Source organism: Trachurus japonicus, chromosome 9 (genome assembly GCF_045865225.1).
Source record: "Trachurus japonicus isolate A0001 chromosome 9, Traja_1.0".
Taxonomy (NCBI): Eukaryota; Metazoa; Chordata; class Actinopteri; order Carangiformes; family Carangidae; genus Trachurus; species Trachurus japonicus.
This window is the reverse complement of record NC_140915.1, coordinates 25,731,303-25,803,217: the sequence shown is the minus strand read 5'-3', so window position 1 is coordinate 25,803,217 and position 71,915 is coordinate 25,731,303. Positions and strand designations below refer to the sequence as shown.

Below are 71,915 nucleotides of genomic sequence, written 5' to 3'. Positions count from 1 at the left end.
ATAGAGGTTACCGCCGAGCTGGAATTAAATATTTGACAGGCAAACAGCCACGCACACAGCCACACTTAATGTCTCTTGGGTCTCATCTGTTTAATTTGATAAGAACCTCTAATTGGCAGAGCCTGGTCGGTGGGATTTTCAGGTTTAATCTGTGAACCAGTCTGCATATTTCATTAACTCACACACTCTGAATATTTGTGCGTTTACCTCAGTCTCTGGCTCACTGTTCCTACACACCCTGAGCGCTGCGGAGCTTCGCCTGGTGGTGGACGTCAAGCTACAGGGAGCATGGAAAAAGAGAAATAGAGAAAATAATATAAAGACAGATGGAGGGGATAGAAAGGCTGTAATTCCGTCACCATGTATTTTTCCAATAATTTGCAGTTCCCACTCGTTCAAGGAACAACCACAAGAGACATGATGCCTCCACTTAATGGGAAACACATGTGAACAAATGCAAAAAAGGGCCTAGTTCTTGTCTCTCACCCCCTCCAGTCAACCACAGCCAATCACACGCTGCCTCTCCAGAATCACGGCCAATGAAAACTACCCTGTCTCTTGTCGCTACAGCCTGCCATAAAATTCATTACTTTTATTCCACATGGCCTGTTACAGAACTGCAGTTAATGGGCTGGGATTTTAGCCTTTGCATAATCTCTCAACTCTATAAATTCAATGATGAAAAACTAAACAGAGATATATTGCAGGGCAAGTAGATTTTTGTGTGCAAGCATTTAGATTAGGAAATAGGAGAAGTGTGTGTGTGTGTGTGTGTGTGTGTGTGTGTGTGTGTGTGTGTGTGTGTGTGTGTGTGTGTGCGTGCGTGTGTGCGTGTGTGCGTGTGTGCATGTCTTACCAAGAGTAAAGGACACAGCCAAACAGGATCACGGTTCCCACAGTGGTGACAATCTTCTTGTCACTCTCCGTCCCAGAGTTGAAGGGGAACACACAGACGGTTGTGTTCACACCATCTCTCTCCAGGACTAGAGAGAAAGAGTGCACAGACAGAGATGGATGAGGTGAGAGGAGAAGCAGAGGGAGTGTTTTAAGGAATAGGGAGATTGTGAAGGTGTGCGAGTATTTTGGCAGCGTAAGCAGTGGTGACGGAGTGAAAATGGATAAGAACATCGAACAGAAAGCACAAAAGCCTCAATAATAATATGTAGTGCACTGGAGTGTTATGTTGAAGGAAAGTGCTGATATTAAATATTTAACATGATATTAACTTTGCACGAGTATCTCTGCACAGAAATGATCTATCTGCTACTGTGGAAACAGGGGCGCATTGGAGAATGAAATGTACAAAGAGATTTGGGTGTAGAGACTCATTTGTTTTGAGAACCACAACTTCCTCTATCTTAGAAAGGTGTCATTCTGTTGTGCTTGGTTTGTTTCTTACCTATGAGTCTAACAGAGTAACTTTTCATTATATCATTTAGCTTTTATGCCATTTGATTGTTGAATGTATATTTATTTCTCCAATTCCTAAGAATAATACTGTGTACAAAGCAGCATCTTATTTTACATGGTAATTATCAATAGCCCAATATATTCATACTCACTTTCTTTTGGTTTGCTGGAGAAGGCAGAGAAGGTGAGATACATGACGTACACGCTGATCACTGCTGGCTGCAACAGGCCGGATGTGGGTTGCACTACAGGGACACAAAGGTGAATACAACATTTTTCAGTCACTGGCAATACTGATAGAGATTCCTGAGTTAGTGCAAATATACATTTTTAATAGCTAAAAGTTGTACTTATCACTACTTCCTATTATTAGACTATGTTTGATTTTTATGTCTCAAATGTGTTGCTTTTTGTGAAACTTTCTCTGTGGCAAACCAGGAAACTTTCCATTAACAACACCTGCAGTACAAATACACCTTTTCTTGCCTACGCAGTCCAATGAGACAATGTGTTTGTAAGGAGCGATTCTCACGTTTCTGTATGCATGGGGAGATGGCCAACATAGAGATGAAGAGGCAGAGGCTGCCGTTGATGCCCAGGAAGATTTTGTTCAGTAGACAGGCCTCAGGGTGGGTGTAGAATATGGCCATGAAGACCACGGCTCCAACTGCAACACTGAACAGCACCAGGGTCACGAGGGCCAGAGCAGCGTACCACGCCCGGTTATATTTTACTCCTGAACTCCTGTGGACGGAAAGACAAAGAGAGACAGAAAGGGAGAGAGAGAGGGACAGCAAAAAATGCAAAACACAACATGAACAAGGGTAAAGCAAATTAACTAAGTAAAAAAGATCAATTAAACAGAGTAAAAAAGCAAAGAAAACAGACACAGGGGTGCTCGGCCTAAAGAAAGATTCAAAAGAAGACAAAGAGTTATGTTTGGTGGGTTATTCCTGCACCCTGCAGAGACAAGAAGACACGTTTAGAGCTGCTTGAGTGCTTTCACATTATCTACACTCGGTCTAGAAATTGAAGGTTTTACTAAATAGCACTCAGCAGCAGATACGGACAAGTTTTAGTTTACTGCAGCCGCGACCAAACAATCTGAAGTGTTCTCTAGAAATCTGTTGTGGTAATGTGGTGTGTGTTAGAGGTGTGGTGAAGGAAAGGGGAAACCGAGCGCACACTCCCCAACCATATGCATCCTGTGAATCTGCAGAGGAGGGCCCGCTGCCGAGCCCCCCCGCCCCACCCACCCACAAAAACACAAAGCTACACGGCTCCCTCTTTTCCATCCGTTTTTCATCCAAACAACCCCACAGAAGAATACATCCAACCCTCTGAGCTCCTCAGAAACAAATGAGAAAAAGAACGGCACCGATCTTATGTCCGTGCTCATGTGAGCCAGACGTTAAGTTAGTGGGATGAAAGAGACGGGAGCAGAGATGAGACGTGTCGTTCTCACCAGTTTGTGTTCCATCTGTGTGCAAACTCCACCAACAGCATGAGCTGGATCAGCAGGAAGATGAACCCACCGGTGGCTCCTACATAGCGCCACACTGCAGAGAGACGGAGAGAGAGAGAGAAAATGTTTTATCTACGAGATGAAGCACTCTCAAGCTGAGCGACTCCAAATAACTAGAGGCATATCAACAGGGTCATTCTGGAAATATGTGAGGGTCAGACAATGCAAGAAATAAACTGTTTGTCACATCCACTATCATCTTATTGCTTCTTTTTGGTTTGTGAGATGTTGTGTTAACGATGTTTAAATGTTGAAGTTTGAGTTAACGATTCTGAAACTCTAGAGTCAAGTGTCACATTTTTACCCTCCAGAAAGGTTGCCTCTTCTGGCAGGAAGAAGCCTCCAGCGCAGCACGCCACCAGCACAACAAACTTCAGCAACCAGAACCTGTCCAGGTAGAGAAGTGATAATGTTACAGCTTAAACATGAGCAAAGTAAAATCCAAACAACCAGCCTCATGACATACATACAGCCTCAGCATGACTGTTAAAACTTGGGAATGTTACAGATACAGAGTATAAATACACAAACATTCATGTCAGAGTCAGACTATGATCTGTTTTTTTTTTTTTGACATATCTTACTCATGGTGATTGAACTATTCAGAAACTGGCGTGTTCAATTTTAGTTCGGCATTTGTTTGCTTTAGATGAAGATGCGAGGCCTTCTTACCCGTTATGTATGGCCGCCCTGCAGCCTGTGCTGTTGCCGACTCGTATGGTGAACAGAGCGAACAGCAGGAAGAAGCAGGCCATGCCAAAGCACATTTTGTAGACGGCCGAGTAGCCAACCAGAGTTTTGCAGTTTTCTCCGGCATTCATCTTCTCGCACAATTCGCTGTAGAAGGGGATCTGATGGACAAGGGTAATACATGGAAAATCCTTAAATTAGATCATTATAGTGTTGAGAAACCCCCCCCACCACCACCACCTTTGCTTATTTTTGTCTCGGGCGCGGCCACAGAGAAAGGGCCCAATAGTGTCTATTCTGAGCGTCACGCCTCTGAAGGAGCAGAAAGGGAGAACAGGCAGCGACAACAACCCCTCTTTCTCTCCATGAAGCCCTCTTTCATCCCTCGTTCTCTACAGGCTGTTAGAGGGGCCTTACAACTAACTGTCAGTGTACACAAACAAAGGACACAGATGAATAAATTATCTGCCTTTTGTCAGCAAGTCAGGGGGACGGGGAAGAGGGGAAAGCAGAGAGAGCACGAGCACGACAGAGAGAGCGGGAAAACCATCTTAACATTAAGTTAAAAAAATGTAATCTGAGGTCCAGTCACCTGTGTGAGATACAAGAGAGCGAACGTGGAGTGAGTTAAGTCCTAGACGTTGCTGTGGCCTTCAACAGTAAATTGAAAGTGCTTCAGTGGCTCAGTGCCAAAAGAAGAAACAGCCTCTGAATTTGATAATCACAGACTGAAGGCTTAAATTTCTGCTCCCTTCACTGACGCCCCTGTCCCCCCCACGCCCCTGTGGAGATATGAGTCAAAGTCACATGCGAAAAATAAACAGAACTGCAAATCTTTACTTTCAGATAATAGACGGTTTGACTTTGCTTTGGCTAGGTTTTGGCAGAGCACTCCGGTCCTTATAGCTGTCCACACGGTTGACGTGCCAGCAGATTGAGTTGTCATCTCCTCAGCGTGTAGCGCAGTCCGGAGCCAGATCACAACATAGAGTAAAAAGCCCATTTTGGAAACTTTTGTCTCATGTTGAGGACCATATTAGCATGTCCATGGTGTTGTGATTAAGAGGGAAAGGGGCCGACTGGTTCAGACTGCTGTAAATCTCTTGAGAAAAGACCACTGCTCTCATACGCACAATGGCTGCTCTCTTAGCCGGGACTTCCCACTGTGCTCAGTGTGCGACTGACAGTGTGTGTGCCCGTGTGTATGTATGTGTGTGTAACTCAGCGGGCTTTGCGTGGGGCTATCAGAGGCCATTTTGTGCCTGGATGGGCCTCTTACAAGGTTCCGCTCTCACAAGGAGACACACAGCGGGGAGTCGTTTTAACATTGTGCTGTAGACACTGGCACAGAAAGGACAGGAGGAAAAAAACAGCAGAAAAAGATTGGTGGAAAAATATCACCATCAAATAGGCTTTCAGCTCAGGAAGCTTGCAGTCATTGCCATGGCAACACAGTCAGTCAAAGGTACTCTTTGCAGCAACATCATTATTTCCTGTTTACTCAGTGTTTGAGTGTACATGTATTCACAGTATAGACACATGCACTATAACCTTTACAGGTGACCTTAATTTGACCTTCTCTAAACTTGTGAATGCACATGTCCAGCTGTTCAATGTCTCAGTATTTAGAACTTAACATGCTGTTTTCTAACAAAGTGATTAACCGCAAAAATCAGAATTGTCTGATCAACGAATCGACCACTAAATGTTCTGGTTCAATGACAGTTCGTATTGAAACAGTCCTCTTCATCATGCTGTTCACATTTTAACAAACTAACAATCCATCAGAGCTCAGAGTGTCACAGAGCGTCATCAGCAGGTTGCAACAGAGACACAGAGACTGGAAGAGTCACAGAAAAGCAGAGAAGTGGACGTCTTTGGTCACACGACAAGTTATTATTGAGACACTTGTTAGATAAGCTGACATGCTATATAAGAGGGGTGAGAATATTACTTCATGATATTATTTGACTCACATGATTCTGTGTTTAATTGTGTTTTCATTTTACAACACCATCTTTATCAATGTTGATGCATTTATTTGTTTAATTGTTTATTACATTTTACATTTGATCTCATTGGGTTCTTGTATTGCGTGATGGTCTTTGATTCTGATGACTTGACATTAACTCACCCTTAAGGTGCTAAATTATAGTGTATTGATCTTATGATCAATAAGAGGGGATTGTTAAGAGAATAATTTCACCTCCCTATAGATAGTTTGTGTAGTTAATGGTCAATCCCTCTGTGTCATAGTGACTTTCTGTTAGATTACTGCTGGGATCAGTTATCTGCCCTATTTTCTCTCTGAGGAACATGCCAAGGCCATGGTCCCTCTTTGGCGTCCTCAATCTCACTCTCTGGCTGGTTACAGACACATCTGTAGAGTTAGATGATAATGCTCTTCGTCACTGGATGACACTTTGCATTTCCTAGCTGGTGTGAATCCTTATCTTCATGTTTATGCACTATAGCCAATTGGATGTTGACACATCTCCCCCTTTGCTATCTCGTTCCATTTCTAGTATAAGAATCTGAGCTTTGCTGGTGGCCTCACGCACTCATGTTGTGTTGATGAAACTTCTGTTCTCCTCGGCCGAGCCTAAATAAACTCCTTCAGCATAAGACATACAGGACTCTGGTACTTTGTCTTCTTCATCGGCATCACCACAAATTCCTCCCTAACAACACTGACATGTGTTGTTGTGGTATACCCACCACTGTTGTTAGCTTTTGTTTCGATAAATTGTTTGAGATGAAGACATTACTATTTAAATACTTAAATGCCCTTCTTTCATGATATAGGCTAATATCACTGTACATTTTCCATTAATTTCGCTCCAAAGCCGAATATCCCAAACCTTTTGTAATCATCTATACATTTTAACACAAAATGGACTTTATACATCAATACAATACAGGCCTGTGCCAGAGTATGACTACAGTCTGACTCATCCGACTGAGGAGGCTAATTAAAACATTACAGCACGCATGGGAGCCTTCCAAACAACCACAGGAAGAGTCGGTCTGATAAAACTCCTACATTGATGTTTCAAAGAGCTAACATGGAGGAAAAAACAAAATGAATGCTGCAGATCAAAACAGAGAGCTGCATAACTTCTACACCTTCAGAGATGGATGGTTAAAAACAAGGAGCTGCTGACCTGAGCTCCTGCCTCTGTGACCTTACTACTGTGTAGATACTCTCGAGGTGAGATTGTGGTATCTCTGCTTTGCCTGTAGCAGTTCTGTAAATGTTTAATCTTGCCCGCGAGCACAAGATAATGCTGGTACACCCCGGAAATTTTATTCTATTTGTAGCAAAAAGCAGAACACAGCGTCCATTTCAAAATGTGAAGCAGAGAGGCTGTAACCTGTACAAATGTGCTCTTTTTCTTTCCCTTCACCTCTGGTCCAAATCACTGTGTGTTACTTTCACTTTTATTTTCTTCCTAATGGCACCCAGGCCTCATTTTATATGTTTAACTGTAGTTTAAACTGTATCATTGGGGACCAAACAGACCAGAAAATTATTACTTGTATTAAAATTACACAAACTCAGCAATACAGAAGTAACTTATTTCTGAACAAACAGATACTTTTAGTCTGTAATTTCACTTCCAACTACCTTCTAACGCTTTCAAGCAAAATACAAATTCTTCCATTATATATTTAAATATACCTTTAAACTGTTAAAAAAAAAACACACACCCACATTCAGAGTGAACCTTTAAACTGTAAAGCGACAGTGTCAAATTGACTGTATCAATTGTATTTTTGCCAGGAAATTTGTGCAGAATATTCTCTGTGCATGTGAGTGTGTGTGTGTGTGTGTGTGTGTGTGTGTTTGAGGGAGTGGTGCATTACAACGTGTGATTTATGTACTTGTGTACTTACACGGTCTTTCATCTCCTGCTCCACAGTGGGGGACATCATGATGACACAGACGACGGTGACCAACAGGAAGTAGAGGGCGTACATGAATCGGGTCCCTGTGGACTGTTTGATCTTGGGGCAGCAGTTGCAGCAGCACGAACAGGCCGCCGAGCCACAGCAGCAGGCCAGCTGTACACAGACGAAGAGGAAAGGATGGGGAACACATTATCATATCAGTTTCATGATTTTCCACACTATCGTGAGCCATCTGGTAGAGGCATAATGCATTTAAGGGGCACTTGGGTAAAGGAGCACCAGGGTTTAAGTGCTCTTTTTGCAGCCATTCCCGTCAGCTGTTGAGCCTGCACTTTGACTTTCCTGGAAAGAAGCGAATGAGCGAAGGCACTTGGCTGAAGTTAGAAATATTTACTAATTAGGACAAAACTGTTTTGGATGTTGATAACAAGATTGTTTGACGTTTGTTTTGACCTAATGCTTGGGAGTCAAAAATACTTAAACACTGAAGGTTATACGGGGGATTGTGTAATGTTTATTAGACCCACAGGAGTCAAGTGAAGTCAGATTACATTCATCACAATCTGAATAACATATTACCCACTATATACTGGGATCCATGATTCACTCAAGGCAACTTCCACAAAAAAAAAAGAAATAAAAAGGAAAGAAAAAACCCTCGACAGGAAAAAGGGAATCTCCAACAGTGGGAAGTCGTCTCATTCAGGATGGATAAACATGCACTGTGTACAGAATATACAAAAATAACAGTTATATAAGAGCATCACTTCACAACAAGAAGTCACAACTTTGAGTCATTTGGCTGTTAGCAGGATGTTAAGTTTGTGTTATGTTTAAAAATGTAACATGTCATTTTTCAGTGTGAACACAAATATTTGTTTTGCCCACATTAACAAGTCAAATTGGTTGTATTAATATCATCATGTGGGGACAAGCTGAGACAAGCTGAGACAAGCTTGTTCCTTACTTTGCAAGTTAAGTTTCAATTTCTTTAAATTTGAAAAACTTGCAAATTAAGCTTTATATGAGCCATTTAGGCATTTCATTCTTCAACATTTATAACAACTATCCTAGCTGCCAACGAGTGTCAGAAGATCCTGGTAAATAAACACACAACAACACAAACATGAATAAAAAAACATAATGTAGAATGGTTGCTTTTAAGTTTTCCTCCACCACTGTGGTTAAATATGGATCCAGTGCTGCATGCTCATGGATGTGCACACAACAGCACCACTGCTGAAGAAAACACGAGCAGATATGTTGAGCTCATCGGATTAAATGTAATATCTACAACATTCCTAGCATTACAACTGTTGAACACATGTAAGTTAACAGTTAACAGCTAAGCACTTTGAGTGCATTATCTTAGGTTTGTTTAAAAATAACTTTTATGTCTGGTATAGGCTAGTGTCTGATTTTCATTGTTCACAATACTACATAACTCACTACACATCACAGGTGCAAGCCAGAGCACAACTTTATGGCAACTTACTGAACGCGGGAGAAGACACTGCCTGGCTGTGTGTCCTTGCTCATTCATGGTTTCTATCTCATGGGACAAATCCCTTTTCTTGCTTCGCAAGCAACTCTTGGACAGTGCAGACAGTGAAGTCTCTCGTTCGAAAAGACACACATACACACACACACACACACACACACACACACACACACACACACACACACACACACACACACACACACACACCACACACACACACACACACACACACACACACACACACACACACACCACACACACACACACACACACACACACACACACACACACAGGCCTCTTCTGTTTCTTCTGACAGGCTCTCATATAGGAGGAAGACAGTCTCATGAAGATAGGCCCTGTTCTATTTGGGAGAGAGGAGGCTCTATAATTAAAAAACTAACAACTCTCTGGAGCCAGCCACCCCACCCTGCCTGTGTTGGCCTCCTAGCCCTCAGACTGCAGGACACACAAAGCTGTGGTACGTTGTGGGGCATCGGTGTGCCACTGCTGGATGACTTCCACACACCGTCGTCCTCTGTATGTTCTCCCCCAATGTGATACGACAGTGACTTTGCAAGCGTGAAGGTGCCACTGTGTGTCACAGGCCAAAGTTAGTCCGACTATGGCTTCAGTCATTCTGGGCGGCGGGGAAAACTTATCTTTAGGCACTGTAATTACGGCATTAAGCGAGACACAGGACCCATCAATTTGGCGGCGTCGTGCCTGTTGAGTCGACTGAGGCATCTCACGAAAGTTGTACCATATTTAACAGCACAGTTGTCTCAAAGGAGATATCAACACACGTATGTCAAAATCGATTGCATTAGACAAGTCTATTGCTGACTAATCGTTCCTCTTATGTTGATGGATTTAATTATTGTATTTCCCTAGAATCTAGGGAACCATTTCAACTGACAGGAAATGCAAATAGAGCTGGTGGTTATAAACCACAGGACAACTAATAGGCAACTTTGTCTGACAGGTCATTTTTTTCCTCCAGACTTGCTCATGCATCCAGGCAACATCGATCAAATTTGCCTTTCAGTCACAACAGTAACCTTAGCCCTTATCTGAGTGTGTGTCCTAAGCCGGGATCTGTGTGTACTGATGTGGTAAAGCCAGTGTACAACATTGTCTGATGTGTTGCGTTCCGCTCCAGATGCCAGTAATGCGTGGTATGCTGGAGACTAGTGGATCCACACAGGCACATGGTCAGGATCAAGCTACATCCCTGTCCACATGCCTCTCCTTCCCTGCATTCTCCGTCCAGTTGTTCCCCTGCCAGTCTTTTCTACATGGTCTTTTCTACTTAACTGAAGAATAGATTCCAACACTACAGCCCTTTTTGCTGTTTTGATCAGTTTTTTATCAGTTTCCGATCTGAAATCAAACCCGATAATATTGCCACCCAATTCCCTCTGGGAGCTGAGAATACAATACTGTGCCTGTTGCTCTAGTTTTATCATTAGGCCTATAGGTTTAGATTATATATTTATTTTAGAATTTGTGAGATGCTAAATTATTAAGAGTTAATAAACATCTTAATTTTTTATGTTTAATTTTGCAGGGTAACTGCTGATAATTTTGCCACATCTTGAGAAAACCTACAAATCAAATATCCAAACCTTTTAGAAATTAAGAACAAAACGAGAGTCTGCATCTACTGGATGAGAAATGAACAAAGTGTGGAGAACCGTACTAAAAAGGAAACTCTTAAACCCCTGTGACAACATTGCATCAGTCTTGCTAAAGCGCCCTTGTGACAAACAGCGAATCCCATCCTCACTCCATGAGTTGATTCAAGCATGAGCAAATAGGTCAACACATATACCCATCTGTCACAGAACTGAAACAGGCAACTGGTTTCAGTGCTGTGGCTGAATGACGTATAGCCTAAGCCTAGAGAGGCTTGTTTTGAAAGAGCTCGTTTTCAGTGGTCATGTGTACATGATCAGTGTACGGTTCACATGTAATTCCTTTACCCACACTGTAACGCAAAAATAAGAAGAGCTGAAAAATAGGTCAAATCAAGAAATTGACCTCCTCGTGCCATCTCGGTAACATCTGTTGGCAGCAAACACAGAGACTTGCTTTGTGCTGCTTTGATGCCTGATCAAACGCAGAATGGGACTAATTTATTCCCCCCATCGGGACCCAACATGGGTGTTTTAATTTCCATTTGTGGATAATTGTGGGAGTAAGGACCTAGCTAGCTCATAAGCGTGCACACGTTTTACCAATGCCTGAGACACCCTGGAGGAGTGATCATTAAAGAGCTTTGACATTCTGCCTCCAAGGCTACATGTGCATATCTCTGCTTTTGTGCACACAGAGACTTCTATAGCCTTGAATATAAACCAAGTTTGATTTATGTGGCCCCTGTGCTCTACCGCACCACACACAGCTTAACAGGATAAGCCGTTTCCTTTGTCTATGCTGCACCCACACGTCTTCCTCAATAGGCGATTAATTAACCACAACAGAACTGAAAGTAAGCAAGGAAAAACAGGACGATTTAAGCTGTGAGGATGTTTAGATTTCATTAGTTAGGGGGTGTTTCACCAGCAGCCTGCACACAGTGAGGGGGCCCGACAGCAAACTCTGCACAAGTGACAGAGGGAGGGCCGACTCAGGAGAGTGAAGCTGCCTTGAGGAATTCCATCGCACGCAGATACAAAAAGAATATCCATGGCAACAAACTCTGACCCTGACCACTTCATGGGGACGTCCACCACCCCGCCCCGCCCCCATCCTTCCTCACCCCCACCTCCTCTGCACGCCTGCCCCACCAGCGTGTCAGCAGGTGGTCGGCGTGCCTGCAGCGTACACCCCTACTTCAATATCAACACCAACCCCCCACCAGCCTGTCGTACTGCTGCTGCTGCTGCCGCCGCCGCCCGTCCCAGAGATCACCAGCCCACCACCACGCCACGGCGAACCAGGGGACTGTTGAAAAGCTGCTTACAGGGTACGGTCTGGGTCCAGAGTTAAATTAAGCAGACTTACACAAGTCTCCACCACCACCACTCAGTACACTGTGACTCTGAGGCTCTTAGACAAAAGACTCATCTCTTTGTCACTCCGCCTGAAGCTCTGTTTCACTCTCTTCATCTCATTTCCTCTGTCCTCCCCCAACCTGTTACTTGGAGAGTCATTGTTGTTTCTTGTCTTTTTTTTCTCCTCTTCTTCACCCTTTCTTTGTTTTCATCAGCTGGCCTTTACCCTAAATCACTCACAACCCCAACGCTCCACTACTTTCCAGCTGTTAGGGGTCAGGGGAAAGACGATATTGCTCAAAACACACGCACACACACACAGGATGGACAGGACAAAGCAGTTAGAATACCCCCAGGAAATCCTATTCAACATGAAGAAAGTAGTGGCATTAGTGTCTATGACCTCGCCTTGTTCAGCGAGGTCTCTGACCTACAGCTCATCGCCTCATCAACAAAGGTGTTGCAGTCCTTTATGTAGACAACTCTAAAGCCACATCTGTGATTAAGACTGTGAGCATTGATGATAATTACCATGTTTTCCCCTCCTCCATTTACCGCCTTATTATCCTCATAGCGGCGCTGATGTGAGGAATCACAGTATTTGTACAAAACAGGAAACAAACTAAATCAAACACACAGGGGCAAACTCTGGTACACATAGCCACGCAGACACAACTGCTTACGCAACAAACCATTCGCAAAAATAGGTCAGTCACTACATCACGGTAAGTACAGCAAAGGAGAATCAGAGAGAGAGGTATACAGATGGCAGGCCACTTAATGGCTTTCTCCTCCTGCAAACCACGGTGTCAACAGAAAACCACAGGTTGGGAAGCAAGGTCACTGACATCCAACCAAAATATGGATAGAAAAACCTACCAATAAATAATCAAGTAATACAGAAACAATATGTTCCTACTGTGGCTGGTGAAGATTTCACTCCCGAGGTTTGAACAGAGGGAAAAACTCATCAACTCGTAGGATGTTGACTCAGACTTATCAGTATGGTGAAAAAACAATCTGTACACTCAAAGGGAAACAGTTTTCAGTGGGAAAAACATAGCAGCACAGACAGACATGACTCATAGCAGAGATGAACGCTGTCAAAACAACTTCAATGGAAGACGGAGGCATAAAAATTTCAGTGCCTGCATCTGTGGGAGTGCAAACCTCAGGTTGATTCAAACCAATCAGTGTGGTTGTTCACTCATTCATGGTGTCTAATACATTCAGCTTTATTCCCTGCCCTACTTTTCTTTGGTACATTCTGCTTTTCATCTGCATGCTATTCTATAGCTGGCTGCTTTAAACGAAAAGGGAGCTCCCTGTTCGTTAGAGCTAAATGACAGTGTCCGCTGGATAATGTTGACCACAACGAATCATGACAAACAGCTCAGACGAAACTGCGGACACACCCTCGTATCTCAGATTACAACAACGCTTGGGTTACAGTGGAGAAACCAGCAGAGGGAGAAAAAAAAGGAAGTAGGGAAAGGTGAAACAAAAAATTCAATTTCACCATTTACTGTGACTGACAGCTCCCCTATTGTCTACTTAGCTAGGCAGCTGTATACACACACCAGAAATGTATCGCTGCTCTGTTTCCACAACACAAAAGGAGGTCTTTGGTTCTCTCTTGGCAAATATAGCCCCTAGCTACAACCAACAGAGACAGACCTTGGTCCACTGAACGGAAAAGACAAAAAATGGAAACAATAGGCCAAAAAAAAAGAAAGAAAAGGACTGAGGCACAGTCTGAAGAGCTGAAACACTGAAGGCAGAAATGAAACAATCCTGTGCTCGACGATGAGTGTGTCACAAAAACAACCAAAGGAAACAGACCAAACAAGAACAGGAAGATAGTCAAAATACAAGTGAGTGTGAGATCAACAGGTACAGGGCAGGCTAATCTACCATCTCTGTGTGTGTTTACCCCGAGGCCTAACTTCACTTCACTTCACAGTGAATTGTTTACTTGAGTGCGAGTACAGTCATACAGATTCGCGGCATTCCCAGGCACGACTTTACTGAGAGTCGACTGATAGTAACGGCACCGTTCAAACAGTTGGCAAGCATTTCACATGGTTGCATCAGCATTTTCAACCTTGAATTACAGACACAAGACACAGGAAGATGCGGAGTGGAGGAGGGGGGGTTGAGGGAGACGTTATCGTGGCTGTATGAGAGTTCAGAGGGAGACAAAAGAGATGAAAGATGGCCAGCGACCTCCCTGTGGGAAAACACACTCCTTCTGCTGCTGCTGCTGACCACAGCAAAATTCCTGAGAGGAAGCGGGACATGGCGGACAATGTCTCACATGAACACAGTTGGCCATTGATTCTAATTGTACGACTGAAACAGAAATGTATCTCAGTGGGGACCGCTACAGATGTCCAGTTGTAGTTTCACTTAGGTTAAAGTTTTACGTGTTAAGTGATTTTACAGCTCGTCAACACCTGTTTTTAAGATCACCTGCCACACTGTGACATTACAACTGCTGTGCGTTGACCTCAGCAACAAGCAGTCAAACCGCCATCTGACGGTGACAGCTGCGCTTGCGCAAGTGTAGCCGGAACTGGACTTTTAATTATAATTCAGGATTTCGGAGTAAAATTACCACATTTCAGTCAGCTGGTATTCTTAGAAACTTACTGCGAATATCTTATAAGGAATAAAACATTATGCTTAAACATGCTAAACACTGTCAACTGTAGAATGAGTAATAAAAAAAATCCACCTAAGAGTTACAGTAATAAATCACAAAAAAAAAAAAAAAATGAATGATGATGTCACACTGCCCAGCATTCCTTGTTTCTCAGCACTCTTCTCACACTCTTATCTCTCTTATCACACCACCCTAAGAAAAAGCCTGACAGCCAAAATGTTGGGAGAAGAGTTGGGCAACATCAAAATTCATGTCTGTCTTGCACATCCACAGAGGCCCAAGTGTAGGGTCGGTGCTTGATGTCTCACACAAGGATATTTATCAGGACGGATGCATGTTGAATGACAGCCTCTTATCATCTCAGTCCTCCTGACTCATGTACCCTACCAGGGTTTCCTGTGCCATGCCACTGTTGGGCCGCTTACAGACACCCACATGGCTTCAGTCCTGTCCCACACTCACAGCCAACGCTCACAGCGCTTTGGACTAGACTCAACACTGTGCTAAGGCCTACCCCCCTATCTCACCACAATATGGCATACATCCCTGGTCCTACTGAGAAATTACAACAGAGCTGCTCCCACACCACGCCTGGTACTCTCCCCAGATCTAACCCAAACAACACCCACCCTCCCTTCATTTCCGCTTCCATGCCAAGGAGGAAATTAACCGACCACACATCAATTCAGGCCCCTCTAAACCTCAAGAGGGACGCACAGGGATATACGCAAAGTTAATTATAACTATACACATTAGAGCTGGAGACAAAACTAAATGGGGTATTTAGTATCTTATTAAAGCTGATATTTTTGCCCTTTCCTTTCTTTGAAAAGAACAGGAAATTGAGGTGAGCGCTCCTTATGAGGGATGTGTCTAAGTAATTACATTCCTGACCAGAGCAGCTCAGCAGTGGTCTTGTGGTAAAAAACAATTTAACAGTTAACAGAAAAACACCCAGCGTGAAGAAACCCAGTCTGACTTTACATCACCACTAGTTGCCTATCTGTTCAGGGTAATTTTCATGTTACTTACATTGCTCAAATAATATAGCCATTCTTGTATTGTTTAATTTGCTGATTAATTGTAAGCATCATTACATCTATAAAATAAAACAGCATTAAACTCTTATCGTTCTTAAATCCAAACTAATAATTTTCTTTCTCTTCTTGTTTTTCAAACAAGGATTTTCATAAATTAGGTTTCATTTCTCAGTAACACATTTTTGAAAAGCTGTGGTCATCTATGGGAGTAGATAACTCATAGCTAGGTTTACTGTAAATAACTCGGAAGATAGAAAATATTACTTTTTCATCATAAACACAGGAAACAAAAACTGCCCCCATTCATTCCCTTCGTTAGTAATGTGCATTTCCAAACAATAGGAGCTGAAAGTAAATTGTAGGCAAATAAAGCAAAGAGAAACAAAACATAGACAATATATGATATAAATCATTTTTGAATGAACTATGAGCTGTCTGCCTTTTACATCAAACTACAACTTTAAAGTAGAACTAACTTCAGAGATTTATATAGGGTGTAAATGTAGTGGAGATCGGATTGGACTGAAGTTTTTGAACTGGGGAGCGAGATGTTCTTGAGTGGATGGGAAAGGACCACTGTGTCTTCCTGTAAAGACAACAAGAAAACCACAACGAGACAAGACAAGTATGTATGACCTATCACGCCACGGTGTCTCACAGTTTCCATACCCCACATGTCCACGGACACTCAGACATGACGCTGCTCCTGATAGCAGCAGCAGGTACGGGGCTACTACTACTCGCAGCGCCGTGGCTGATGTTTTAGCTAGTTGCTTTGCTCCGTCTCTCTTTGTCTTCCAGCGGCTTTCCACACAGCTACTGTGAAGTTATCCAGTCGCTTCCCTGACGAAATTGTGCTGTTTTTTTTATTGTTATTTTTTAAATACATTTGATAAATTGCAGTAGCAGACGACTGGGGTCGGTAACCCCCCCTAGAAGACACACGCAACAAAAAGAAATCGCTGACTCGGGTTAGCTGGTTGTTGAGTGGCCACAGAATACAAACACTTCTAAACACTCCATAGAACGACAGTCGACGTTCGACTCCACGTAACGTTCCAGTATCACAACCGTCAAACGTCCAACAACAACAACAACAACAGAATACACGACAGTAATTGTTCCTCACCTGCGAGATACAACACGGGATGCACATTTTGCTGCTGGGAGACAATAAATTAATTCCGTCTCAGAGAAGGACCAGTTGGCTTCGTTTCTCCTACTTCCACATAAAATCACGAGCACACGGGGGAGGAAGAACGCGGCTGTCCGCCTCACACTGCTCCGTACCCTGCTGCCTTGCTGCCTGCCTGGCTGCTGGCTGGCTGGCCGCCGTCCGCTGTCTCTCCTCCTCCTCCCCCCTCCTTTCTTCCTCCTCTGTCTCTCCTCCCCATTTGCACATCACTAACCAAAGAAAAAAAAGTCCGAACACAGAGCCGTGCTGCCTTTGACACAGAGAAGTAGCTGAGATCAAAACAGGCTGCGAAATAAAGGAAGTGTATGACTCATTTTAATTAACCGCTTTACGAAATGTGTTATGATTTTTTTTTTTTTAAAGGGGTGCAATAAAATCACTAAATCCACTGTGGCAAATTAAGGAAATGTAGACTATGCATTTTAATAAGAGTTAGCCTACCATACAGGGCATTTAATAGCAATTTTAAATAGCCTATTTAATCGCGTTTTCATTATGGCCTCATATTCATTCATAATTTAGCATAATAACGCCATATTTTAACTGTTTACTGTTGTATTAATTGCTCGTGAACTGTAATTTTGTTAAGCACTTTGTGAATTTTATTTCTGTGAAAGGTGCTATACAAATAAATGTATTATTATTATTATTATTATTATATTATGATAGAAATTCACCAAATAATAATAATAATAATAAGTAACCAACTGTTGATAATACAAATGGAAGCTATTTTATCCAGACTTTATTTTGATACAGTTAAGTAGGCTACATTTAAGTTTCTCCTAGAGGTATTTCTGAGAGATGTAACGTTACTCAGGTGTGTCAAAATAAAGTCTGTCAACACAATAGCTTACAGATACATTTGTTATTATGTTAACCTACAGTTTTTTATAATCACTCATCTCACACACACAGACTTATCTCCTCAGGAAGACCAGTAAACCTGCTCATTTTAGATAACATCTGATGCTTCTATGACTCCAGTATTGTGTGCCTACTAATGCCAAGGTTTTAATCATCCCACCGCAGAGCTTCACACAGGCACATCTTTATTATTCAGGCATGAGTATGTGTTACTCTCTCCCAGACCTCGTGCTCCTGTTTTGGAGCAGCATGTGGTGTGGGCAACTTGTGTGCAGGTCCCATAATGACTTTCCTGGCCAATGGGCCAAGTGGACTTTCTATGAGCTTGAGCTGATAAGGTTGCTACTGCAGCTTTCTATGACTGTGGTGCTATTTGCCAAACCTGTCATCTGACCCATTCACCCACTGCAGACCACACAAAGCCTCTGTGTCCCCTGTCAGTGCTTTATTGTGGGCACTTATAAATAGGCATGAATCACACAGAACGGCCTCTCTGTGAACTTTGGTAACACAACCTTGATTTCCCGACCCTCACTGCTGAGTTCAAGAGTCATCACACTCAACATGCTAGACAGATGTATGCATTTATATACATGACTTCTCATGAAATGAATCTGACATGCCTCAAAGGAAAGGGCCTTAAACATTGAATGATGAATACAAATGTGGACTGGTTTTTGTTATTCAATAAGAAATAGACTTAATTGAATGTGAAGACTGGATTTTCTGACAGTGCCATTCTCTTCTCTCTAATCTGATCCTGTTTGACAGGAAACCAAAAGGGCAACAGAATGCCTGCCAGATCATCAGGCCTCTGACTTGTCAGACCGAGCTGGATCACAGCCACGTTGAAGAGAAAGGACAGCGAATGAAAGCAATGACTAGTGGCACATCATTGCACGACACTGTCAGGCACACAGACGGACAGACTCCCTCTCACTGTCATTACCAGGCCGAGTAAATAAACCATCAGCGTATTTCTGTCCGCACATATTCAACAACAGGCAAAAAAGTAAATGAACATGAAATCAGTCTGCATTCTGCAAATTGTTTGGGTGTTACTGTATGAACTTTCAAACCTTCGGGAACATTTCACAAAACCACATAAACTCACTAAATATAATGTTGTTTCACAGAGGCTTATTGAAATAGGTCGGTTGTATATGCACCATTTATTGGTCTTATTACATACAAAAAAATAGAAAAGCAACATCTACATGAAATAAATCAGACTTGCTAGTTTGGTTGTTCTCTTTTTAAGTCACATAAATTAGACACCTTTCAACAGGCTCCCAGAGTTTAGGCATGAGTGGAAAAACAACCAGAGCCAACACTACTGACCACAGACAGTCTCTGCTGAACATCAATTGCTGGACTGCTGGGCACAGCAGCACCTGGATACTTAGAGCTAACCTTAGGCCCCATTCCCAACTCATGTAACAGCTATTAACTTCTAAAATGTCCTAAAGTTGACCACGTCTTCCTGGGTTTGGACTTTGCTGCGTTCCAGTGGACAATCCTGAGCAATGTGGGAAGTTGAGCCACACAGTGGTGTGAAGAGGGCGACCACCTTATTTACCAGATCCCATCTGGTCAGAAAATTAGCTTCTTCTTCATTGCAGCTGGAAAATAACACAAAGATTGTTGTCACACACATTATAAAAAGAAAATCTAAAAAGACTAGATTCAATTTACATGTCAGTCTATGAGGCAATAGAAGAGTGGAGTCAGATACTGTACCTGCCATACATGTGCAAGTGAAACAAGCTTATAATGAGCAATATGCTAAACCACTAAAGTTTCCCACTACTGTAGGTTTTTGGAAACTCTCCCTGTAATATACTGTAGCACAGAGCATAGCGTATAGTCAGCCCAGCTATTTTCCAAACCACATGAGGAGCTGAAAAACTTTGAACCTCCCAGTAACACCAAGGTCCTCCTTTAGTAAAACATACCTTCCCACAATCCTCTAAACTATTTGTGTGTGTGTGTGTGTGTGTGTTCTGCTTTGCTGTATTCTGAAATTTTAACTGCAGTTAAATACGCAGCCAACACCCTGCGAATTGGTAGGTTCAGTCGAGTGGTATTCTAAATATAAGATCTCAGTGTGCATAACCATGCAAAGATGGGAAAAGTTTACAATGGAAAAAATCACAAAATTCAATATGTAACTTTGGTCTGAGTGGGATGTTCTAAGATTTTTAGCTCTCTAAAAGAACAACCTCAAACATTTATTGCAGACACTTCTCCTTTTCCTGCTCAAACCACAACTCGCACAGTTTTATCAAAATATTACCGACCAGCTTTATTTGATTTAAGGGGAACCAAGGTCAGTGAAGCACTTGGTAGACTGTGGTGTATATATATATATATATATATAGCAAACACAGTTATTTGAGTATGAGTTTATATTTAAAGTGAATATGAGCTTATGTGTTCTTTACTTGTCTCCAGGCCTTCTATTTTCCTCTTGAGCCCAACTGTTTCCTTCTCCCTCAGAGCTTCAGCTGAACAGTTTGGTCTTGGGAGCTGGGGGCCTGGAGTAGGGCCAGGCCGGTTACTGAAATACTTCATCTTTAGAGCCTGAGGAAGAAGAAACAAAAGTCTTAGTATGATTTTAATTATAGAGGGACTTTTCCCCCAGCAGTGTCTACAACTAAATGAGACCACTATCATTCATCTGAATGGGAAAGTGGGCATGTCAAACCTTTTAAATCTTAGAATATGGAAAGAATACTGTATGAAATCATATATAGTATTAAAACACTCAAATGTGTTTTTTTTCTTCTTTTTTTCCCTTTTTACCTGTGTAGCAGTGGTCCTTATTGAGGGGTTAAAGGTGAAGAAGCCCTGTAGGAGCTCTAGTAGGTCGTCTCCAGCTGCACTAAATATATGTTCCAGAGGTGTGCCAGGAAAGATTTTGAAGGACACGTAGTCTGGTAGACTACTCACTCCCTGTGGAGACATTTGACAAACAAATGTACTCAAGTATTCTCACCATCTGACCAAAGCAAATACAGCCCCAGACACAACTGGGGGGGTAAAAACAGATACCAACAGGCCATGTCTCTTCTGTGGGTGTCCCAAGGGCCTCAAAGATCTTAGTGAGCTGGTCAAGATCCGAGTCTCCTGCAAGGAACGGTATCTACAGCAAAAGAGGACGCGCAGAGACGTTAGCATGGATATTAAAAGAACAGTGTTCCTCCTTGTTAATATATGATTTTTTTTTTTTAAAGTGAGGTTTGTTTACCCGAAGGAGTAACTCTGCCAGGATGCATCCCACTGCCCACATGTCAACACCCACACCGTACATCCTGGCACCAAACAGGAGCTCAGGGGAGCGGTACCACCTAGGGAAGAGATTGATAAAAATCTGAGAAAATACTTTTACAGGTCTCAGTCAGCCAGTGAAACCATAAAGTGCCTCCTCTCTAGGAAGATTATTTCCGTTAAATGTGTATTGAAGCCTCTGACCACAACCACTCTCTGACTTGCTGCTATCCAGTAGACTGATGGTTGAATTTCTATAATACAGGCTGTCACATGTCTTAACTAGATCTAATGTTATCTCCTGACAAGATTGATTTATCTTAATGAAATGAACCATATAATTGAATTATCTAAATGAATTTAGATATGCTGCTCTAAGAGATTCCCAATGAGCATAACAAAAACACATATAAAAGAGCAGAGTATAAAGTTCTGTCTGTACCATCGGATGGAAATAAAGCACAGACCTGGTTACAACTTGATGTGTGTAGACTCTGTTGGGGCTACCGAACGCTTTGGCCAAACCAAAATCAGCCAACTTCAACACTCCGTTCCCGTCCAACAGCAGATTATTGGGCTTCAGATCCTGGACATGCAAAGTGTCAAACATCTTACTGTGTGTTCATTACCTTTCAAGTTAAGCAGGGCAGAGAGTAGAGACAGGCATAATAACATAACAGTGTGCAGGTGGAAACTTTCCCAATATTATGATAAGACATTTTCCATAGCCATAGCCATAGTGATGACTCGGTAGTAGTTCAGTAATAGACCACTCAGCCAAGCCTTTGTGTAAGTGTTGACCAATCACACATCCCTATAGGAGTGTGAAGGATGAAAGAACATGTCAAGAGAGTGTTGTCCTGCAGACCCTTCACATGTCAGATTTGTACTTTGTAATCAATGTTATTCGGAGAATAATAGTAATGTAATGAAGTATTTAATTTCCTGTGCCCTTGATTTGATTTCTGTGAACCAAGAAATCAATATTCGATTTAAAAAAAAGGAAGGAAATCCACAATAGGCACGTGTGTGTGAGGTACGCTTACCCTGTGTAAGACCCAGTGTTGGTGCATGTACTCTAATCCTTGTAGAGTCATGAGGATGTAGGCTTTGATGTGGGCTGGAGTCAGCACGAGGCTCGTGTCTTTGATGATCACCTTAGGAAGTAAAACAACAAAGCTTAAGTAAAGCCAGATTTCTGATAACCAATTACCTTCATCCATTGCGTCATGTTTTTACATAGCTGCAGGCTACGTGTTCACAATGAAATTATGCTTATCAGAGGGAGCAGATAAGGGAATTAAAGGCAGCTCGGATACATCTGTGTGAAGACGTGGACACAGCTGGAGCCACGCCAGACGGCACAGTTCAAATTCAACTTCTCTTCCAGATGATTCATTTTTCCACCCACTGTAAAATCTCTGGCTCCAGGATGTTTCTATCCTGACTATTCCTCATAATGTTTCTGACAAGAAAAGCGTCCAACCTCTGTAGTTGATGAGATCAGATAAGACCATGCAGCCAAATCTAAACATGTGGCCTAAAATTAGACTTTAAGCAACCGGTAATAACATGAGTGTCATGTTTCATCCTCATGTCAGTCTGTCCTGTGTGTCTGCTGCTTGTGACTGGGTAATGGCATCAATTCATTGTGAGAGCCAAGGCAGAGTGATATCGATTTTTTTTTTTTTTAAAGCATGCTTATCTTGTTTTGCATCACGCCATTTGAGTCTGATGCATTGGAGGCAAACACCCATCTGGAGCCTTCTGCACTAAAACAAACTGAGGACTGAGTGACTTTGGAGAGCCACTTAATGGTCCGATGAGAGCACTCACACTGCCGTTCTCATCATCTCGCTCATACTGCATATTCTCCTCTAACAATAACTTTTTTTTTTTCCATCTTTCATCCTGCCATCCACAGTACTGGAGGCTAAACATAACAGCAAATAAATCCATATCAAAGTTGCCCCACACATGTAAAATGTGACATTAATTTCAATGCACTCCCCCTTGAGGTCCATTCTTTATTGGGGAAGCAATAAACGCTGAAATTCCATCTGGTGGCCCAATGATGAAATGCAACTTCTTTTTCAAGGCTTTTGAGCACCAACAATGTAGGAGAAAAACCCAGCTTTCAAACTCTAGAATTCACTGATATTTTCCTGAAAAGGCTGATTTATTATTTAGTTTTGAGAAAACTGGTTACAGACTCAATGAGGTATTTAAAACTCCACTGCAATAACATATCTATATATATTAATTATCAATATAAGGTGAACAAACCAAAAACCCTTATAATATGGATGAGTCAAAGTCCACAGAGTCTCAGTGGGGTAATGCACAAGACTGCATATTACTGTGTAAGTATTCATGTTACCATGTTGTTATTTATGTTGTCTTATAACAGCATACAAAAAGAAAGACAGGTTTTGTGCAGGAATGGGAGCTTCTCACCTCTAGATCAGTTTCCATGAAGTCAAACACGAGACTGATGTTAGATTTGTGTCCAAAGGCATCCAGCAGCTAAACACACACCACATTACATATTAATGTTCTGTTCACATTACATGAACAAGAGTGATATCAAAAGATAATGCTAACTATCACTCACCCCTATGATGTTTGGATGATGTAACTCCTGCAGCAGTTTGATCTCTCGCAGAGCAGTCCTGTTTATTCCTGTTCAGACAGTAAGAAACCAGACAGTAGCATGTGGATTACATGAGCTGCGAGGTTAAAAAACAAACAAACTAAACATTAAAAATGCAATTAAGCACTCACCATCTCTAGCCTCGGTTCTGTGGCCAACCTTTATCTGCCAGGGAACAGACAAACGAACAGTTATTGATCACCAGCTCAGCAGACAAAGGCTAACAAGTGTCTAGTCTTGAGCTAATTTTGTACCTTTTTAATGGCAACTATGTTGTCAGTGGTCTTGTCTCTGGCTTTGTACACTGTGGCAAACTGGATTGGAGAGACAGAAAGCCATGAATATAGAAACACCGAGCCCAAAAAGTCATTTTAACCATCACCATCATGTTGTGAGGAGCATGAAGCAGCAGGGCTTTGTTGACATTAGCAACCAGCAGACGCTTGCTAGCTTCGCCCTCATGGCGCCGACACATCCAGCCGCGGCGGCCACGGAGGAAAACAGACTGAGATATAGTCACCGGTCACCGGCGTGTTTCTCTGCCTACCTGGCCCTCTCCGAGGAAATCCAGCTTCTCGTATCGTTTGGCTCTGGATTTCACATCAAGCGCCATGGCAGCTAACTGTCATTTCACCAGGAGCCGCTTCCTGCCCAGTTAAAGGTCCGCGAGGACTTTTTCCGGGTTAAAGGCGGATTTAAATTGAACAACAGCGGCATCTACCGGTCTGAGGAGGAGCAGCGAGCAGCACAGGTTTGGCTCGACATGGACATCTCAGCGCATTGTGTGTGCCACAATTTTTACACTATGATTATACTTCACCTTTCTTATTATTATTTTACTACTTTTGTCGAAATAGTAATAACTAGAGAATGCATTTCCCGAAGGAAATACGGGTGAATGCTGAAAGCTGGAAGCTGAATGAGCTGAATAAATTGTTGAAACAATGCTGAATTAGGCTAAGTGAAGAAATTGCTGAAGCAATCTTGAAAATATGAAACAATATCTGAAGAGTAAAACTAAAACATGTAAGAAGGAGGTTGTTTGAAATTATTGGAAATTAGCCTACTTGAACTGTTGAAGATTAGTATGAAGAAATTGAAAACATATTTAAAACTGACAGCTTGAAAACATTTTTGAACCATTACTAATATAGATGAAACAATATCTGAAGAGTAAAAGTAGAACGTGTAAGGAGGCTGAATGACATGACATGGTGGAAAAATAGCCTACCTGAACTATACTAGATAGCCTATAAGTGTAAAAAATAAATAAATTAATTAAAGGTCTAAAAGCAGTAGAAATGTTGAAAAGGCAGAGGAACAAACTTTACAATTTTTCAAAATTCTCTCTAAATCTTAAGTTCATCTAGACTTTTCTTATTTATTTATTTATTTTGTAAAGGGACCATGTAGCTACAATATTAAGCATAAACGTTAGCATTTAATGCATTGTACCAGAGTTAGCTAGGAGCTAATTTACATCTATACTCCCTTGGTAGCTAGATCAAATACAAAATAGATATTTTAATACAATATAATATAATATAAATAAAACATATAATAATATTTTCACTTATTATGGGTGTTTTATTTTTTCATACCTCACATTATGGTGTCTTAATCAGTGAAATTGTTGCAAATTCCTATAACATCTGACATTCATGATGCAATATGCAATAGTGTTATGGTCCTGACAGTTTGCCTTTTTCTCTCTCTTTTTTTTGTGCAGTTAGCAGTTTGACATTGGTCTCCTGAGAGTCTCTTCTGTCAGTTAGGAAGGTTTTGTGATCTATGCACCAGTGAGCACATCTCTACATCCCATCTCCATACACAGTAGATACCCTCACATCCCACAGGATTAGGCATGGCTCCTCTCTTTTGACCCTCCCTGTCTCCTACACACACACACACACACACACACACACACACACACACACACACACACACACACACACACACACACACACACACACACACACACACACACACACACACACACACACAGTGTTTCATTTTCATGTAAAGTTTGACAAGAGAAGTGTGAAGGATCAGCAGGCCTAATACACCCCTCATTCTCCTCTCAGATGCATGCACATTCATATCCTGACAGCTCACAGATGTGACTGACAGGACCGTATGTGCCCATGCAACCATGCAGAGAAGAGAAGAGAAGAGAAGAGAAGAGAAGAGAAGAGAAGAGAAGAGAAGAGAAGAGAAGAGAAGAGAAGAGAAGAGAAGAAGACTCTAGCCCAACTCTTTACTGGTCTTGTATCATAAACCTTTAGGGGCACATAACTGTCCAGTGGCAGACATAACTCATACCCACTCACGTCACTAGCTCTAAAACAAATGTGACATATTGATGTCCCCTCTCTAATTCTGATATGATTTGAGGGCGGTCTCGTGCTCATTCCCTTCAGTCTCAGTGAATCTGCAGGGGAGAGCTGCAGCTGAGTTATAAGTGACTCTGGTGGCACTTTGTCACAGTGAATCTCATGATTGCATGGGTAACATTATGCACACAATCTCACTTTGGTTATTTGTCACATTAGCAGATGGTGATGCTGTTGAGCTAGTGTGTGTGTGTGTGTGTGTGTGTGTGTGTGTGTCTATACTTCTGTGTGGCGGGCAGGAGGAGAGTGAAACCACAAGGCTGTTTATCAAACTCGTAGGAAGTGGGTGTTGTTGAGCGAGGACTTGTCGCTCCACCACATCCTGCTGCTGGGAGAAACTTCAGATGGGACAGCGTTCACACGATGTACAGTAAACAACAAATGCAGACCAGGTGTCTTTTTCATGTGCATGTGCTTGTGTACGTGTGTGCACAAGCACATGTGGCCACCTCATTCTTCCTGCATGACACTTCACACTGATTGTACGGTTATATTTGAAAGAGATTTAAATGTATTGGGCGACCACTGAGATGTTTGTCTTTGTAGATCAAAGCTCTTGGCATCACCCTATACTGTACCTAACGCACGTTCTGCAACTGATGATCAAATTGGCTTTATGCCATTACCACCACAACCAGCTACAAACTATGGAGGCTATGCCATGTCAAAATACAGATACACAAGATCTAACAACCTGATGAAAGTGTAAAATGATAATAATAATAATAATAATAAGAGAAAAGGCCACTAGGCCAGGAGAGGAAATAACAGTCAAAACTTTAAGCTCACCTCATCATTTTGAAAAGGAGTATCCCAGAGTGTTGGCCATTGTACTTGAGTTTCTGTTTTAGACACTTTAGTCATTTATGCTCTCTATTGGGGTCATTACAGTGGAAGGATGAGGTTTAAAAGCAACTCTGTTGCACTGACTGAATGTGTGAGTGATGAATGATTCAGCGCTATCACAGTCACAGTGCTGTATCATACACCTGCCTTTGTCTTCATTTTACTCACAGCGTCTCGAGGGGAAGTGGCTGCGTTTTGTCATCTAGAGAGTATTCCTCTTTGTTTCTGTTTCTGACTCTGTCACACAAGCTCCTGCCACCACCACCCCCCATACACACACACAAACACACATACAAACACACACACACAAATGCAGCTGTATATGACCACACGCACAGTTAAAACACAACAGGATGTTGTAGGGTGGATATATGGGGTGTGAATGTTCACACAAGCCGTGACAAACAATATCTGTTTCTGAGAACTAATGATTATCATTTATGTATTTATTAGACATGGCCACACTTTATCTGCTACTTCCCCCTCCTTCTTTGGTAAAGCACAGAAGCTGGGATTTGAACCCAACTTGATCAAACTTCATGTTTATTGTCAGGCAGCAACCACACACAGTCCACCGCATGCTTCATTCTGCCCCTTTCACGTTTATTCTTTGCAGATGTCTGCAGTGACAAGAAAATAAAAAAAGCATAAGGACAAACAGAAGGACTATCATTATCTTCCTTGCTGCCATTTGTTTACAACCAACGCAGAGATTCGTCAAATTGGTGCTGTCAGTCCCAGGCTGCATTGTTAGACGGCAGAACTGTCAGTTTGAATAAATATTAGGGCAGATTTTTTTTCACCACTGTCTTCCTCCAGCGTCTGAAGCATCCGCACACACAGGGCCTCGCGGAGGACTTCAAGACAAGCCCACTTGATAGCCAGGCTCGTACAGAGACATTATGATAATGTCCCTATAAGTAGCAGGGGGATGGGCGCAGTGTCATCTCTTCACATAGACAGCCAGCGGGGAGTCCACAGTCAAATGCATTTAGGATAGTCTCTTTGTTGTTGTTGTCTTAGTTCCCATCTGCATTGATGTTTTGTTCCTGTTTGCATTTCCTCTCAGACATCATTATCTCTCTCATTAGAAGAATCTCTATCTCAGCCCCAAATGGGGAACAAAGTCTTGTAATAACTCTTTATCTTCTCTTTGTTTGTGTGCGTGTGTCTAATGTGTGCAAACTGCAGGTGGGCAGTTAAGTCCTTAATAGAGACTGTACGCTGTTTTCCGAGCAGATCTAATTAATTTCTATATGTAGTCTGTATGTTCAGTGTTTTGTCTTATTTGGCAGAGTAAACATAGCAGATCACAAGTCGAGCATGAGTGAAAAGTGAACCAGAATGGATTCAAAGCCATTTTGCCTTGAGTGCACTGAATGTGTCTTGTCCCACCAAGCAGCAGGGTGTTGAAGCCAGACGTCTTTGGAAGGTAAATGAGGGAGAAGAGTCCATTCTGGTTTATCTGAGTCTATCAGGAGCTGGAGATAACCCCAGCGGTGTGTTTTCCAAGAAGTCATCTACTTTATTAACCCAGCCAGATCACTGTGGCCTCAGTAATCAACCTTGTCACACGTCCCATTAACTTCTCACTTTCTCGCTCCTTCAGACACACACACACGCACACTTACACAAATGCCCTTTCGCCATACACATCTGTATCTAAACACACACAAGTGCACGTTATCACCCACAACTGCATGTTTCTTGCATGCTTTCACTGTATGTCTATATGGGCATGGTCTCTGTCCTCTGCACACACATACACACATGCACGCACGCAAGCACTCACACACAGTCCCTCTCTCTCTCAGCTAACTCCATTACCTCTGTCAGTCCCAGGGGTCTCTCAGCTCTGATGAACCCTCTGCTGCCCTGTGAGATTAGTGGACTCCCTGAGAAAAGCCCTTCATTGATTGAACGTGAGTCTCCCCTGCTCACACAATGTCAGCTCAAGGTTAGCGCGCTGGCTCTGTCTCCCCGACGCAGTCAAGTGCAGTAGCTTTGTTATGAATATCAGTGTGTTATTATTGTTTTAGCTCTGCTGACTCCACTGCTTATATTATTCATAAAGACGGCAAACCAATTATTGACATTCACCTTCAGAGTCTCTTTTCCCTTCTTCTCTCAGTCTTTCTCTCCAGTGGCCCCGCTTAAAACATTTGCCAGAGCATTTATTAATTGTTAACTCATTTTTTCTCCTCCTTCTTCACCTCCTTTTTCATCTCAATCTCTTCTCTCCCCATCGATGAAACCACAGAGGCACTGTTGCCTCATAAAAGCCTCAGCATTTGGTAAAGTGGTTTGAATGAGATTCACTTTTTATGTATTGCAAATCAGTCATGGGGAAGCATTTACTTTGTGTCCCACTTGAGGGAATGAAGATCTTCCAGACAAAAAGGCAGGAAGAGATGAAGGAATGGGGGCAGCTCTCAGTCTGTAACAGGGAGTTAGATAAACGGCTGGATCGGGAAGACAGATTGATCTTTTTATGTTGAACTTGATGAACATAAATGACGCTCCAGATTTCCTGTAGCAGTGAATAGAGATGAAAGGATTATCTAGATATTTAGATCATTCAGGCAGGAACATTGCCCTGCACTGCTGTCTCTTTCCTCCCCATCATAATTCAATATTTACAGTTTAAGCTGGAAAACTGCTCCCTCTTGGCTGCCTGTATCTGGTATCCATGGCAACAGATTCAAGAACAGAGTGCCTTCTGTATGTGCCTGCGTGTGTGTCTGCGTATGTGCGTATGTGTGTGTGTGTGTGTGTGTGTGTGTGTGTGTGTGTAATGTTTACTGATACACTGCAATTGATTGGTTGTTGGGGAGCAGCTGTTGACCCCTCACTCTCAGGGGTCTCTTTGTATTCTTGCACACATCCCAAATCAATAGACACACATGAATGTGAACACACACAGACGCAAACACATACACACACACATTTGTTATTCTATATTTGTGAGGTCTTAATATTTATTTTAGAGTCAGATCTTATTTCTCTCTCTAATAAAAAAACCCCTATACAATCATATAAACCATAGTTTAAATGTTGTCTTAACTCATGACTATTAAAACAGAGCATAATGTCAGAACAAGAGTGCAGGAGAATATTAACCCCCTTTATTACAGTAAACATCATGCCCAACAAAATTCAAATCAAGTAATGTTGTCATCTTGAAAGTATTTTTCTCAGCTTATTATCATTGTCAAACCATTTGGTCCTCATAAAGGTAGAAATACAAATGCACACAAACACCCACATGCAGTAATACAATACTGGCCCCAAGCCCATAAGTGGAGAAATGAGCAAATGGGCAATAAAGAGTTGCTGTGGCATTGTTATGAAAACACGTCCAATGAAATAGAGAACTCTACACACAAATTTATATGCACATACACACATAACCCATGTGTGAATCTATCCAATGTGCCACAGCAAAGGAAGTGAAACACAACAACACCCAAAACCACTGATGGCATTGCAGATTTTTTAACTACAAGTTTGAAACTGCTCGGTGCTTAGATGCGACTGAGCTCACAATCAGAAATACCACACCTGCTAATGAAATATCTCTCAGTGGGGGCTCCACACACACGCACAAACACACACACACACACACACACACACATGCCAGGGATGAGTAACAGCTAGTAACTGTGGGGCACCACAGAGAGAAAGGTCATCTGACATCATTTGCATCGCTTGTTAATGTTAAAGGATGTTTTCCATACAAGGAAGGTCAAGTTTTGCATGGCGACACGATACAAACATAACTTCTGACAATGATGAATTAATGGAACAACTGTGGCTTGTTCATAGCTGGTTGATGTGGGTTTTCCACCCTCTGCTAATTTGACATATTAAGGGGAAAGCACCGACACATGCACACACACACACACGCACACACACACACACACACACACACACACACACACACACACACACACACACACACACACACACACACACACACACACACACACACACACACCTTTATTCACAAACTCCACACACACATCCACCTTCCTCTGAAACTTTCATTTCACCGAGCTCACAGTAGAAACTGGACTCAACTACCTGCCAGTCAAATGACACAATCATCATTCGGTAGCTGTGGTTTATGGGCAAACCATTTCCTATTAAGACAAGGGTGAAAGACTTAATAGAGGTTTGCACAAATGTTTCATGCAATGATTCACACCTCCCCCAAGGATATGCAACATCTGATAAGTTTGGTCTGGTTTTGACTCAGCAGAAGTTTTGTTGTAGATGAAGAGAGTCCAACCATTGTATCATATTCTTCTTAACAGGTCTCTTTGAACTGGAAGAAAGCTAAACTACCTTGATGGGATAAGCTTGTAGTTTGCTCAATTTAGGGTGTAGTTAATCCATTTTGAGAATATAAATCTGTTTTGTGTCTGTTGATCTCATTTATTTCTTATTATATGTCTTTTGTACACATTGTGATGTTACTATGTTCTCCTTTGGAGAAGTCTAATATTTCTGTGTTTTTTTTTTCCTTCTTTGACTTCATTTAGCATTTCTGCATGTTATAAAATAACCCAGGCTTTATAAAAGTTTCAATGTATGCAGGCACGCATCTTGAAAAAAAAAGAAGAAGCGCCAAACATCTTACTCCTTGCTGCAGAGGCTCCAAAAAACACCGAGGCTTTTTGCCAGATGTTGCGCCCCCCCCTTTTGCATTACATTAAAATAGCACCATGTCTGTATGAGCAGTCCCACAGGACAAGGCCCTGGGAATTAGCGGGGAGGTTGCAAAAGGAGAAGACGCGCTGATCGCGTTTGCCGCCAGGTGGAGGCGATGTCGCTCCTCCTCTCCTCTGCTCTCCTCTCTGCTCGGCCAGAGCTCTCAGTCTGCTGGGTGAGATCATTACCAGACACCAGGCTCCGGGACCTGACATTCACCGATCGGAAAAGCAGAGAGCGAGAGAGAGAGAAACTGAGAGAGAGCGAGAGAAAAAAAAAAGAAAAAACCCTGATCCGATGCAACCGGCGACCAAACGACCTAACCCACCGTCTCCTGCCTCGGCTCCTCTTGTCCTGCGCGCTGACGGCTGAAAGCGCGGTCTTGTCGCTGACATTTCCCCGCTGGATTTTGGGCTTGTAGTCGGATGCGGGCTTGTTTTGACTGCAGTAATAGTGCTACTCACCCCCCTCCTCCTCCTCTTTCGCCGCCGCCTCCTCCTCCACCTCCACCACCACCTCCTCCTCCTCCTTCTCTCCTACCAACCAACAAACCGAGTAGGAGCGGATTTGCGAGGGGCTCTCAGCGCCGTGCAGCTCACCGAGCGAGTGACCAGCGATCCTGCAAAGGCACCGGGGGACGCACTCTGTTGCACCGCCGCGACTCTCCGCCTCACAGGACTCAATCCACCAGAGCCTCGAAAGATCTGATTTCTGTGAGGAATTGGACATAAGCGCCAAGTTTCCGATTGGATTTTTTCCCCCCTCCCCTGTGCGGCTACCTTGCTTCTGTCATCAGATCGGCTGCAAATCCTATTTTCGCTTCCCCCCCCACCTCTCTCTCTCTCTTTCCAAAGCACCGTTGACGCCATTTTCCTCGGGGTTTTCTGTCAAAAAATATATACATATATTCTGGCACCGTTTGACAGCTCCCCGGGAGGCTGTCATCTCATCCGTCGCTCGTGTAAAATGTGTCTAAATGGATTGTAAACGATCTTGATAAAATATTTACACGTTAGAGCCGAGTGTGTGACAACATTAGACATGGGTAAGTAGCCCCGGTTGACTAGTCACATTGCACACCTGAATACACCTCTGCTGTAAATGTGTTAATGTTTTTATTAATGTTATATGCTGCTGTGTGCGCTTGCTTTTCGTGTTTGCTGTGCATGTGTGTGTGTGTGTGTGTCTGTTTTTCACATGCCACCTTCACCTGCAGCCTTTTACATGTTGTCTGCCATGTTACTAAAAAAAAAAATTCCTTCAGCTATAAATGACATGGAATAGGTGTAATTGCTTGTAAGTCACATGGCAACAAATTCGACCAAACACACGCACGCGCGCACATACTCACACCGCCGCGCGCGCATGCACGCACGCACGCGCGAGCACGCACGTAGACCACAGACCACCCCGAGCAACGCTGTACCACTCAGCCTCCATTCATTATGACTGTTTTACCTTTGTAATTAGGTTGCCGTGAGATTAAACAGCTAATTGGGTCAATGGGATGAAGTGTCCACTGTGTCTCTGGCTGCTCAAGGTCTGAGTCCAGTGTTGTTCTGTTGTGCTGGAACCTCCTGCATCTCCACTGACACTGCTAGTCCATCACATAGCAGTGACAGTGTGTGACATGCAGCAGGCAGATGGTTGTTACTCCCTCAGTCTGTCATGAGTTATGTCACGTTGAACTGTGTCCTGCAAAAATCATGTAAGGTTTTTAAGATGGGATTGGATTGTCCTGATGGAGTTACTGAGGCTAGAGAGAGAGACATGTGTCATGGATGGAGCCAAGTGCTTGGAAGTTGGAGGCTGAACTATACACTCAGAATGCATGGAGTGTGTTTTAATTTCTGACTTTTGCATTCATTTGTGTAATTGGAGCCCCCCAAAACCCACACATGCCACCATAGCTACACTTGAGGGATGCCAGTTATGCATACAAATGTGGTTTCCACATTGCATCCAGTAACGCTCAGTGGGAGCCCAGCGCTCCTTCCACTCTGGTTGCATTCATCAATAGCTGATCAGTTTCACGTGGCTTGGAGGTGGGTGTGAGAGAGAGAGAGAGAGAGAGAGACGCTGTGGCCAGAAGTGATGGCCATGCTTTGGCTGTGTGGAGGAAGGTGCACGGCTGAAAGTAAATGGCAATACGCCACTGTTATCAGCAGCGCCCAGAAACCTCAGTCTCAACCACATCACCAGAAGATAAATAGACAAGCCCCCAGTGAGTCAGGGGGGAAGTGTGGAAAAATGGTCAGGTTTCTGTAGGATATATGGGAATGAAGGTGTGAAAATGAGCAGTTGATAAAAAAGAGGAACAAGGACATGAGCAGAGAGGCAATTGTAAGAGAAGTGCGTGACTAGGTGGAAAGAAATGGGGTTGAGGGATGGATAATGGAGGTGATTCAGACTCGGATGGAGCCATCGATCTTGTCTTGTTAACAGGTTTGGGGGAGTTGAAACTCCAAGTCTGGCAGCAGCTTTTTTTTTTTGTGGCGTAAAAAGTATGAAGCAGGCTATTAAACCCCCCGTTAGGTAATGAGATGCCCATGCCACCCTTAAATTAAAGCATGAGAAATCGATTAGGTGTATCCCCTTCTGAGCTGGATACCTCGGGTCGAAACAGGATCACAGAGAAGGGGGTGGGGGTGGGGGGTGGATGTGAACGGGATCCAAGGACAAATCTAACTGTTGGCAGGCTCTCTCAGCAGAATATCAGCACTGGAGTACCTTTTGGCAGAGCTCACAGAAAAAAGAGAGAGGGAGGAAGAGAGGGAGAGGCAGGAGGAGGGTAAAGGAAAGAGGTAGCACAGAGAAGAGGGGAGAAAACAGAGGTTGGGGTGGAGGAGGGAGTGGGGGGGTTGAAGGGAAGGAGGAAGACAGTTGGGAGTAGGGGAGGTGTTTTTGCTGACAGCCATTTTGTGGCTTCTGCTGCAGTTAAAATGGTTTAACATTCATCTGCTTCTGCGGAGTAGTTAGGTGAGGATGGTTTTAGTGCTACCTGGCATATGGCTCATCCAGAGGAGTGTGTGCGTGTGGGACTGCACAGAGCGGCTGCAAGGCCATTATTTTCTATTATGGCCATCCCACACATGGCACTTAATGGTCGTACATCTAGTTGCCCTGTAGCTGCTGAACACATGCCTGTGCCATCCATGCTGAACTGGAGACAAGGGTGATTTTATTCTGCATTTCTTATCTAAATAGAAGTTGTCAGTATTCACTTGGAAAACAAATGGACTCCTTGATGCGGACAGGGTGAAAAGATGGCTTCGTTCACCTCATTGTACACTGAGGCAGAGCACTATTAGATATCCAGTTTGAAAACTCGTGCTCGTGCCCACTGGATTTGGAAGCGCTAGAAAGCGGGGGCCATTCCTTTTGATTTGTCTCCAGCCAAAGATTGGATCCCTCTAGAAACATTGGTTTACATGATTGCCCCTTCACTAGAGGGCAGGATTAAAAGAGAAAAAGAGATAAATGAAAAATGAAAATGGCAGACAGACAATGTTCATCATCCCCCTGAGATACTCATCTACAGCCAGGGATGGCCGAGCCTCTCCTACACTCTCACATCAAAGAAAGACAGGGAGAAAAAAAAAAAGACTCTTCACCTTGTGCAATCACACGGGCGTTTGGTGTGCTTGTGGATGTGTGAATGTGTGAGCCTGTGTGTGTGTGTGTGTCAGTGTGTGCACGCGCATCTGTCTGCATGTGTGTATGAGCTATTTGTGAGTCCACCTCAGGCACTGGGCTGCTGGGTATGCAGCCTTAAAAGGTTGTGTTTCTGCTGCCATTTCTCTCTCCCTGTCTCACTCACACTCCGACTCTTTCTACCTCTGTTTTGTCTGAGTCCATATCGCTCACCATCTCTGTTCTGTCCATCTGTATCCCATTATCGATGCTTTATCATAATTGTTTTCAAAGGACGAGGCAAAATGTTGGAGGAGGATCTCATTCACAGCCTTTTTGCATCCAGCACAGGGATTGACCTTATGCTATTTGAGAGGGAAGCTGGTTAGCGCTGGCAGTTTTGAGAACATAATAAAGCTATTTATGCAGCGAGTCTGGCCTCTCACAATCACCCTGCTGTCTGAGGCTAGTCGAGGTGTGTAAGTGTGTGTGTGTGTGTGCGTGCGTGTCAGCATGTTTGTGTGTGTAAGAGTGAGAGAGGAGAGAGAGAGAGGAGACAGTGAGGCTCAGGCTAGCTAGACGAGGGAGGCCCGAGGAGGGGTCAGTCTTACATAAACTCTCAGCCTGTCTGCCAGTAACAGAGAACTAACACAGCTTAGGGCACCGAGCAGGGAGGGAGGAGGAATAGTCATGACCCAGCTAAGTAGTTTACACAGTAATGGCCCAGAACGAAGATTGTACTGATGTATGATGCCATTTTGTTGTCATACTGGGTTAGAGTTGTGAGAGGGCACTGAGTCTTTAAGCGCACCACCCAAAGTGGGATAGGTTTTTCTTTTTGATGTGTGTACATGTGTGTGTGTGTGTGTGTGTGATGTTGTGGTTGGCAGCTGTCTCTTTTTCCTGTCATTGTCCACACAGTCACATGACAGACAGGGTGGCTTTCACACATACCATCAGGGCGAGTCACCGAGCTGACATTAGGGACTGGGAGGCTCCTGGAGGACCAAACAGGGTCATATGGGCAACTGTAGGACCAAGGCCTGAGCCTCCTGCATGGGCTCACTGTCTTCTGGTTAGCCCTGTAAAACTTTGAATACTTAAAAGTTATTGAAGCACCACAGCGGCGGTTTTGCATGTTTCAGGCCATTAAATGCAAATTGCCTTTACTGTACATTACTGCTGACCATTTTCCAAAGCATACCATACGTTTTTGGATGGATTTTTCAACTTCCTGGCAGCCAAGGGGCTTTATTCATTTTAATGGGGTGTGAAAGTCAGCTTTCAGAGACTTTCCTGAGATAGGCCATCCATCAAACTGAATTTTTAACCTCTTTATTATTTATGTGTCCGTGTTGCTGATCGATGTAACACTCGTTGTTGTGTGTGGTTACGCAGCGAGCAAAACCACAGCGACCAAGTTTTGAAGACTCTTTTTACGGGAAGTGTTAGATTAAGGAGGCACTGGAGATTTCAGATTGCCAAAAAGCTATGTGATCACAAGCTGTGTTGTTTGGATATTTAAATCAATAAGACCAACATTTACTGTGTAAAAAAGGATCATGGGAATTTGGTATTTTCTTGCATTAAACAGGTTGCTGTCAGGCAGCTACGACGTGAAAGTCTTACCAAAGATTTTCTTGACAGCAACAGCAAGGAATCATTTTCAGAAGAGTTGCTCCTCAGAAGAGGAAATAATAGAACTAGGACACAGAAATAAAGCAGACCGAATCTGCGGTAGGATGATGGATTGGCTAACTCAAGTATGTTTTGCAAGCTCCTTTCCATCCTGCACTCAATGAATGAATCAATGACAAAATCAATGACTTCCAGGAAGGTAAGGAAACCAATCTGAAAACATATTGGCATGATTTGGAAAATGGTTGGTGTTGTAAACTCTGCCATGACTATAAGTGGTTTGGGGTTCATAAGCTTAAACGTGCAAAACCACTGTTATGGTCTTTCAAGTCTTTGAAATCGCGCTGTGGATTATGATTATTCAATCACACTCTAAGCATGTGCTGTGAGGCTTGTTGGGTATTATGATGGGGATCAGCTGTTTGTACAGTAGCGTGGGCTGGTACAGAGAAGACCCACACACATGGTGTAAAATGCTCCTACAGTAACTATGTCAGAGAGTGTATTAGCGGGGGGTGGGAGGTGGATAATTCTGTAAACCTTTTCGTGCTCTCAGGTCACTCTTAAGTCTGCAGCGAGCAATAAGCTTCCACAAGAGTCATGTCCGCAGGTAGTGGTCTGGGTTCACATCAGTGTAAATGGTGTCTGTCTAAGCTCAGTGTGTGAGACGGCATTCCCCACTTCCAGCTCAGTCATGCCTCATGTCATATTGACTGATGGGATTCCCTGGAGCTGGAGTGAGAAGTGTAGTCCGCTGTTTGTTTTGGTTGCTTTCTGTTTATATGCCAGTGTGTAAGTAAGCCTGTGTAAGTGCATGTGTGTGTGTGTGTGTGTGTGTGTGTGTGTGTGTTCCTGAAAGTATGTAATATACATCTGCACCCGCATGTGCAATGATCCAAAAATGAAGGTCTGGATCCTGTGAGAAGTGGCCTTTCCTCCAGAGAGCAGAAATAACAGCAGGGGTGCAGAAGTACGTTGGTGACAGCAACACTGTCATTTGTGTGTGTATTTATGTGCATAAGTGTATGGAGTTTTTCATGCATGTGAGCAGCAGTGCCACTGCATGCGTGTGTAAAACAATTCAGACGCTGGTTTTTCCAGACCAGCTCGTAAACCACATCTGGGGAAAGAATTTAGATTCCTTCCCTCTGTCTTTCTCTGCTGCTTTCCCTTTTCCCTCTGTGTGATTCCCTCCTTTCTTCCCAGCTCTGGTGAGAAGAAAAAAAAACAGAAGTCAGCTTCTTTCATTTTTTCTGTCTTGTGTCCTCAGGCTAACTTCAGCCTGGTTTTAGAGCAAGAGGAATGTCTTATTTTGCATTGATCACTCTAGAGTGTCTGCACTGCTCTGCCTCAGATCTGTCGTAGGGATAGAGCGAGGAGCCGAGCGAGGGAGAGAGGATTAGCAAAGAGCGACTAAAAATTAGTTTGTTTATGCGGGGTACAAAATGCAAATGAGAGCGTGGCAGCATGCCTCTACAGCTCTGTGATGAGCGTGTGTGTTTGTCTTCGTACATAACAGGCAGCTAGTGATGTTGACGACAGCAGACAGGCCTGTGTGCTGAGGCGCGGTGCTGGAATGGCAGCTATGGAGATGACAGGACAGGATGTTTTAGCTGCCTTTTTGTTTTTTTTACTAATCACATCATTCACCTGCTCTCTCTGCAGACTGTCCCTGGCTTTGCTGTGTTCCTGTGGGACAACCGACGCAACCCCAGTAGCTGACTTACAACAACCAACCAGCCGGACAGACTACTGCTCTCTATCTTCCTCTTGGCTGGCTGCCACAGCTTCCCCCATCCTGACTGGCTCTGGCGGGAGCGTGGATGGAGCCAAGGGATCTGGTTGGCTCGGCCCGACCCAAAGAGGTGGAGTTACAGGGAGGCAGGGTGGGGCCAAATGAAGAGAATCAGGAAGGAGCACGGGGCATCGGTTTGGTGTGCAGTGATGATGTGATTATTGGTGCCATCAGCGAAGGGGAGGGGCTAGAGGAGCATGGGGAGGGGCTTCTAGAGGAGCAGGAGTTCTCCATCAAGGAGGCGAGTTTCCAGGAAGGAAGTCTAAAGTTGAAGATCCAGACCACCAAGCGCACCAAGAAGCCCCCTAAAAGCCTTGAGAACTACATTTGTCCACCGGAGATCAGGATGACCATCAGGCCTCCGGTCGGTGAGGGCAAAGCTGGGCGGCAGGGGCGAACGGGAGGCGGGGCAGGAACAGGGCGGGGCCAGAAGGAAGACGAAAGAGGACCCCCAAGAAAACGGGTAAGTCACCGCCTCTGTAAGTGCTGCCTCTCTAGTGTTGGTTTTGGTTTCATTTTAGTAGGTGTGTTGAGTTTCACATACAGTGTGTTTCTTTATAAGTTTGAGTTTTGAGAAACTCCTGTGGCTTCTCCCTATCTCCACATCTCGTCCCCTCTCCCGTACACTCTCTGTACCTCGCTCTGTCAGTAGCTCTGTTCCCTGCTTGGTTACACAGGGTCAAAGTTTGCTGCGTAATTGAAACCAGCCATGGCTAGCTGAGATCACACACTCAAGCACACACACTCACATAGGAGCTGAGAATAGGGCTGACATAAGCAAGTGACAGCTGGTGTCTGCTCTCTCCATTTGTGGTCATATACACAGGGACCTTTTCCTCTCCTCTCTTCTCTTGTCTTCTCCTCTCTTCTCTCCTCTCCTCTCCTCTCCTCTCCTCTCCTCTCCTCTCCTCTCCTCCTCTCCTCTCCTCTCCTCTAATGAAATCACTCCTTGTGGGTCACGCCCCTTCAACCCCCCCACCCCCATACCCACCCACCTCCATCACACCCTTTACACACTACACTGGTGTTTGGTGTGTGTGACACTGTGTACGTACAGGTCCTTGGGGGAATCCAGTGTTTGCAGAGCGTGTTGACCTACACACTGGTGTGTGTGTCCAAACCTGACAGCCATCTTGATGTCAGCGAGCTCGACAGGCCCAGCAGGAGCGAGGGTGTCACGTTGTCAGCATGATGCGGGGCCGTGTTTTGTCGTGTTGTGCTTCAGTCTTGTGGTTTTAACTCAGACCCAGGGAGGTAATAGGGCTGCATCATGATTGCTTTTTGCAGACGTAACTTTGCCTAGCATGGCCAGCTATACCCCTACTTAATGTCTTTGTTATGTCAGTGTCTACGATGGGAAAAGATGTGGGCTGCTCAAATGTCAGAAGCCGGTCAGCATAGTTGAAGATCTGTTACTGAGGGAAATTTGTGCATGGCTAACCAGCCATGCAGAATCACTGCTTTTATACTGAAATCGTCTCTTTTTTTCAAGTGTTGAGGTTCCTAAAATTGGGTAATGACAGTAAATCGGCGGCTACATGCTGCTCATTTTCTCTGTTAGGTCTGTACTCCAATTGTATACAGGTGCAGTGAACATACATTATATTACCATTTATTTTGGGTAAGGACCAGAAAAAGAGTTGAAAGGAGTCACAAGATGATTAAAGAGATAAAAACAGATGAGAAAAATATTTTGCTACTCAACGTTTGACTTTTTCAGACTGACCTCTCTCTAACTGTCATATTTTTCTTTCTGCTGGATCATTTTGTTTTTACTGCTTTGAAGATTCAAAGAATGGTGTTTTTTATTTTAACTGGCATCTTAGACATTTGCAAGTAGTGAGTGGACATTGCTTCCTAAGCCAGCGAGACTGCTGCTCTGCTTGTATGTCTGTCAGGTTTTTAATACAACTGGAACATTTGTTCACCAACCCACTCGCCACCTTGTGCTCATAGTCTGAGAAATGATTCAAATACGAAATTGCAACCAAATTGGAAAGAAAGCACGTGGGTGTTGTGTTGTTATGTGCAGGTTTTCATATCAGTCACGTCACAGTTTCAGCTAGTCGTCTGGAGGATGCGTATTCTCACCACAAAGTAGACTATGAATATGTCAGACATGCTCTTTCATTCAGTTTAATAAAGTATGGAAACGTATGTTGTTGTCAGTGTTTTTATCCATGAGTAAGCTGAGCGAGCTGAGCCCTGCTCTCTGATACTTGGGCAGCTCTTCCTAATCCAACGCTATCAGTCCCCATTTGGAAAAAACCACTGCTGCGGTATGATTGACAGAGGTTGTCATAGTGACACGGGCAGCAAGCTGGTCTCTATTGAGGTTTGAGGTTTGGAGAAATGAGGGGAGGGGAGTGGTGGATGTGTTGGTGTTGATTCAGATCAGTTTCAACCCTTCATCTCCTACGCGCTGTCCCTCAATCACACCCTCCCCCACCCCCCCACACTCCCCCACCCTGCTCCCGCCTACATCCTTTCCCTCCATCCACCCATCACCTGCCACCCCAAGGGTGTAATACAGGCAGGCTCACTGGAGAGGAACGGGTTAAAGAGAGAGGCTGGGCTGCTTTCTTTCTTTTCAGTCTCCCTCGCTTTCCGTGTGCATGTGTGTATGTGCGCACGTGTTTGTGTGTGTGTGCGTTGAGGTTAAATACTCTCTTTGTGGTGTGTGCGAGGCTGTGTGTCAGGAGGGGATGGGCGAGGGGGGTTGGGGGGGGAGCAGATGGACAGCCTCTCTGCTCTCTGTTGTATTGTGTCCAAATCTACTCTTTCCCTCTTTCTCTCTTTATCTTTCGCTGCCTCTCTCCTCTGCCTTTCCCCTCAGTCTTTTCTTCCCTCATGTCTTCCTCTTTTCACTCACTCTTTTTCACCACTCTTTTCTACCTCTCCCTCCCTCTCTCACCCTCTGTTGTCTTGTAGCAGATGGCAGCGTGGGGCAGCAGCAGCAACAGCAACAGAGCAGAAGCCAGAGTGTGAGCAAGAGATGGGGAGAGGAGAAGGGGGTTGTGGAAAGAGAAGGAGGTGGGGGTCAGGCATATGGAGAGCCTGGTTAAGGGGCCCCCTCAGAGGGAGTGTGTGTGGTACTGTGGTGAATAGAGAGGGGGTGGGGGGTGGGGGGTGCAGGATACAATAGATGCCCATTAAGACAGAGATTTGACTCTAATAGACAGAGAAGGGGAGAGACAGACAGACAGATAAGAAGGCAAGCATGCAGAATGGTGCAAAGAAAGACATGGAAATGCCATGTTTTAGCTTTTCAGTCCAATACTCTGCTGTCAAAACTCTTCTCTTCTCTTCTCTTCTCTTCTCTTCTCTTCTCTTCTCTTCTCTTCTCTTCTCTTCTCTTCTCTTCTCTGTCTTTATTTTTGTTAATGCATCAGGCCACAAACTTGGAATAAACACAAAAAGAGATGAAAATAGATGTTACATAGAGTTACTGAACTGACACATGAATTTTAACATGGACTGATCCCACTATTAAAATGTGGATAAAATCAAAATGTATCAAGCATATAGCGTAAATAAGAAAATGGATGGATGGACATGTGGCATATTTGTGATGCAAGAAATTATCGCCATGTGCCTCTACACCTGTCATTGATGACCCAAAATGATAGTCATTTCAGCAATTTGGTCCTCACTATAGAGTAAATTACAGAGTGTCTATTATGTAATGGATTACTGAAAGGGTGAACAAGGCAGGGAAGAGAAGAGAAGAGAAGAGAAGAGAAGAGAAGAGAAGAGAAGAGGAAGTTGTTAGCCAGCCTTAAAGGAAACTTTTCCCTCCTATCATCTCCATAGCAGGCATCTATAACCGGGGGGTCAGTGAGCAGGCACACTGTGTCAGGGGACAGACCCACACACACACATAAACGGGATATGATGGGCTCCCCGTCTCTGTCTCCAGCTGACATCACACACATGCTGAACGTCCTCTCACACACAGCTCTTTGTCTGCGCACGCTGTGTGTGTTTGGAAGATGAATGTGTGTGTTCTAACGGATTGGGTCCTGGGTCAACCACTGCATCACTCCTACAGACACACATGCCCATACGCACACATACACACACACACACTCACGCACAGATACACAGTTATCGGTCCAATGCCTGCACATGGGGAAGCATACGCGAGCTAAAATGCATCCTCCCTCACACTCACACACACTCACACACACTCAAACACACACACAAATCATGTTGAGCAGTGATTGCAGTTAGAGAGAGTGTTTTCCTGGTTATCTGTCCAGTTCTCTGGACGTGCCAAATGTGGCTCTTAATCCATTTCACTATCTGTGGGGAGAGATAAGCCAGAGCTTTTCCAGGAGTCCAGGCCAGGCTGTGTGTTGTTGTTGTGGTGGTGTGTGTGTGTGTGTGTATTAATGTGTTTCTGTGTGAGTGTGTGTTTGCACTTGTATTTGTATTAGTGGGTGTATGCGAAACCCCGACGCTAGACACACACTTATCTTGTCTTGACAGCCCCTCTGCTTGGTGGTCCCCCTGGCTGTGTGTGTGTGTGTGTGCTGCTTGGTGGTCTCCCAGCAGTGTTTGGGATTATTATGTGTTAGTCAAGTGCATTCACAAGGAAATTAATGCTGCCACTGTTGCCATGTTGTGTGTGTGTGTGCATGTGATGCGTGCGTGTGTGTGTGTGTGTGTGTGTGTGTGTGTGTGTGAAATGGTTAGCCTTTTGATGTGCGTGTTTTTATCCCTGGCTGAGATGGCGGTTGGTGACCTGGGGGACTTGATGAGCTCATAAAATAGGAGCGTGTGTGTGTGTGTGTGTGTGTGTGTCAGTGTCAGTCAGTGTCAGCTTGTGTGTGTGTGTGTGTGTGAAGCAATCCTTGACTGATATATGAATGTGAATGAACATGAAATGATCACCTCCAAACTGTCATATTGGGCATTTGTTTGGTGTCTATTCCTGTGGTGTGTGCGTGTGTGTGTGTTCTTGTCCATGCTACGTTGTGAGGACCTGAACGAGTTTTTAACCAACAGACTGAGGACATTTTTGGAAAGTGAGGACATTTTGGCCGGTCCTCACTTTTTCCAAGGGCTGTTTGAGGGTTAAGACGTTAGGTTATAATTAGGTTTAAATTAGGTTTAGAGTAATGGTTAAGTTTAGGCATTTGTCTTGGATTGTTAAGGTTAGGGTAAGGGGCTAGGGAATACATTATGTCAATGACATGTCCTCACAAAGATAGATTTACAAGGATGTGTGTGTGTGTGTATGTCTTCGGTGTGTGCAGTCTTTGAGAGTAAGAGCTGGGAATGCTTTAAGGGGCGTTTCCCTGTGGCCGATGGGGGATGGGACATGTGTATGTGTGTATTTGTGTGTGTGTGTGTGTGTGTGTGCCTGCATGCTGGGGAGGGGTGAGTGATTTAGCACCACTGAAACACCAGCTGTCCATCTGTGTCTGACCTCCATACACACACACCCTGCACACACTTGAAACACACACCAGCACCTATACACTCACAAAAACACACACACAGACACATGCACACTCCGCACATCTAACCTCTGATCAGCTCTCGACTCTCTCATACCTGAAGAAAGTCGGGACCAAACACAATCTGTTCATCTGTCTTTCTCTCAAACACGCACATGCACACGCACACACGCACAGACACACACACACACACACACACACACACACACAAACATACATTACACTAAGCAAGATTGCTCCCTAATCAGCTCTGCAGTAGTGCTGGTGCTGCAGTGTATCCACAATGAATGACTCTGCAAGGTCACTCCTAGTGAGCACACGCACATGCACACACACTCTCTCTCACACACACACACACTCTCTCCCGCACACAGACACACACAGCCACACAAAGGAGCTGTGGGGACTGGCAGAAGAAGGGATGAACTTTGACCCTGCCAGACATTCAAAAGTCGAGGTGATAGCTGGACTCCACAGTTGTGTAAGCCTCTGTCTGTGTGTGTGAGTCTCTATGTGTGTGCGTGCTGTATTGTTTGTTTGTGCGAGCGGGTCAGGGTTGAGACAACTGGAGTCTGGCCTTTGCTTTCTTACCCTCAGGGCTGGATTTGGTGTGTGTGCGTCTATGCATGTGTGTGTGTGCGTGTGTTTGTGCTGACCATTTGGTTGGAACTGTAGCTAATTTCTCAATCAGACACACACATACCATCTTCTCAATCCGTCCCAAAGGTCAAGCCCCATTCATTCACTATTGTGTCCACTCCCAGTGGGTTCCTGTTCCTCTTCAGGCAGATGCAAGCAGACTATAATAGTCAGTCTAGCTCAAGTTACATTTTAATGAAGACCTGAGGCAGCTACTCGCGCTTAAAGAAACATCAATGGCTCAGTAAGGGAGCAGTTACCAGTGAACATGAAGGCATTTTACGTTGTCAACAAATATTTTGGTAAAACGTTGGAGAAAAGCAATGAGATTTTCTGGATATTTAATAGACGAGAGTCATTTTCACAACAAGCAGTCATTCTTTAAAAGATTCAAAACAGACAGAGTGTGTGGTAGAGAGAACAGCATGTCAACTCTAAAGAAAACAACAGAAAGGAAGGGAAATCAAAGTGCTCATGGTTTTGATATGGCAACATCAATGTAAGTGTAGAGAAAAAAAACATATTCTGGCCTGAATTTGGTTTTTGGACAGTGGTTGACTGACTCTCATAACTGTGGGATTATCTGGAGGGTGGCCATGTTTGATGTCCTTTGTGGTCATGAATGATGTTGAGTCACAGCATCATGTGTACCCGGTGGCGGCTTTGTTAGTATGGCTCCATCATGCCTCAGCCTCTGTGGTTAGTGTGTATAAGTGAGGAGGAGTGTAATCCTGTGGTTTTGAGAGGAGGTCCAGCAGGGATAGAGGGTGATGTTCGGTGCAGGGAGGGGAGAAGAGGGGAGATGATGGGAGTCAAAGGAGAGCAGAGGGGAGAAGCAGGCGCAGAGTATTGACTTTCACTGTGTCTCACTTCAAGCGTAAGTGTGTTTGTCAGTGAAATCTGATGGCCCCATCAGCTGTCTGGGACGTGCCTGTCAGAAGGGTGTGTGTGTGTGTGTGTGTGTGTGTGTGTGTGTGTCTGAGGGCAAGAAGGATGACAGGGGAGAGGTGTGCCATGACTGATGTTTCTAACAATATTTTTAAACCATGTTAACATTTTTAACATTGGTGTACAAACAGACTTTACAGCATACTCCCCCCGGAGGACACAATTACAAATATGCGGTATACGACGTTTCCTCAGTGAAAATATGTGATCATACAAATCATTAAAAAGCCTCTAAGCCTGGGCTTTTCAGACATTGTGTGTTGTGTTTGTGTGCATCATTCTGTCCAGTTCTCTGCCGCTTTTCATGTCTTTGTACCCGGCTTTGTAAAATAATCCGTCTGTAGTTCTGCTGTTTATTTATGCTCGTTGCTTAAGTATGGATACGGACATGAATAAATTATATAAATGTGTCTGTCTGTCCTTCTGTCTGTGTCTGTCCCTTGGGGCGGCTCAGACTAAACAAACAGCTGTGTTTATGAAGCAGTGAAGAGCCACAAGGGTCTTCTGTTTAGTGGTCCATTTCAAGACACACACACACACATGTGCGCACACACTGATACATACACACTCCCGAATGCCCTGCTCACTTCATCTTTTACCTGCCCTCTGTTGCGTTTTTGCCTCCCTGTGATTTCTGCCTTGCTCTCTCTCTCTCTCTCTCTCTCTCTCTCTCTGTCTCTTTCTCTCTCTCTGCCCCCTCTGCTTAGTGTAATGCTCGCTCGCTCTCAGACCGAGAGGAATGCCACTCCGTGTGACCTCTCACCTACAACAAGGAGGGGTGCCGGTTTAGACGAGGGAGCGAGGGGCAGCTGCAGTCATGTGCCCAGTCCTGGAAGGAAAAACACACACACACACATACATGCACAGACAGCCAGGTTGTTAGCTAAAACGCGCACACTCAAATTGTAGCATAGTTTTGTACGCGCTGATGCAGATCTCGATGTAGAGCACTGATTCTCCCGCCTCTCTCTCTCTGTGACTGTCTGAGAAAGTGTAGGATACTGTGCTTTGGTCTGTGCATGTATGTGAACGCGCGAGTGGAGTGCAGCCTCGCACAAAGGCGTCATTGTTGGTGTGAGGGGGCCTGAGGGGAGGCGGCCAGTCTGATTGGTTAAGACTATTGTGTCTCACTTTGCCCATTCTCTCTGTCACTGAGGATGTCATTACAGTGGCTCTCTAACTCACTCTCTCTCTTGCAAGCTGGGGATCATCTGAGGACTTGAGATACTCACGGAAATTTCTAGACTAAGCAATGAAAGTGTTACTTTACAGGCTTTAAACTTGGAGTGTAGGCACTACAGTCAAGTCTTATAATAATTCCTCTGTCTGTAACAATTTGACAATGGTGCAGGTTATTTTCATAACTGAGTAATCTGATTTAAGATGTATTTATTTAAAATTCAAATTTAAAATAGTATTTTTTTAAATAACATTATAATAAATCCTTAGGTTAGTAAAGCTAAAAACTTTTGAAACTTGTGTATGAGACATCCTGGTACTGATGGGGTTTAAGTTGCTGACCTTGTAATTGTGACATCCATAGTAACAGAGGAACTATGTTCTGTGTCTTTCCTGTTCTCTCGCTCCAAGTATTTCACTGTATACTATGTAATACTGAACAAAAATCTCCAAACGTACTAATGACATGTTCTTGAAACATACACATTTTTTTGACAGTTGATATATTGATATTGATAACTTTCAGCATCACGCATCGGTGCCATCATGTCTTTGCATTGCTTAGTCTGATGAGAAAATAAGAGAGATAACAAAAATATATGTAACAGAACAGATGTCTCCATAACTCTCATCTTGTTTTATGCCTTAATAATACGCTTTTTTTTTGCATTAAATAACTAATGAGCGAGCGTAGCTTCGCTGTTACAAACCAAACCGCTGTTTGCCAGAGAGGAAGTGTTTAATCTCGGCACAACTTCTGTCTTGAATTACCCATCATTCCACACAGGAAGTCATCCCTTAGGATTTCGAGCAGCTCATTGGCTGTTAATTGTTTCCTGTTGTACAGAAGTCGTATGATTGGGTCATATGGTGCACAGAGTACAGTCAACAACACGTTCCTTTGGTTTTGTGCTGTGTTGCACACGTGTGTGTGTGTACGGGTGTGGAATTCAGTTTCCCCCAATAAAGGCATTAACTGAATGGCATCCTGCCTATTCATGATGCAGAACTGTATTAGACTTAGGCTAAGAATTTGTGTATGCATGTGTGTGTGTGTGTGTGTGTGTGTGGTAAATCTTTATGCTTCTGTACGTTTTCTTTGTGTTAAACATGTGAGCTGACTGAAAAGCATCATGCTGTCACTGGAGGTTGAACCATGTCCATGAAAGGAACAATTGGTACATAATCGCTGTAATAATCACTATGAAAAACCCTCCTAATGTGGCTCTTAGCCCTATTCACAAGCAGGACACACATATGCCTGCCTGCACACCATTAATACTAATAGCCGGGATTAGATGTATACTTTGTGTAGCATGTAAATGTGTCTGTCATTACTGAGCGGGTGAAAACCTCCTCCAATTGCACTGTAATAACATGCTTCGGCTCAGCCAATCACAGGCTTTTGTTCAGATTGAGTCATCTACATCTGAGCGTGTCTGAAGAGAGTGTGACAAGGAGACTCTTGGGTGTTTTGCTGCTATCTTTAGGAGCACTCCAATCTTAAGGATTACTGCTGTGGACGTAGGAGGGAACATTTTACTTGAGACCTACTGCTGTGCATTAAATCGGGCTTCTGCTGTACAGTTAGCTAAAGGACAAATGTACTGTAGATTAGATGCTTGATCGTGCTCAGCGGGGACAGTACATGACAGCATGTTGGAAAGAATACACTATAGAAAGTGTGAGTTTTTGACCCGGATAATCAACCTTTTTTTTTTTCCTGGCTGTGGGCTGAACGCATAGTTTTGGAATTGCAGCATTCGTCCAAGAGTGGAAGTTTTGAATGGAGCCCAATTTACAAACATTCCCACCCAACTTTCCCAGAAGATGCTTTGGCTGGCACAGATGCCATCAGATCTGAGATAGTAAAGCGCTGGCTGAGGCAGCACATGCTGAGTGAAAACAGACACACAGACACACGCATACACACACAATTTTAGGCAGCGGGCCTGATCCCAGTGATCCACAAACTGTCCCACCTTGACACCCCCTCCTTTTTACTCCCCTTTTCTCCTCCCTCTTTTCTCTCCCCTGCTGTGGGTCTCCTCAGGCGCATGAATGGAAGTCTTTATTCCCAGGAGAACTGGTGGGAAGAACGAGAGAACGAGAAACAGGGATTGGGGGGTGGGTGGGGGGGGTGGGGGGGGTGGCTCTGTGAGAGTGGCTGCAAGATCAACACAGTGCCACAGCTCCTCTTTTCTTCTCCTCCACCGCTTTTCCCTCCTTTTCTCTGTACACCCCCCCTCCTCCCCCCCAACCCCCTTTAAGTGCAGTGGACACAAAGCCGTGTTAGTATTCATGGTGTTTGTTTGCAGAGGAGCTGTGTGTGTGTGTGTGTGTGTGTGTGTGTGTGTGTGTGTGTGTGTGCAGGGCTGTCAGAAACACAGATCACAGAGAAGCAGCGCTCTGAATGGGGCTGAAGAGAAGCGGGTAGGGGAGGCGGGGGGGGGGTGAGGGGTGGGGAGTGGTGGTGGTGCGGGGGGGGTGTAGTTCCCACAGGGGGAGAATGGTCAGCTCCAGAAAGGAGAAAAGAAGAAGAAAAGGAAGGATGAGATGGTGGTGTGGTGGTGGAGAAGGGGGTGTGGGGGGGGCAGTGCACGAGGCCACGGGGGCAGAGGGAGACAGCGCGGTGTCAAAGCCAAGGAGAGAGTGTGTGACAAGGAGAGAGTGGGAAAAAGAGGGGATCATATCAATCATAAGGTTTCGGAGGGAACTAGCTGTTAATGGGTCTAGGCACCTCTCTTCTTGTTTTTCTGCTGGTCCTCTTCTTCCCTCCCTCTCTGCCACTCTCATTCTTTCAGTAACCCCTCCACCCCTCCCCATTTCTCCCTCTCCCTCTCCCTCTCTCTTTTTCTCTCTCTCTCTCTCCCTCTCTCTCCCTCCCACCCTCTGTCTCCCTGTGCCTCTCTCTCTCTTTCTCTCTCTTTGTGTGTCTGTCTGGACAGCTGCCCAGTTCCATACACAGGGAAAAATGAAACACTCTAACCACCGGGCGTGCAGCCAAATAAAAGGCTGCGAAAAACTATTTGAAGGGCAGCATGTTTGTGTGTGTTTGTGTGTGCACGGCGCGTCTGTGTGTGCGTGCGTGCGTGCGTGCACAGGGGTTGGTGTATATGTTTGCTCGTGTACATGTGTGTCTAAGTTTGCTGGGTTGTGAGATTTGGGTGTGCCTGTTTAGGGTGTTCTTTCCCAGTATAATGGTGCAGCCAGGGTGCTGCTCTGTTCGTGTACATGTGGGTGTGAGGGAGAGGTTCCACTCTGAGGTTCAGTTTATTCAACAGTGGAAAACCAAAGGCTGCAGGAGAGAGGGGGGGGGCTGTCACATACCTCGCCTCACGTCAAGCTGGGGGACAGATGATTTCTCTAACTGTAGATTTAAAACACCCTGAATGTAAACGTCACATTCAGACACACACACACATTTGTCAGTAAATATATGCTGACTCATTTGCTAAGTGTCTTTCAGTTGTGTGATTGCAGCACTTAGTCACATATTAACCATGACCTCCGCTGCTGCGCTCTGACCTTATCTGATGGTTACATCACCAGTGGAAAGGAATGTGCTACTCCATATCTGCCAGCATTTGGGTGCTGAAGAGCCTTTGTGTAACTGACTGAGACCAATCCATGTTGTTACAGTGCTGGCCCAGAGGAAGACATCCTAGAAATGGTTGTTGACCTAGCTGCGGAGTATGACCCTTAACCCCTGAGCACAGCCCTAAGAGCCTCAGGGGTGGGAGAGCGCTTCAGATGGTGCTGAGGACTAAATATGCTTTGGGTCTGTTGTGTGCTGGCCTTTCTCCATATTTTTATTCGATCTGTGGGGACTTGAAGAAGAAGGAGTAGGACAGTACAGAAAAGGTTGAAGGCTCACAGCTCGCGTGCTTGTGTGTTGCTCCAGGGTCAGAGTCCCTGGCAGTGCTTATCCCCTGACCGCTGCCCCCTGCTGCAGGCCAGCAGTAGCACAGGGAGATGACAGTACATTCACCACCATATGACAAGAACGGGGGCCAAGCTCATACAACAGAGACATATAGATTTTTTTTTTTTCAGTGGCATTGGTGCAGCTGTGCAGAGTATACACAGTCTTTGCAGTAAAAGATAAGCATAAAGAGGCAATGCAGAAACATACAGTGCACAGTGTGGCTATATAAAAACGTGGGGCAATTATCACATGAATACCTGTAATGTTGTTTGAGCGAATAAGGTTGGACCTGTCTGGAAAAGAGCAAGGAGAATAAGGAGTTCTTTCCATACCGTGTTGACTGCAACAACCATGAGAGCACCTCAGTTTATATGACCACTATTTATATTTGCTTGTGTGAATATCAGACAGTGAGTGTGTTTTCCCTGGAAATGCTTCATGGAATGTGAGAGGGAAGGAGAGGGTGGTAGAAGGGAGGAAACTAAGAACAAAAAGCTGAACTGGTGCCAATAACCCAACCTCAACCGGAAAGCGCAAGTGGAGGGGGGAGGGGGAGGGGGGTGATACGGGGGGATTGGAGCTCCCTATTTCTGTGTTTTTTTTTTCCTTTTTCTTCTCTTTTGCTTTCTTTCAGTAGTAGGAAAGGTGCCCATGCCTCCTCGCTTTATTATCTCTTTGTGGTTGCATTGTGGTTAGTGGGGAGGACACGTGTGTGTGTGTGTGTGTTTGTCTGAGTGGGTGGGTGCTTGTCTGTCTCTCTCTAATCACCTCCATCTACCTGTCTGTCTCTTTTTCTGTGCCCTCCTTTAACCTGAAACAGCAGGTACTCCAGAACGGGTTAAATGAGAAAGCATGTGTGTATCAGGTGTCTGTCATCTTATCCCTGTGTGGACTCAGCGTCTCTTCTCCAGTGTCACTGGGCACAAACACACACAAATACAGCACTTATGCACACACATACATCTCAGAGATACATTCTGTGAGAAAAGAGACTACTAGCAGTGTGCTCAGGAGATAAATGACTGTGTATGTGTGTTTAAGAACATGCATTTTCTGGCATTGTTTGTCATTTACTCCTCTCCGTGCCTTTCTTGCGCTGTGCGTTTTTACCCAGGTGGTGTATGTTGCGTTAATCAGCATTCGTCTGTGTTTGCGCACAGAGTTTGTGCAGCTTGCGTCTGGCTGATAAACAGCTTCTGTTCAGCTGTGGAAGTGCAAGACGAGTGTCAGTGCATGGCGACTGATGGGATGGCAGTAAGAAGAAGAAAAAGGTCAGATGGTGATAGAGAAGGGATAGAGAATGAAAGTGGATACTGAAATGAAGGCAGAGCGTGGCACTGGGAGGGCAAACAACAGAAGTGGAGTAATGCTTGAATGTATATGTGCCCTTTCATGACTACATACATGATATATTTCATTATTGTGTATTGTGAGTGTATGCATGCAATTTGGCAGGCTGCTGATACATTCAGGCCAAAAATTGGTTGCCTGACTGTGTTGAAGTGTGATGTGTATGTGTGTGTGTGTGCGAAGGCAGGATTTTCTAAAGCTTTTTGAAATGTGTACAACCACTGTATGCATGTGTGAGTGTGTGTGCTCGCATGCCTGTGAGTACATGCTGAGAGGCAGGCCTGTGGTTAGGTTACATCTCCCTGCAGCGCAGCAGAACAGTGTCTTGTTGCGTCACACTGAGTCTGTTAATAACAGGCTAAACCACAAAGGCCATCCGCTGCTCTATTTCTCATCTTCCAGCAGTACAGTGATTATGCAGCAGTGATACATTAAGCATGGTTACGTTGTCAAGCTCAGTATATCAATGCTTGGGCATCCTCAGTCTTATATGGTCAAATGTTAACTGTGTCGTGAGTGAAGGTTGATTTCATCTTCATTGGGAAGCTGCAGATACACTGTGCTTTAGATTTAAGCATGTCCATTGTGTGTAGTATGACTGTTAAGTGTGTGCGACTGAGCTTGGCTACTAGAGTTTAATACTGTGTGCAGTCAGACACCCCCAACTCCATCCCCCAGCCCTCACAGCATGCAACATCCTTGCCACAGGAATTTAATTGCTCTGTAAACAAGCCTTTTGTTTTGTTGCACACTGTTTGCTCATGCACACAAGATGTATTAAAAGCTTCGGTCCTGCCGTGAAAGGAGAAGAATGTCACATCAGAGCACAACAAATCACTGATTTGATACGGTCTGACAAAAAACTGAATGCAGAACTAGATGCTGTGTTGTATAAGTATTATCTCTATGAAGATAAGCTGATGTTAAGAAGACAGGAAATTGAGTAGTCTTAGTTTTATGATCACATCATCATTATCATCATGTCACTTGTCAATCCCTACAGCTAAATAAAGCTGTCTTGTGTGATTGTAGTGTGTATGTAGTAACCAGTCTTTGTGTCTCTGCTCTCTCGTCTCCAGACATACGAGCGCCAGTTCAGAATGCCTGAGCAGAGAGAAGGAGGCCTGCTGCAACTACTGGGAGATCACACTCCGCCCAAACACCAGCTTCGCAGCTCCCTCCTTCCTGCACACACACTCTCACACACACAGCAGACGCAGCACACCCTCACACAACAATTCCAACACGCTCACGCACACCAACACCAAATCAATCCAGACTGGATCGCGTCTACAGCACCTTCTGCGTCCCCGGCCAATCCTGCAGATTCTGAGCCAGCCAGAGAACTGGCAGGAGCCAGTAGGAGCGCTCTGCTCGATCCAACCCAATCTTTCTCACGAACAGCGACGCAAAGCCCCTCACCTCAGAGATCTCTGACTCCAGACCTGCAGTTGCCAGTGGTTACAGATGCCAGTATTCTCAACCTGACCTCTCTCAGCAGGTATGCTTCATTTTCCTTGTGTAGTGGATCTCAACATGAAGAAAACATTATCACCCAGTCAGAAATACTTTACATTACATTATATAAAGGGTTTGTGTGTGTATATGTGTATACAAGTAAAAAAAATACAAACTCATAATACAGTATAAATATATACACAGTATATATATATACTGTATTATGAGTTTGTATTTTTTTTACTCTCATTTGTCACATCAATGACAATATACCTAAAGACAGAAAAAACTGACAATTATTACACAAGAGATTGCAATATGTTGCAGTATATCTTTACAGTTTAAAATAAAAATGACACAGACTCAATTGTCCTGGTAACATAACATGAGAGTCATCTGTTGATACCCACCCTTATGTATGGTGACACAAAATAAATGTTTATACTGCTACTGAGCTTTGGTGTAACACAAAACACCCTTTTTCTGCCATGCCTTAACTTTTCCTCTGTATATCTCCTGTAGGGGGAGGGGGTTGCAAGAGGTCAGCGAACAGCTCTTTGGGAACATCAAGAGGAAGTACGGTAGGAAAGACTCCCAGAGGATGCTCAGTAACCCCCACAGTGCCGATTCACCTTGGGGAAGACAGACAGAGAAAGGATCAGAGAGCCCAAGTAATCCTGAGGAAAGGCAGAAGTACAGGCAAGAGGCGACAGCTGAGCGGTTCCACGAAGAGAGAGAGGAAAGGAGAAAAGAGGAAAGAGAGCGAACAGCAGCTGGGAGGAGAGGAGATGAAGACGACAGGGGGATGCACATGCTGACAGAGGAAGGGAAAGGAAGAAAGAGGCGGAGGAGGCCTTCATTTGACGAGGCGTTTGCTGTAGATGAGCAATCGCAGCATCGGCAGGAGTCTGACACGACGGAAAAACACCAGCCTGGTCCCCAAGAACCCAAAGTAGCACACAAGTTGGAGATTCACAAAAATGATTCTCGACTCACAAGTCCGGGAGATGTCAATGGAGAGAGGATAGCAGACCGAGTGGATAAAGGTGAAAAAAGAGAAAAAGGAGAGAGGGCAGACAGGGCGGAGAGAGGGGAGACGGTTACAAGCGGGCCTGACCCGGAGTCGGCTCTGAGCGCAAACAGAATAAAGAAGAACCCGGTGGGCCGTCCCAAGATCAGCGCAGACACCCTGAAACACAGAGAGTCGATTCACAGTCTCATCAACAAACCCAGTCTTAACATGAACCCCAGACTCCCCAGCCCAAACCCCAGCCCCAGCCCCAGGGGCAGCATTAGCCCCAGCCCCAGCCCGAGACCCCGGGCGAACATCAGCCCCATCCCCAGCCCCAGACCCAGGACGGCCCTGAGCCCGAGCCCCTGCCACAGCACCAGCTCCACAGCCAGCTCCAGACCAAGCAAGGCCAAGGACAGGTGGTCCTACCTGAAAGCTAAAAGCCATGCCAGCCTCACGCCGCCCCAGAGGGACAACAGGAGTAGCCCCTCGACTCTGGCTGACCCACCCTCAGCCTTCCCCATCACGCCCTCTAGCCCCCTCTACACCAACACTGACAGTCTGACCGTCCACACACCCATCAAGAGGAAACGAGGGCGCCCCAAGAAGCAGCCCCTCCTGACAGTGGAGACCATCCACGAGGGCACCTCCACCTCCCCTCCGAGCCCCCTAGCACAGGAAACGTCTGCCGGGCTTAACCGTAGGAAGAAGACACACACTCTGAACACGTTAATGCAAATGACATCCACGACCACCAGCGCCAACTCCAACAGTCTGAAGCTAAAGCGTGGCAGGGGGAATTCCAGGCCGGTGAATAAGATGAAGCTTGGGAAAATGCAGAGCATCCTGAATGAGATCCTTTCAGGCTCCAGTCAGAACGGCACTCTGGCTCTGAAGTCATCCTCTGCCCCGGTTTCCTCGGCTATGAGCGCCATGGCCTCCACCATAGAGGCTCGGCTGGGAAAACAGATAAATGTCAGCAAGAGAGGAACCATCTACATTGGTAAGAAGAGAGGGCGGAAACCCAGAGCAGAAACCCAAGGCTCCAACCCTCCTAAAACCACTAGGGACAAGCCCCCCATGTGTGTGTCCACCTCCAGTCTCTATGACAGCCATGTAGTGCCTTCCACCACCTCGTCTCCCAGCTCCAGCGCCGCGTTAATGAGAGTCAGCCACTCCGATAGCGCCATGCCCAGTCTGCAGCCCATCTCGGCTCTGCCCTCCAAGCCTCCCAGCAGGAGCTTTCTCTCTGGAGGGTGGAAGCTGTCTCCTCCACGCCTTCTGGCCAATTCACCCTCCCACCTGTCAGAGGGAGCGTCAGTGAAGGAGGTGACCCTGTCGCCCATCAGCGAGTCCCACAGTGAGGAGACTATTCCCAGCGACAGCGGGATCGGGACGGATAACAACAGCACCTCCGATCAAACCGAGAAGGGGCCCGCCTCTCGACGCAGGTGCGGTAGATTGCTCCTACGCTCCTTGACCTTTCTTGAACACCGACTGGTACACATTCATGACAAACTGCCATGTTAAACTGTATGTTATGTTGTGTTCACACAGGTACTCGTTTGATCTGTGTGGGTTTGAGGCAGCCGAGGCGGCAGCTCTGGAGGCGTCCAACAGGGGCAGCAGAGTACGCTGTGAGCGGCAAGTTACTGCTGTTGACAGCTTCTTGTCACAGCAGGAAAAGAAGCAAAAACATCATCGGCGGAAGAGGAAGTGTTTACAGAGCCGGGATCATCTTCATTTTCTCTCTGAACTGGAGGAGGTTAGTAACACTTTGATGAATTGATGTTTGACCGCACACTGTAATGTGCAAGTGCTGTATTTACCTAAATGTTTCCTCTCTTCAAACCCCACAGGTTGTGGTCAAGCTCCAGCAGCTGCGAGTGTCTCACAGACGATATGCCTGCTACCCCCAGCACCCATATCCCTCCATTTTCCGCCTAAATTTCCATCATTACTACCCAGTTACCTACGACTCCTACCCCTGTGACTCCAGCTCATACCTGCGCCGGAGTGCTGATCTGAAGGCCAAGAGGAGACGCGGTCGTCCAGCCAAAGCCAGCGAGCCAATCACATCGAAGCTGCCTTTTGTTCCAGGATATGGTTATCCGCTGGCGGGGGGAAATTTCTATGCAGCACCATATGCGATGCCTTACGCATCTCCTCTGAGTCTGGGCTACTTTCCCCCTGCTCCCCCATTCTACCTGCCCCACCACTCACTTGGACCTGCACCTCCATCTCCCTTTATGAGGCCAGCTGTCCCCCCACCCAAGGCTTTCCACTCCAGTGGACACTCCAAGCTGCAGCCAGGGGCCAAGCTTCGCAGCAGTAGCGGCCCACTCCAGGGGTCGTCTGTAAGAGGAGAGGGACTCGGATCCCTGGGCAGTGGAAGTGCAGGTGGTCTCGCAGGGGTTCGCCTCCATAAGAGGAAGCACAAGCACAAACATAAGCACAAGGATGAACCCCTCCTTTCGCCACGAGACCGACAGGAGTTGGGTGGGCTTTTCAGTGGAGCTAAGACCACTGCACGACTCAGCATGCTGAGTGACAGGAGGGACTCGTCCAGTCAGGGCTCGTCAAAGCATCCGGACAAGCAGAGGGGCAGCGGTAGAGGCTCAAGTCTGGGATCCAGCTTAGGGATGTTTGAGTCGGACCAGCTGTCCACACACTCTCTCGCTGACAGCCAGTTCCACTCCTGTCAGACTGGACAGCCTATAAACAGCTTCATGAGCAGCTACAGTAGCCAATCGCAACGGTCGGAGTCGGCGTCTGACCTCTTCCTGGGGTCACGGGAGGACGAATGTGGTGGGAGGAGCAGGAAGACGAGGCTGGCTGTGTTTGGAGATCAGGGCTTAATGTCATTCCAAACTGCCAGGCAGGAGCCAGGACAGATGAACAAGTGCTCCAGTCCCTCCCTCACTGGTAAGAGCCTCTTATATCAGGATTACCTGTTGTTCATTAATAAACCACACAATGCTCTTTTGCTCAGAAACCAGGAAGAAGGAGTAGTTTTCTCTTTTGACAGCAACACAGTGAAAAGCGTTGTTTACTTTGATGATGTGCTGGAGGTTTGATGTTACCCAGTCTGGAATAACTGCCTGTTTGTCTTTACCTAACCAGCTCACTTATGACATGACTTCCTGTTACTACCTCACATTGAAAGTCATACATGGCTCCCCTGTGGAAAGCTAATGATACGAAGCATCAACAGGAAGTGTCCAGCTGACAGAAACAGCAGTGGACCTCATTACAGATCCAACTGCGGGGCAATAGAGAGCAACTGACAGTGACTTATACTAATTAAAAGCTGAACATAGGTCGTGGTATAGAAAAGGTGACTTCTGTTTCATCACCTGTGTGACCATGAATTTGGCCACTGAGTTTACCATAATGTTGACATGTAGCTCTGATAAGGAAATACTTGATGTGCGCACTGTGCAGTTCAGTATAAAATCCTACTCCGCAGTTAATGCATCCTACACCTAAGCAGACAGGGGAAAAAGATACAAGATATAAACCTGGTATTACAAGCTTTTTATGAGTAATCTTAAGCTGCCATTGTTAGAGAACTGATAACATGGCTAAATCAGGAGCATATTTTCAAAAAGTAGTTGATGTCCAAAATATTTACATTTCACATTTACTCATTTCGCAGACACTTTTATCCAAAGTGACTTAGAAGCGAGGGGCATCACTAAAGCTTCAATGCAGTAGGAGACCTCGGTGTAAGAACTAAGTACCTCACCAATGTATTATTCTGTTCCCTAGCGATAATGGGCTACAGTTTTAATCACATAATTTGTCTGAGTTAACTGGGCTTTCTCTGTTTTTAAATGTGGATTTCAGCGCCCTCATTAAGGTGATTCCTATTTATAAATATGCTTTGTAGGGGATTATTAGGATTTAAAGCAGACAAAGAAGCAGAGTAGCCCCAAATTCTCACTACCAAACTAATGTGTATTTTGGTACATTCTGTATTCTGCTGTCTTTGAGCACATCTGGCTGGGGATAGAGAGAACGTAATGCATGGATGGAGACGACTATAATTCACCAATCTCTCCTTCCTCCCCTCCCACCCTCCCTTCCCTCTCTCCTGCCAATGCCTTTGCCAGAGATATATTATTCACACAGTGTGATTTATTTTCTACAGACACGCCGTAAAAGGCCCTTGCCTGTGTTAAAAGAGCTGGCTGGCAGCCAGGGGTTTAATGACTGGGGCCTAGTCCAGTGGTGGGGAGGAGAAGCCAGGGGCTCAGTTAGAATACACCCCCCACCCCAGGGGATCCAGGAGGGATGACTCATATACACCACCCCACACCCACACCCCACACCCTACACACACCCCCGCCTTCCACGTTATTCCTCCAGTGTTGTTACACCTCTTCTACCCTCCATGTCCTTCCTTTTTCCCCTTGTGCTGCTTCTACAATTTTTGCCCTTGATTTCCTCCTTCCACCTTCTCCCACAATCCCCACATCCACATGCAGACACTTCCCCTTGTTCCTCCACCGCTTCCTCCCCCTCCCCCTTGTATCTCTCTTTCCTCCTTCCCTTTCTCTTTCTGCTTTTTTTCTCCTTCTCTCCCCTCCCCCTTGTTCCCCCATTACCCTCTCTTTTCCCCATTCCCTCTGCCCCTCCTCTAGCATGACTTACTGCTTCACTTCACAGCTTTAGCCCAATTAAAACATAGGCGCGTGTGCATACGCACGCATGCCACACAACCACACATACATACACATGCACATGCTGGCATGGACCCACTCTGATACACACAGATATACACATGCAGATAGATAGAGTCCCATCCACAAGCTGACATGGACACAAAATTCAAATTATTATCTGAGCACGAGATTGTAAATCATTTCTTAATAGAACCAGTTTGTAACTATTTGAATTTTTTATCTCTCAATGCTAGTGTGTGTGCCTGACAACAATATCTCACACAGGCATATTTACATAAAAGCAGGTCATCCCCTATTGACTTAATGAGAATGATTTTCCTTGTGTCACATGACTTGTTTAGACGCGTGTGTGCACTTTTATGTAGAGAAGCACTCAAACACCAATTAATATACATAAAGGACCACTTTGTGTCTTTCTAGTCTCCGCCACCGCAGTGGCAGTGGATAAGTGAGCATGTATTTGTGGGTTGTAGTGACTTCCTTTTCCACAGAGAAACAGGTCCTCGGTGCTATACGGCCCCTCACACTGCTGAAGGTCACCGGTTTTATGTTCCGTGTATGCAGCTCATAAATTTCTGCTACTTTGTAGTGTGTGCGTGTGTGTGTGTGTGTGTGTGTGTGTGTGCGCATGTGTGCGTGTGTGTGTGAGCGTAGCGTGTGCACACTTCTGTTCAGCTCATAAACTACTGCTACTTAGTGCTTTCTGCATTAGACTAATTTCACTGTCTGCCCTGAATACTTGAGTAACAATAGAGTCAGATGTTCCTTCGAGTTTTAAATGGAGGGCTGTCAGGCGTCTCTTTATCTTCCCTTACTCTTGGTTCATTAGTAAACACTTTGCTCTACTCCCTAACTCTTAATGTTCACTTAAACATTCCCATTTTGTTTCTTTAAATAAATAAATATATATATATATATATATATATACATATGACAATATCACATGTATAGTCTTGTCATGTTGCAACACTTTGCTGAAGCCACACAAAGCTTCACATTCAAGTCATGCATTATTAAACAAACAGACACAGTCTTAATATATGGTACACAATATCTTAGTATACATTTTCCTGCAACCCAGTCCACCATATTAAGTGTCTAAAATTCAGAGCTGTTTTGGTTTTAGCACAGTCATCAATGTGTTAGAGCACTGCAGAAACATACTACACTGTATCTGCAGGATCCTGGAGAAAAAGAAGAAAGGAGATGGTTAGGAAAACCAGGAAGAAGAATAAAAGCTCAAGAAAAAGAGACCAAGCATGTTGTATGCACACTGCTTGGGGACTGGTGGCTGATTGTGCTTTTCCTCCATTTTGGCTGTGGCTCAGTCTGAGCCCTGGGAACAGTGCCCAGACAGAGAGGGGGGGGGGACTAAGAAATGGGACAGAGATGGGAAACAAAAAGAATGACAGAGACGGACCAAGACCAGGAAGAGGTTTCTGAAATAGAGAAGGAAATGAAATGGTGCAGTGTTACCAGTTTAATTGAAAATTAGAGAGTAGCATATTGCAGCCCATGAAGAGTGGAGAGAAAAAGAAAATGAGAGTGATGGGGAGAGGGGGAAACAGAAAGGATAGAACAGCATGTAAAGGGCATACTGCCCAGTTCACCAGTGTGAAGGAAACAATATGGCTCCAGTTTCATCTGCTCAGCCATTCTAAACTCAAATTCATTATTTGTGCACGTTGCGCATGTGAGTGTGTGCATTTGTGTGTTTTTGTCTGTGTGTGTCAGTATGTGCTCGTGCACAAATGTGTCAATACATGTTTTCGTGTCTGTGTCTTTGTGTGTGTTTTTGGCTTTTTGGCAGCCTGTGCTCCAGATGCACAGGGTTGTTATTGTGTAGCGACATATTAAATGGTTAAAGGAGAAATTTCTGTGGGTTTCCTGCTAGCAGAATGGGATCTCCTCCTCTCCCCTCTCCTCTCTGCTCTCTAGTAGACAATTACAGGATAGGATCTGCTCTCCTGGCTCAGCTGGGCTTTGAAAGGCTTACATGAATATGTCAAAATTAGCAGGAAGCTCTTGAAAAAAAAGATTGAAAGAAAAGACTCTCTCCATGAGCTAAATTGGCATAATGTCTTTCCTGGCCTTTCCAAGGCTGCTCATTTTGACTGACATGCTAGAATGAAAACTCCTTTCTCTTTATAGACCTTGCTGTGCTATTTATTTACCTTCTGATGTTTCACCTCACTCATACTCGCTCTCTCTCCTCTCCCAGGTGTTCCCAGTAAGCGGAGGTATAAACGTCGTGAGGTGGAACAGATCCAGAAGGATGTCAGGAGAATGCATTCTTTGAACTTTGAGCATGTGCAGAAGATCCTCCGTGCCAAGCGCCTGCAGCGACAAGCCAAAACAGGAAACAATGTCATCAAACGACGGCCTGGACGGCCCCGAAAACAACCCCTAGAGGAATCAGAGCCGATTAACAGGAGGGAGGATGATCGGGCTGATGGTCGGGGTTTGGACATGTTGGTCAGTAGGAGAGGTGATGGGAGGACTCTGGGGATGCCTGTCCTGGAGAGGTGTGATGACCTGCCAGGTAGGCAGAGCCTGAGGCCCAGCTTGATCCCCGAGCCGCTGGAGTTCTCCAATCACGATTCCATCTCAGCAACAATTGAGACCGTGGTGCATCAAGCACGGTCAGTGGCTCCGCTGGCCAAAGGGGGGAAGCGCAGAGGCAGGGGCCACAGCAGGGACGAATTATGGGCTCCCTCCAGCCAATAGACCTGCAGGAGAGAGGAACTCCGTAACCGAACAGAGAGGAGTCAATGCTGTTCCAAGCCTATCAGATGCAGTGCCATTAATTTTGGGACTCCTCGGTGCACTTTGACTTGTTTCTTCTCTCTGATTTGTTGTGAGGACTACAGTGGGTCAGCGAAGAAGCAGGAGGAAGGAACACTTCTGGTGCCATCCCCCTGTTAGCTAACCCCAACCAGATATGAGCCTTTCAAGGATTCATTGAACCTTCATTTACAATGGCACTATATGGTACTATTTGATACTGAATCTAATGCTATAAAAGTGTGTGGTACTTATGATAGTGTAGGATATTATGTGATTCTTTATGTATCTGATACAGTGATGTGTATGGTTCTTTATGATACTGTATCTGAATGTGGCTTTAGCCATATATTTACCAGCAATGGGAGGGGGAATGGTTAATATAAAACTGTGCAGCTCTGCTTATTTTTGCCTTTCTGAGGAAGCTTGTCAAAGACATGTGGAATAATACAGCAGTAATTAAGCCACCTTACCCCAATACGTATCCCTGTTTTTGCTCTCACCCCCATCTGTACCCTCCACGTTTCCTCTCTCTCCCTCTGAGAAGTAAGTCATACTTCCTGGCAGCTCCTCACCCCTGGTCCCTCCCGGTCCCTGCTTCGATTCGTTAGCCCTCCCTGGTGCCTGCCGCTCAACTCCATCTCCCTTTGTCCTCTCATCTCCTCCCAATCATGTTTTACATCTTCCGTTGCTTGTCCTCCCTCAGCATACACCCTCCCCCCGTCTCGTTTATTTCTCCCTCCCTGCTCAGGCCTGTCCTGGGCAGTGACATGAAGGCAATATGGTGGATGAGACTGTCCCAGACTGTACATAGAAACAAAGTCCACTGTTGCCTGCCTTGTACAATGGGAAACCAGCTCATAGACATGTACTGGCATACAGTATATCAAATAGAAATTGTTGTACCATAGACAATGAAAGTTGTGTATTGTTTTATAACCAAAAACAGACGTGGGTGCGACTCAAGACAAGTTTGTTTTCAGACAGAAAGAACCACATGTATTCATTCATACACTCATTATTGTGTTTATATCCAGGGGGCATTGCATACAGGAGGAATATCAGGTGTGTTTTTGGTAAACCTTAAAATTGGTTTAATGCACTATGAAAAACCATACACTTGCATCAATCAAATGCAGCACTTACATGCTTGTTCCAGCCTTATGTTTTGGCCTTCGATGGTGTGGATATCCATTCCAGAGAGCATGCATTATTTTAATCAATTTGTATATGCAGGCTGCGCAGCCAAAAGCGTCAAACCGAAGCCCCAGTCTGAATCGTGATTGGACAGTTCAGCAGAGGAGGGCTCTCAGTCAGTGTTTTGAAAAGCTAATCCCAGTCTTTCTACTTTTACCTGATTTTCAATCCATATCCTATGGAAATATTTTTGGAAAGTAAATCTAGTATTTAGGTTTAGAAACCAAAGTCTCAGTATTCAGTGTAAGGATGTATTATTTAAAAGAAATTAAATCAGAGTTTGACAAACTCTCCACCATGTTGGCACCAATGTAAAGCATTCCTATGTGCACTCTAGAATGTAGCCATCTTGGATTTTTGTGTCAATATGTTAAGCCTTTGTTAAACTCTATCTACAGTGTCTGTGGCTTTGGGTAGTGGTTGGTATTTTCTCAAATAAGTATTTCAGAATATAAGCAATGGATCAGTGTTTCTTTGGCAACTCGGTTAAAGTTTTGTTTCAGGAGATTTCTGTTTTCTTTGGGCAGGGTGGGATTCTCAGTTGCAGCAGTTCAACTTGTGCCTTATGTTTCTTTCTCTCACCAATTTACATTTGACCTGAGAAATATCAAGAGGCAAAGAGTGCCCCAAAAATTGTCCCTAAATGTTCATGATTGTGCATATGACGCATTGTGTCTTAGTCATCCGAACCCTGACACTGCCTGTGTCCCTTCACAGCTTCCAGTCCAGCATCCTCTGTCACCGGGCACCGAGTCGCTCTCCCAGCTGCCTTCTAGTTTTCTGACCCATATCATCATAACAGAACTAGAAGGGCTGGACTGATGAGGATAATTACTGTGTTAAATACACATCATGTACTTGCCTACATACTGCCTCACAGCAGTGGTGGAAACAGATGTGTTTATATCCAGCGGTATTGATTGTACTCGATGTCCCAGATATATAATTGAAGATCACATGCTCTGCCCAGTGTATAACCAGTTATTTACAACACATAACTGGTCACATACTTGGCAGGGGAAGAGCAGAGGAGGTTGTCATGGAAACCACATTCTCATACATTGTTGTTTGCTATGCATCAGGCCATGCCTGGCAATGACCTTAAAAGGAATTTCTGTTCTGGGTCCACCCTTCGACAAAGAGAAATAAGTGGTCTTATTTACTGAATAAAATGAATTCATGTAACAAGAATTGTGAATAATACCAGTAATAATTTGTAATAAGTTGTGCAGAAAGTGACTATCATTTCATGAAAACTATAGTTACTGCAGCTCTATGCAGTACAAGCCTTAACCAGATGTAAAACTACAGTATTCAAGTGTTTGTTGTAAATAGTGTTAGTATGTCCATCCTGCATGGATACTGGTTGGGCTCAGCTATGCTGGGACTGTCTCCTAAAACCACAGTAGACCTTCTCTCTCTATCAAGACTGCTCACGACCCAAGAAAACGTACAGAAGTGACCACCAAAATTCATTTTCCTATTTGACAAATTCTGCTTTACACTGACATTTACTGTTCCAGTCTGCTAAATTACACAGAATGCTAAAATAATTTGCCTTATCACACCTTTAAATGGTTTTTGGAGGATACAAACCCCACTGTAGTGCAATCAACCAAAAATAGGAATCCCTGCTGACTTGCAGCTATTTCGCCTGCAGTCAGTCGGGGCAGTGCAGTAGCATGTGGAGTAAGTGAGGGGGTTGTGTGAGTGGGGGGCGGGGGGGTTCTCAGAGGAAACAGCCAAAAATACACTCGTCCTAACGTTAGTGTGCTTAACCTTGCTTCGCTAGATGACTTTCAGTGGGTCTGCAGTCTGTTGTGGTGAAGATGAGGTCTAGATATGTGGTCCATGAGGTGTAGAGACTAAACGCTTGGCAGCTTACTCCTCCATACTGTGGTCAGTCGGTGGTCTCTGATGTAAGAGTTAAAGACCCCAGGTGTTGTCTGTCCTGTCTGTCTCTCCTACCAGCCAATGCTCCGGTGCCTTCTAACACTGACAAGTATTGTCCTAATCCAGAGCTTTCACTCTACACAGAGACTGCAGAGGGGATGTGGCTGTGAATAGGGTTCAAGGTCACTGTTGTGGTACTGTATTTAGCAGCCAATCTGGACCAGTGGCTACAGGGGGACCCCAAACACTGATGTAAGGCTCCTTTACCTTATCTTTGGTGCTAGCATCAAGGGCAGCGCAGCAGTGTTTGACCTTAAATCAGTGGTTGGGGTGTATTTTCCTGTAGCACGTATTTACCAGTTCCCTGTAACAACTAGGATGAGATATAATGGCACCTAAATTTTTGCCACCTCCATTCCCTATGTAGCATGCTGTGATGAGTGTCCTACAAATGGAGTGAGGGGTCATGTGAGACAGAGCCTCATAAATGTACATGTCGTCATCCTCACAGCATATGTTACAGTTCTAAGCTATAATGTTGTTCAAAGCTGAAAGTGCAGATGAAGCATTGAGAAAACCAATAAATGTACTTCTTTAGAGCACAAAGTGAGCTCTTCTAACAGTGTGGGCATATTTTAGTTTGTATACATAGTGTATTTGAACCTTTTTCTAGAGTGGGTTTCCTTTATTTGCATGCTCAACTTGATTGTATGCATAAATATTTTAGACAAGCCGAAAGTTGAATTTCAATTGAATTTGGAGCAAGACTTGTACATTGTTTGATATGTTTCTTTTTGTAATGAATTTTTTAATTCATGAAGCATTTTTGTACATTGTATGAATATTACAAACTGCAAATATTTGACATATAGAGTAAATACTAGATGCGCATGCATATGCATATATCCTTCACAGTATGTATGTGTAAATGTACACATATATTTTGTATTTGCATTTGCTGGCATACAGATATATGTCTTAAGCACATATATACATGCAATATATATGTATATCCATGTCCGCTGGCATGCTTTTGGTCATGTTTATCTTCCATGATCTTGTAGGTTCTTTTTTTTTTTCCATTTTGTTTTTTTGTTTTTGTTTTGTTTTTTTGTTTTTTATTTCTCTTTCCTCAGAAAGAAAAGCTCATTCTTTTGCTATGCTTCTGTTGGCTAGCAGCATTGAGCACTTATTAAGAAGAACTACAGTTGAAGTTGTTCATGTTATCCATTGTGTGAAATAATAAATGACTTTATTGACAGCTGATGGTGGCATGTGTTTTGTTATTCCTGAGTAAAATTAGGTCAGATTTAATGCTCTAATCACCTAAAAACTGCTTTGTCACATGTTGAGATAAGGCTGATAAGTTATCCTGCGATAAGAGCCAGTGAGTGTGTATGTGAGCGTGTGCAGCATGCATACGAATGTGTGTGTGTGTGTGTGTGTGTGTGGGAGTGAGATGACAGGAGGGCCTGCTACACTGTTGCTACTGAATGTCAGATGGTCCCAGTGAATGAGTACTACTCCACAATGTGTCTCCATTTTGCAGTTAAAAGAGAGGGAATCCTCTGATCAGATTATACTACAGCCTCACTCAGTCACACTCACACTCTCTCTCACACACACACGCCTACACACTCTTACTCTTGTGCTTGTTCATTAGCCAAGCCTACATCTCTAAATCGTCCCTGCACTAACCCATCAGTGTCAGTTCTATGTGGGCTGGGCTGCAGGCTGCTCTCCTATTGGACGGAGCCGAGTGGGAAGTGCCCCACTATTGGCTGCTGCCAACTAGTAAAATTCTTCTGTTACCATGGTTGCAGGGTGAGCTGCCCAAATGTGTCTCCGTGTGGTGCTGATGGAACCGTTGGCAGCACCGGGATTGTGCTGAAAAAAATCCCCCCTCTGATGGAAGTCAGGGCTGCAGTGGGGCTGCACCCAAATCGCTCTCCACTGATGCCTGTAAATGAGCCCACATGGCCCCACTCCACCTCCTGCACAAGAGAGAGGATGAGATAGATCACCAGGGCTGTGATCACGATGAAACAGCACAGTGAAACACATCCTGCATGACGGATGTACTCTTGAGCCAGAGCTGCACTTGCTTGGAAAAACAGAATCATCAATCTCATGTGCAATGCATGGAATTTGTCAGCACTTTCAGAGACATACGTATGGGTTTTTTTTTTTTCCAGGAGCAAAGATTGCATTGAAACATTGCAAATAAAGCAGTACAAATATGAAAGGTGGTGATGATGAGTGACTGAATCTAACTCAAACATGTCAGATCAGTGATAAAATTCTACACAATGAAAGGATAAAATGTAATGTACACAATACAAAGCACTATTTCTGCCACCTTTATTAATATAAAGTCACAGTATATTCCATCTGGTCAGTAGATGGAGTCTGCATGCTAGACAAATGAATTTAAACTCTTTTTTTTCTACAAACATGCACAAACTCTCCAAAAATGTTCAGCTTTAACCTTATGTAACCTAATGTAACTTTATGTAACTCCTTACCTGCTGTGGTGGTCATAACTGCATAGCAGAAATATTTCACTGCAGTAATAGAGGCCCTTGGTTAAAGAACTAAATATTTGAAGAACTGGATCAGTGTGATGCTCTAGTATCATGAGACACTGACAGGCAGTGGAGTGGTGGAGGACTTCACTGAGGGGTTGACAGTGAGGAGGACAGGGCCGACCGATTATAGTTCTTAGCTTGAGGCCGAGGCTCGCTGTTTTCAAACTAAAACAAACTGCTTCTTCAGAAAAGAAAAAACGAATTCTCCTTGGAGCATTATCTTGGCTAGGAGGCTGATTGATCATTACTTGGATTCACTTTTTGGAAACTTTGATGTGTATCTTTCCTCATTAATGTGAAAAAAAGGTCCCAACACAAACTTGAAAAACCAGATGCCATTGCTTCTGTATTGACAAGTAGCCTAGGTGAGTAGTTTGCAGGATTTATGGCTTGTCTCCTGTTACAAATGTTTTCTTCACAAGAATTATTTATGTAAGGGTATGCAGCAGTGAATCACTAGAGAAAAATGATGAGAATTTACACTTATCATAATGTGTCATGTACCAGCAGGTGTTGGAGACACTCACCTGTGCAGTCGTACTGCTGCCCTCTTTAGAGGCTCTGTTGTTTCACAAGCTGTGCAAGATGGATACTTTGCTGCGAACATTTGTAAAATAAATGAATAAGATAATAATTAGGATGAAGATAAAAATAGAGTCTGGCTTTCATGTGCGTGCTGTTACATTTGTCAAAATAACTTTCCTTTGGCACTTTCAAATTCTGTTTCCATCATTTTTCTTTCTTTGAACACATTGCAAAGATGATTCATGGCCAGCTGATCATTGACATTAACAGTCATTCCCTGCACAGATAGACCGTCAATTCACCATACAATACCCTTAAATTTTGATAATTATTAAAAATTTCTTGACACTGTGAATGTTTTTTTTTCATCCTGCTTAGAATATGAACTTCATTTACATGTATGTATGTCTGCAATATGTCTGATAAAGTTTTTGTTTGCCTTTATTTGATAGCACACAGTATAGATACACAGGAAAGGGGGAGGCAGAGAGAGGGGGAATGACATGCAGGAAAGGTCTGCCCGACGCGGGATTCGAACCGGGGACGCCTGCGTTGAGGACTGTAGCCTCTACATGGGGCGGCCGCCTTAACCACTGTGCCACGCACCGCCCCAATATGTCTGATAAAAAGCGGTAACTATAACACAGTTAAGTCCTTTACAGTTGCTCACAAGCAATAGAGGTTGCAGTGCTGGACAGACTGCAAAAACCTCAGGCAGTGGTTGGGCAAAGGCATTCAACCACAGTCCAACAACTGCCCAACGATGGCCAAACACTGACCAAGTGCACTTTGAAGGAGCTTTGAAGTGTATCATGGATGCAGTGGGTGGGCCGCTGGTGATTATACTCTCTAATTGTTGATTCTTCCTCCCAAATTCTACCCACTTCCTCAGACCTGCATAAATCAGTGTTTCACCGCAGCATATGTCCCAAGAGCACATTCTGGAAGAGAAAAGGACACATTTGTTGAAAAAAAAAAAAAAATCTGAGCCTGCTTTGTTGTTGTTGGTCTCTGCCCAGTTTTGCTGACAAGGAACTTAAACTCTTGTCATAGCAGCATCTGCAGCACAACCAGCTGTAAACTATCCCAATTGTTTATGTTGACATTTGGCAGTTCGTCTCCAACTGTATGCCAACAAAGGACTATGAATTATTATAAAGCTCAGCCTCCTGTACTTTGGGAACTAGGCTTTTACTGTTTTTTTTATGGTTGCATTATGAGTAGCCCCTCATGCACCCAACACTGACAAAATTGCCTTTTCTGTTTCCTTTTCAGAGAAGGATCAGAAATCTATTTGGATGGGTGCAGAATACCATCCCAATGTCACCTTTTATTAAAGGATATTCATTTTGCTCTTTACTACTCTATGGCTGCCTGAGTCCTTAGTGCCGCAGTGTCCCTTCAGCACAAAAATAAGACTCTCAAAAGCACCGCTGCCCACCCTGAAACATTTATGAACCAATTTCATCACTAATTATTTACGATATCTCCGAGTCTTAGCACTGCTGATATTCTGAGTCAAGATGCATGAGTGAATGCTAATGGATATCAGTGACTGTTAGTCACTTTGACACGTCCAAAGCCACACAGACCACCAACAACAGACAGAGCCATAAATTTACAACAGATAGTCCTTCAGTCCAGGCCAACTAACCAGGAAGCCTGCCGTGTAACCAAGCATCCCCTCAATTTATCTCTGTTGGTGTTTTCAGAGGATGACTATTGCTTGTGTTTATGAAGATGGATAGAGCAGGCAACATCTAAAGACCCCCCCTCCTCTCCCACCTCATCCTCCCCTCTCTCTCTCGCTCCACTGCACAGTGATGGCAGTGAGAGGAGACACCATCTGGTGGTGAAACGAATCAGTGCAGCTTCAGCCATCCAGAGCCCCTCATGTCACATCCACACAGGACAGAGAGCATCACCGATCCCACTGTGGTCAAAGCACTAAATATGACACGTACACAGATATGGTCAAAGAAAAAGGAATATTAAATGCTTTTTTTTGTTTTTTTGTTTTTTTGTCTTTTCTAGGATTTCAGTAATAAAAATCTGAACTATGATCCCGAGCTGTCACAAACCCTCACACCCCATAGCTTTATTCATTGATCCGCTTGAGAGATCAGTGCAGGAATTACTGTAGCTGAAAGTTGCTTATGTCTGTGTGTGGCGCAAAGAGAGAGAGAGAGAGAGAGAGAGAGAGAGAGAAAACACTAGAGATAATAGACAGAATGTGTTCTGCATGGAGCCGGCCACTGTTGCCACGGTGACAGTGTGACTCATGGCAGTTTGCTTTGGATTTATAGCAGTGCCCTGTTTTGTGTGCAAGTGTGTAATTTGTCTGCGTATGAGCATGTGTGAAAATGTACCTGCCTGCAAATATGTAGAATATAATAATAAAAATAAAAATAAGAATAGTAATATATATGTGTGCATATGGATGTGCTGATAGGATGGAAAAAATGAAAAATGAAACAGACAGGTACAATTTCTTCTGTCCAGAGAGTGGGCTAATTGTCCACCTCTCTCCTTGGTCACAGTTAGAGCCTTTGTTAGCAGATTGGCTCTGCCTGAGTCTTATTAATGATGCCAACACTTAGGTAATGTGCCTTTTTGATGAGAGTAGGCCACTTAATCTCTCTATTCAAGCTCTCTCTCTCTCTCTCTCTCTCTCTCTCTCTCTCTCACACACACACACACACACACACACATTCCCTCTCTCTCTCTCTCTCTCTCTCTCTCTCTCTTTCACACACCTCCCCCTCAATCCTCCTAATAAGCTGTCTCTCTGTCTCCTGTAATTTGGCAGACGAGTCTATTATATGATACAGTCATATTTTATTAATGGACCCCTTTAGCGAACACACACACCCCTTAGTGGATGAGATTATGTGATGCACAGGGAGCGTGTCTCTGTGTTAAAAATGATTTCAACTCCTCAGTTAGTTTTCATCTGCGCCGTTTGTCTGCTGTGTTGTTAGCACCGGGCCTGGAAGGCAGAGCCGCATGCATTTCTGCTGAAGTTGGCACTGTTCCTCCACACTTCATTACACTTCCATCAGCTCAGTGATCGCATGAAACAGCGCAGCTTCAAAAGGCCAAAAACAGCAAGAATAAAAGACAATGTTCAATTATTGAGTTAAACATTTTGTGGAAATATTCTTCTTGTCTCTCTCTGTGTCTGTCTTCCTCAGTGTTGTGCAGATAATTCATCCCATATGCTTCAGCGGTGCCAGGCATTTTCAGCTCTGTGGTGAAGTACACTCTTCCAAAACTCATTTGCTCGATGCTATATTGCTTTAACGACATATTACCCAACAAATTCAGTATTGTTTTTGCATATCTGCAGTTGCGTTATAAACTGTATTTACTTGCTATTATTGTGCAACAAGAGTCCACTGACATGCCAACAGCTATTAGATCATATTAAGGCTCAGTGGTACTTTGAACTAAATGCTAACATACTTACATTGCTTCTAACATTACCGATCATGAGCACGTATAACATCTATCACATTT

The 71,915-nt window shown here is 44.3% G+C and overlaps 3 protein-coding genes across 3 annotated transcripts in view; 1 reads left to right on the top strand and 2 right to left on the bottom strand.

The window, feature by feature from the left end:
- Positions 1-17,074, bottom strand: part of serinc5 (serine incorporator 5) — a 19,409-nt gene extending 2,335 nt beyond the window's left edge. The window contains exons 1-9 of the mRNA XM_085786976.1: positions 16,869-17,074; positions 7,523-7,690; positions 3,608-3,786; positions 3,240-3,322; positions 2,876-2,969; positions 1,943-2,154; positions 1,563-1,655; positions 857-983; positions 208-277 (exon numbers count right to left, since the gene is read on the bottom strand). Coding sequence (XP_085643102.1) covers positions 208-277; positions 857-983; positions 1,563-1,655; positions 1,943-2,154; positions 2,876-2,969; positions 3,240-3,322; positions 3,608-3,786; positions 7,523-7,690; positions 16,869-16,895 — 1,053 coding nt within the window. The 5' untranslated portion in view covers positions 16,896-17,074. The remainder of the gene's footprint in view (positions 1-207; positions 278-856; positions 984-1,562; positions 1,656-1,942; positions 2,155-2,875; positions 2,970-3,239; positions 3,323-3,607; positions 3,787-7,522; positions 7,691-16,868) is intronic.
- A 1,884-nt stretch (positions 17,075-18,958) lies between these two features.
- On the bottom strand, positions 18,959-24,376 carry cdk7 (cyclin-dependent kinase 7). The gene is made up of 12 exons (XM_085786974.1): positions 24,272-24,376; positions 23,979-24,038; positions 23,856-23,889; positions 23,686-23,753; positions 23,529-23,597; positions 22,118-22,228; positions 21,539-21,657; positions 21,052-21,151; positions 20,860-20,946; positions 20,607-20,756; positions 20,246-20,384; positions 18,959-19,423 (listed from the first exon to the last, which is right to left on the bottom strand). The coding sequence occupies exons 1-12, from the start codon at positions 24,335-24,337 to the stop codon at positions 19,395-19,397; spliced, it is 1,032 nt and encodes a 343-aa protein (XP_085643100.1). The 5' UTR covers positions 24,338-24,376; the 3' UTR covers positions 18,959-19,394.
- Positions 24,377-31,837: 7,461 nt separating this feature from the next.
- Positions 31,838-66,547, top strand: setbp1 (SET binding protein 1). The gene is made up of 7 exons (XM_085786973.1): positions 31,838-32,721; positions 38,613-39,205; positions 53,331-53,752; positions 54,232-56,172; positions 56,279-56,486; positions 56,581-57,646; positions 61,631-66,547. Exons 2-7 carry the CDS (start codon positions 38,771-38,773, stop codon positions 62,134-62,136), a joined length of 4,578 nt encoding a protein of 1,525 aa, XP_085643099.1. The 5' UTR covers positions 31,838-32,721; positions 38,613-38,770; the 3' UTR covers positions 62,137-66,547.
- The last annotated feature ends 5,368 nt before the right edge of the window (positions 66,548-71,915 follow it).

Bases quoted from the DNA above. Each gene is read 5' to 3' on its own strand.
- cdk7 (XM_085786974.1), bottom strand. From the start codon at position 24,337: ATGGCGCTTGATGTGAAATCCAGAGCCAAACGATACGAGAAGCTGGAT. The intron at 23,754-23,855 runs GTGAGTGCTTAA...CTGTCTGAACAG, and splicing joins CAGAACCGAGGCTAGAGATG to GAATAAACAGGACTGCTCTG. The intron at 21,152-21,538 runs GTCTGTGCTTTA...TCTCTTCCCTAG, and splicing joins ACACATCAAGTTGTAACCAG to GTGGTACCGCTCCCCTGAGC.
- setbp1 (XM_085786973.1), top strand. From the start codon at position 38,771: ATGGAGCCAAGGGATCTGGTTGGCTCGGCCCGACCCAAAGAGGTGGAG. The intron at 39,206-53,330 runs GTAAGTCACCGC...TCTCGTCTCCAG, and splicing joins GAGGACCCCCAAGAAAACGG to ACATACGAGCGCCAGTTCAG. The intron at 56,487-56,580 runs GTTAGTAACACT...CAAACCCCACAG, and splicing joins TTCTCTCTGAACTGGAGGAG to GTTGTGGTCAAGCTCCAGCA.